General features: G+C 42.8%; 1 protein-coding gene across 1 annotated transcript; it reads left to right on the top strand.

Moving 5' to 3' along the window:
* The first annotated feature begins 29,263 nt into the window (after nt 1-29,263).
* Nucleotides 29,264-50,879, top strand: EVA1B (eva-1 homolog B). The gene is made up of 3 exons (XM_073615625.1): nt 29,264-29,563; nt 38,451-38,534; nt 47,062-50,879. The coding sequence occupies exons 2-3, from the start codon at nt 38,465-38,467 to the stop codon at nt 47,487-47,489; spliced, it is 498 nt and encodes a 165-aa protein (XP_073471726.1). The 5' UTR covers nt 29,264-29,563; nt 38,451-38,464; the 3' UTR covers nt 47,490-50,879.
* Nucleotides 50,880-72,089: the final 21,210 nt, after the last annotated feature.

Genomic DNA, 72,089 nt, shown 5'->3' with positions numbered 1-72,089 from the left:
AGCTTCTCAAAGGCATCTTGGGCTGACTGGTTCCAGGAAAAACGGGCATTCTGTTTAGTCAACTGCGTGATGGGTACAATTATGGCCAAGAATCCCCTGATGAATTTCCTATAAAAGTTTGCAAAACCGATAAACCGCTGAATCCCCTTTTTGTCTAGGGGTACCGGCCAGTCCAGAACAGCAGATACCTTCTGGGGATCCATTTTAATGCCCGTTGGAGAGATTATCAATCCCAGAAATTGGATACTTTGTTGCTCAAACTCACATTTCTCTGCCTTTGCATAAAGTCTGTGTAAGCAAGGGCGACTCAACACAACACCCTGCAGACATGTTCTCGATGCAGATCAAGAGATTCTGAGAAGATCAGGATGTCGTCCAGGTATGCGATCACAAACACGTCTAGAAAGTCCCTGAGAACATCGTTAATCAAGTGTTGGAAGGTCGCAGGGGCGTTGCAGAGTCCGAAGGGCATAACCAAGTATTCGTAGTGCCCGAATCGGGTCCGAAAAGCTGTTTTCCACTCATGCCCGGCCCGAATGCGGACCAGGTTGTAAGCCCCTCTTAGATCGAGTTACTTGTCCAGATCTAATGCGGGAGCCATCAGCTAAGAAAACAGAAAGTCCATGGGTTTTAGTCCGTAAAGGGATGTTATGTTGGCTGGCAAAGGTCAAATCGATAAAGCAGCTGCAAGCTCCGGAGTCAATGATGGCGTTGACTGGAATTATCTCTTCCTGGAGCTGTAACGAGAGAGGAATGGCAAGGTGGGTAGAGTTGGCAGACAAAGCAGAGAGATTGGTAGACACAGAAGATGAGCACTTACTTATCTTGACTGGGCAGTTATGGACATAGTGACCAGTTCCACCGCAATAGAGGCACAGGTTAAGTTGACGACGACGTGCCCATTCTTCAGGGGACAAGGCAGGTCGCATCAGTCCGAGCTGCATGGGTTCCAAAGTGTCGGGCGTGGCGTTAACTGCACTGGGTGAAGGTAAGTAACGTGCTGCAGGAACCGGAGCCCGTGCTGTCATCCAGGCCGGGCGGGTTTGCTGGACAGAGCGTTCAGATCGACGTTCTCGGAGACGACAATCAATCTGGATCGCCAAAGAGATCAAAGCTTCAAGAGTATCTGGTATGCCAACTCGAGCAAGTTCATCTTTCAGCCCTACAGATAGGCCCATGCGGAACTGATGACGCTCCAGCGTCTGAAGTCAGTGACATAGTCCTCAGCCGGTCTGCGGCCTTGCTGGAGCGCAAACAGAGCTGACTCAGCTGTGGCAGTCCGCTGAGGGTCCTCATAGAGCTGAGCCATGGCTTCAAAAAAGGAGGGTAAAGATTGGGTTAAGACTGAATCCCCCTCCAGTAAACGGTGAGCCCAGGTCTGAGGTTCCCCTTGTAGGAAGGAAATCACAAACCCCACTTTAGTAACTTCCAGTGAAAGGGTTCGGGGTTGTAGGGCAAAGAAGAGCTGGCAGGCATTGCGAAAGGCCCGAAACTTGGTCCGGTCTCCGGAAAACCTCTCTGGGATGGGGACCCTTGGTTCAGGTGGGAGCATCACAACGGAGGGAGCAGGAGCAGGCTGTGTTGGAGCTGCGGGTGAGGAGGAAGCCATGGGACTAGGGCCAGCAAGATTCTGGACTTGTCCCTCAAGTCTGTTATAATCGTCCAGAAGGGCTTGACGCACAGTAACAGCTGGAGATTGCTGTATTGCATGAACAGGGGCGGGCCGGCGCATAGGCGTACGCACATGCGCCGGTCTGGTGCTGACAGATCCCTGACACACACGCTCCTGAAGAAACGGCACAGGCAGCATACACCAATGACATCATCGGCACAGTGTACAGTAAATATCTCCTAAACAGCACACGTTTAGGAGATATTTATAGTACCTGTAGGTAACCCTTATTCTAGGCTTACCTGTTGTTACAAATAATATAGGAAAGTATACAACCTCTTTAAGTCTGCTTTTGGTTTGAGGTAGCTGCCCTTGGATTTGCTTTAGTTTTCTTTGTTCCAGTTCATCTAAATCAGCTTAGTTAATAGTCTTTCATAAAAAATCAGCATAGGCTACTATAGAAGCAGAGCAAAAATGTCTTTCTTTAGCTTAGAGAAGTTAGACAATATTTGGTCTAAAGCTGAAAAGTGCTGTTTAAAGCAACATTCTGTATCAGGCGATGGTGCTTCTGACATCATTATGCTTGAAAGTCTTCCCAATGATGTCAGTTGTCTTCAGTATTTTAGTTTTCCCAGCTTTTTCTTATGCACTGAAAGGGAACTTTATTCTCATTTCCCTAGAGAAAATTATTTTCGATCCTGACAACTGTTACATCAGTGGAAACAACTTAAACCTATGAAAAGGCTCATTGCTAAATGAGAGTTTAGGACAGTGCCCTGGTAACTCTCAATAACGCATTTCTGGCTTCTCCATACCAGCTAAGAAACCGAATGGTATAATCACACGTTTACAAATCTAGATTGTTCTCCAAAATTAGGGTTACCTAAACCAGTAGATTGAAGAAAGTGCTTTTGTCACCATATTGAGGTTCATGATTTTAAATGATAGAACTATATGAAAAATAAAAATAAGCCTTCTGGCTTATTTAAACTATATATCTTCATTTGGTAGAATAAGTAATGAGTAATGTGCCAAATGGTATTGCTGCTTGGAAAAATGACTATGCTTTCAGAGTGTGCTGGCTGCTGGACCCAATAAATAAAGTTACATTGTCTGCAGGGGCGTAACTACCACCATAGCGACCCATGCGGGCGCTATGGGGCCCGCAGCCAAGTGGGGCCCAGTGAGGATGAGAGCACCGCCGGCACAGTCTCCCAGCCAGGGGAAGAGAGAGGAGAGGAAGAGGCAAGCTGTGACCTGTGCCCAATGCAGCGTGACCTGTGCCCAATACAGCGTTGCCTGTGCCCAATACAGCCTGGTCTGCCTGTGCCCCATACAGCCTCACCTGTGCAGAGGAAGAGGCAAGCCACCCGGATCAGCAGAGAGCTGAATTGCCCGATGTAAGAGCTTTCATTAGAACTTCCAGTGTTCCCGGGGCTCACGTCACATAGCTCCACCTCTTGGCCCGGCGCCTTTGATAGACAGAACGCCAATCCAATGCGGGACATGTGACGTCATCAAAGGCGTCAGGCCAAGAGGTGGGGCTATGTGACGATGAGCCCCGGGAAGACGGGAAATTCAAATGAAAGCTATTACAGCAGGCAATCCCGCTCTCTGCTGATCCGGGTGGCTTGCCTCTTCCTCTGCACAGGTGAGGCTGTATGGGGCACAGGCAGACCAGGCTGTATTGGGCACAGGCAATGCTGTATTGGGCACAGGTCACGCTGCATTGGGCACAGGTCATGCTGCATTGGGCACAGGTCACGCCACATTGGGCACAGGTCATGTTGTATGGGGCACAGGTCACGCTGTATGGGGCAAAGGTCACGCTGCATTGGGCACAGGTCACGCTGCATTGGGCACAGGTCACGCTGCATTGGGCACAGGTCACGCTGTATGGGACACAGGTCACATTGTATGGGGCACAGGTCACGCTGTATGGGGCACAGGTCATGTTGCATTGGGCACAGGTCATGCTGTATGGGGCACAGGTCACGCTGCATTGTGCACAGGTCACGCTGCATTGGGCACAGGTCACGCTATATGTGGCACAGGTCACGCTGCATTGACACTAGGGCAGCTGTGGGGGGGGGCTGTTTGCAGGGGGCCCCATACAACATTTTTCTATGGGGCCCTGCTATTTCTAGTTACGCCCCTGATTGTCTGGTATAACTACTGTTATCTTTTTGTTGATATGTGGAAGAGATACAACGTATTCACTTTAAGCCCAACTCTCAGTCCCCTAGCCTCAATCTTCTCCCTCCACCCATTGAAAGTCCACTATTTATGTTTTGCTATTTTTGTACTTACCCTTTTCCCAATTTCTTCAGGTTGGTCACATGACAAGGTTGGGTTCTGTTTCCTCTTCATCTGTTTTCTGACCAAGAATGTACCTCTGCTAATGCAGAGAAAGAGAGGCTGATGTCATGACATCAGAACAATTCTCTGTTCCACTACATTATGAAGTGTTCTGTGGTGACGCCCCTATTTTTTCCCTGCCACGTGTCTATTTACACTTAAAAAATGCCTAAAGCCAGATTAATTATGGGGACAGCTTCACGAAGGGAGATTTATTGACAAGAATATATATATATATATATATATATATATATATATATATATATATATATACTGCATATATAATATACCCTATTAGGGTTCAAGGTGAAGTGCACAACCGTAATAAGTTCCAGTTCCGAGTTACATTTGGCATGACACTTTATTGAAAAGGGGCATACTGTTTCCCAGCTCAGATTAATGGTAATTGATGGGATACCTAGAAATAGACGCGAGGGGAAATAGAAAATTAACCCTGAGAAAACGGGAAGTTCAGTGGATCCACTGATTGGACACATTGTCTCCTAATGGACTGAATTCTGATTTTGATCTGTATTTATTTCTTTAGTTTACTCATCTACAGTTTGTTTGGATTTTATGTGATATTTATTGTAAACAATCTCTGTTTACTGTGTAAATAAATTGTACATAACTTCTAATTATAGGTGTTCATCTTTAGCAAATCCCGTGTGTGGTGGGATCAAATGCACTTGAAGGAACTCCGCTCTGAATTTATCTAATTTGTTGTTGAAAGATTGTCCGATTGATAATAATGAATTCCAGGTGTTTATGTGTATGTGTGTATATATATATATATATATATATATATATATATATATATATATATATATATATGTGCTTGTATAGACTGCCATTGTTAAATGTGTTCTGTCCTGATGAAGGGCGTTATCCATATAGCAGGAAACCATTATGTCAAACACTGAAAAGAAAAATCTTCTCTGTATCTAATTTTACCTATATTAAATTTAAATAAAAGCATTCAATCCTTTTTTAATTAGATATATATATATCTATAGATATAGATATATATATATATATATAGAGAGAGAGAGAGAGAGAGAGAGTATATATATATATATATATATATATATATATATATATATATATTGTGTGTGTGTGTATATATGTATGTGTGTTTTTATTTCATAAAAGCCCCACTTCATTTCAGTTTTTTTATTTTTTTTTATTTGGATAGAGCAAGTAAATACTTCTATAAAATATTTATTACTGACTGTGATCCCACTGGGGAGTTTTTACCTTGTCCCTGTAACAGGAGGATAAAAAATGAGGTGAGCAGGTGTCATACAATAATAATCTGACAGTTCTCACCATTCCACATTTTATTGAAAAATGTGTTTTGTTGCAGTACGTGTCTGGAGAGATTTCCAATCCTATCTCCACTTGATCCCAAAATTAAAGTAAATGTTTGGATGGAGTTGGGCTTTTCCTTTCTCAGAAGCAGCTATGCTTGAGCTCTGTTCTCTACTATCTTCCAGATGTGAATGTGCTTGTCTGTGCTTGATAAAAGCCACATATCTGGTCATACGGTATGGCTAAATAATTATCATTTGTAAACAGACGTGTTAGATTATTAGTCTAGCCATAAAATTTTTCTACCCATGTCGCATATAAAGCACAGTGAAAGACCATATTGATAGTGAGTGAACATATTGGATTTTGAGGAAACATTCCATTTTGTCATTAACAATTGTTAATAATCAGTATTGTTGCAGCAACTTGAATAAGGTAGGAAAGGTTTGGGACTTCTTTTCAGATTTAGTTGCTGGGTATTGCTATGTTGGTTAGATTTCTCTTTATTTACTACCTATTGAAATTGTCTGTCACACAGAACAGGAAATGAGAAGACATCTCCCCAGCAGGGAGACAAACAGCAATAACACATTGTAGTAGAGTGGGAAACAATTAGAACTTCTGGCACGTTTTTATTGGTGTCTGTGGATTAATTAGGCACTTTTTGCCCACATGACAGGTGTCAGAAATGCCAGGAAGTGAGGGAAAAATCTTCCTAAATAGTACATCAGTTAAAATCTGCCCACTATTTTAACCCTCCAAAGCAAAAAAAGTTTGGGCTGGAGTTGGGTTTCAAAGCCATGCATTTAATGGTCTGTTTAAGGCAACAGATTGAAAATGCAAGAATAAGTTGTCCTGGGTTCCATTCTTTCTGCACCTCAGGGTAAGGTTTTAATAACTCAAAAGCAAAACCTATAAATTCACAATAGCTTGAAACATGCTGAATTAGTTGTCATGCCATCATATTTTCCATCTTGTCTGAACAGTGGATAATGATTGGGCTACTAAATCAGGGAAGGTCCATATACTGAGTATTATCAAATTAGTTCCAAAACAAAATAATTCTGCCTATGAATGATATGTGTATAAATACTTTAAGACCACTATAAAACTATCTTTGGCTTCTTTGAGTGTAAAAAGGCAGTTGATAAATACACAAGGATTTATTCAGTCATATTGCAAAATATTAACTCAATGTGAAAAGTAGAAAAAATAAAAATCCTCGCCTACATTGTTAATTTTTTTTACCACTTATGAAAATAGGGTTAATATACTTCTTGCAGAATCCCAGCTACTGCCTGGGGGTGTGAAATGAGCTTAATGAAAGTTTTCTAAGTTCAAAGTTCATTATTTAGCTATTCTAGCAAGAATTTTCAGCAGCTCTGAACATTAATGATTGTGTCCAATGCCGACACGTGGCAGCTGTCCACAAAATATTTCTGTTTTATATAGGATAAATTCATAACATTACCTGCATTTCTTTAGGTACATGCATTTTTTTTTTATATAAATTCTGTAGATAATATTCATTATTATAAAAAAAAGTTCAAGAAACTTAATGTACTGGTTGAGAAATGATGGACCATATGATGGTTGTGCTAGGAGATTCATTTTCAAGGTAATGATTTAGAATGTATGTACTTCAAACAGCCATGGCTGTATTTACCAATAGGCATGCCCCTATAGGTGGCAAAGGCTAATGCCATGTACACACGGGCGGACTTTTCGGCATCAAAGGTCCGACGGTCTTTCTGACAGAATTTCGGCGGACTTTTGACAGACTTCCGACGGACTTTCGAACAGACTTGCCTACACATGATCACACCAAAGTCCGACGGATTTGTACGTGATGACGTACGACCGGACTAAAACAAGGAAGTTGATAGCCAGTAGCCAATAGCAGCCCTAGCGTCGGTTTTCGTCCGTCGGACTAGCATACAGACGAGCGGATTTTTCGACTGGACTCGAGTCCGTCGGAAAGATCTGAAAGTCCGTCTGATTTTCACCCAAAAAAGTCAGCTGCAGGTCCAATGAAGCCCACACACGGTCGGATTGTCTGACGGATTCGTCCCGTCGGACTAGTCCGGTCGAAAAGTCCGCCCGTGTGTACACGGCATAAGTGATTGATTTTTCCTGTATACTTATTGGCCACTCATTCATATCCCACCATCTGTAGGAATAGTATTCCTAAGTTAAGTTATTTATATATTTTTATAATATTCTAAGCTTCCTCTATTTACAAGTAGAAGAATACTTTATGGTGAAACTGTGAAGCATTAGTTGAATTTTCCAGCCATTTTTGAAAGCGTAAAGCTGGGTATACATGGAAACTGGATGCAAGAGAACTGTAATTTTTGAAATGGCGGTCCATCCATGTTCTACAGACTTTCCCCAGTTGACAAGATAATAAAATAAATAGTATACTATGGTTGTTTTTAACAATGGAAGCGATATTCAACCCTGTTCGGGTGATAGATTTGATAATAGGCACCACAAAATAATTGAATAAATATCTAATATAAATATATATATAAACATTTATTTCTCTTCACTTGCTTATCCAGAGGTACAAAAAGGAGAGTGGAAATCTATAGTGAAGGGAAATCTTAACGTTGACAGCCCTCATTAGATCAGGTATCCCAACTGAATGATTTCCTTTTGCTTCACTATGTCAAATAATTTGTGTAGTTCTCCCTGACAGGGAACTTGGGATCCACCCCTCACATCACTGTACCCTCTTCACATCAACGTCCACTCCTCACATCACAGTACAATCTTCACATCAACATCCACCCCTCACATCACAGTACCCTCTTCTCATCAGCGTCCACCCCTCACATCACAGTACAATCTTCACATCAACATCCACCCCTCACATTAAAGTACAACCTTCACATCAACATCCACCCCTCACATTACAGTACAATCTTCACATCAACGTCCACCCCTCACATCACAGTACCCTCTTCACATCAACGTCCACTCCTCACATCACAGTACAATCTTCATATCAACGTCCACCCCTCACATCACAGTACAATCTTCACATCAACGTCCACCCCTCACTTCACAGTACCCTCTTCACATCAACGTCCACTCCTCACATCACAGTACAATCTTCACATCAACGTCCACTCCTCACATTACAGTACAATCTTCACATCAACGTCCACCCCTCACATCACAGTACAATCTTCACATCAACATCCACCCCTCACATCACAGTACAATCTTCACATCAACGTCCACCCCTCACATCACAGTACAATCTTCACATCAACGTCCACCCCTCACATCACAGTACAATCTTCACATCAACGTCCACCCCTCACATCACAGTACAATCTTCACATCAACGTCCACTCCTCACATTACAGTACAATCTTCACATCAACGTCCACCCCTCACATCACAGTACAATCTTCACATCAACGTCCACCCCTCACATCACAGTGCAATCTTCATATCAACGTCCACCCCTCACATCACAGTACAATCTTCACATCAACGTCCACCCCTCACATCACAGTACCCTCTTTACATCAACGTCCACTCCTCACATCACAGTACAATCTTCACATCAACGTCCACCCCTCACATCACAGTACCCTCTTCACATCAAGGTCCACTCTTCACATCACAGTACAATCTTCACATCAACGTCCACTCCTCACATCACAGTACAATCTTCACATCAACGTCCACCCCTCACATCACAGTACAATCTTCACATCAACGTCCACCCCTCACATCACAGTGCAATCTTCATATCAACGTCCACCCCTCACATCACAGTACAATCTTCACATCAACGTCCACCCCTCACATCACAGTACCCTCTTCACATCAACGTCCACTCCTCACATCACAGTACAATCTTCACATCAACGTCCACTCCTCACATCACAGTACAATCTTCACATCAAAGTCCACCCCTCACATCACAGTACCCTCTTCACATCAACGTCCACTCCTCACATCACAGTACAATCTTCACATCAACGTCCACTCCTCACATCACAGTACCCTCTTCACATCAACGTCCACTCCTCACATCACAGTACAATCTTCACATCAACATCCACCCCTCACATTACAGTACAATCTTCACATCAAAGTCCACCCCTCACATCACAGTACCCTCTTCACATCAACGTCCACTCCTCACATCACAGTACAATCTTCACATCAACGTCCACTCCTCACATCACAGTACCCTCTTCACATCAACGTCCACTCCTCACATCACAGTACAATCTTCACATCAACATCCACCTCTCACATTACAGTACAATCTTCACATCAAAGTCCACCCCTCACATCACAGTACCCTCTTCACATCAACGTCCACCCCTCACATCACAGTACCCTCTTCACATCAACGTCCACTCCTCACATCACAGTACATTCTTCACATCAACGTCCACTCCTCACATCATAGTACCCTTTTCACATCAAAGTCCACTCCTCACATCACAGTACCCTTTTCACATCAAAGTCCACCCCTCACATCACAGTACAATCTTCACATCAACGTTCACTCCTCACATCACAGTACAATCTTCACATCAACATCCACCCCTCACATTACAGTACAATCTTCACATCAACGTCCACCCCTCACATCACAGTACTCTCTTCACATCAAAGTCCACTCCTCACATCACAGTACAATCTTCACATCAACATCCACCCCTCACATTACAGTACAATCTTCACATCAACGTCCACTCCTCACATCACTGTACAATCTTCATATCAACGTCCACCCCTCACATCACAGTACCCTCTTCACATCAATGTCCACTCCTCACATCACAGTACCCTCTTCACATCAACGTCCACCCCTCACATCACAGTACAATCTTCACATCAACGTCCACCCCTCACATCACAGTACAATCTTCACATCAACGTCCACCCCTCACATCACAGTACCCTCTTCACATCAACGTCCACCCCTCACATCACAGTACAATCTTCACATCAACGTTCACCCCTCACATCACAGTACAATCTTCACATCAACATCCACCCCTCACATTACAGTACAATCTTCACATCAACGTCCACCCCTCACATTACAGTACAATCTTCACATCAACGTCCACCCCTCACATCACAGTAGAATCTTCACATCAACGTCCACCCCTCACATCACAGTACAATCTTTACATCAACGTCCACTCCTCACATCACAGTACAATCTTCACATCAACATCCACCCGTCACATCAAAGTACAATCTTCACATCAACATCCACCCCTCACATTAAAGTACAATCTTCACATCAACATCCACCCTTCACATTACAGTACAATCTTCACATCAACGTCCACCCCTCACATCACAGTACAATCTTTACATCAACGTCCACTCCTCACATCACAGTACAATCTTCACATCAACATCCACCCGTCACATCACAGTACAATCTTCACATCAACATCCACCCCTCACATTAAAGTACAATCTTCACATCAACATCCACCCTTCACAATACAGTACAATCTTCACATCAACGTCCACCCCTCACATCATAGTACCCTCTTCACATCAACGTCCACTCCTCACATCACAGTACAATCTTCACATCAACGTCCACTCCTCACATTACAGTACAATCTTCACATCAACGTCCACTCCTCACATCACAGTACAATCTTCACATCAACGTCCACTCCTCACATCACAGTACAATCTTCACATCAACGTCCACCCCTCACATCACAGTACAATCTTCACATCAACGTCCACTCCTCACATCACAGTACAATCTTCACATCAACGTCCACCCCTCACATCACAGTACAATCTTCACATCAACATCCACCCCTCACATCACAGTACAATCTTCACATCAACGTCCACCCCTCACATCACAGTACAATCTTCACATCAACGTCCACCCCTCACATCACAGTACCCTCTTCACATCAACGTCCACTCCTCACATCACAGTACCCTCTTCACATCAACGTCCACTCCTCACATCACAGTACAATCTTCACATCAACATCCACCCCTCACATCACAGTACAATCTTCAGATCAACGTCCACCCCTCACATCACAGTACAATCTTCACATCAACGTCCACCCCTCACATTACAGTACAATCTTCACATCAACGTCCACCCCTCACATCACAGTACAATCTTCACATCAACGTCCACCCCTCACATCACAGTACCCTCTTCACATCAATGTCCACTCCTCACATCACTGTACAATCTTCATATCAACGTCCACCCCTCACATTACAGTACAATCTTCACATCAACATCCACCCCTCACATCACAGTACCCTCTTCACATCAATGTCCACTCCTCACATCACAGTACCCTCTTCACATCAACGTCCACCCCTCACATCACAGTACAATCTTCACATCAACGTCCACCCCTCACATCACAGTACAATCTTCACATCAACGTCCACCCCTCACATCACAGTACCCTCTTCACATCAACGTCCACCCCTCACATCACAGTACAATCTTCACATCAACGTTCACTCCTCACATCACAGTACAATCTTCACATCAACATCCACCCCTCACATTACAGTACAATCTTCACATCAACGTCCACCCCTCACATTACAGTACAATCTTCACATCAACGTCCACCCCTCACATCACAGTACAATCTTCACATCAACGTCCACCCCTCACATCACAGTACAATCTTTACATCAACGTCCACTCCTCACATCACAGTACAATCTTCACATCAACATCCACCCGTCACATCAAAGTACAATCTTCACATCAACATCCACCCCTCACATTAAAGTACAATCTTCACATCAACATCCACCCTTCACATTACAGTACAATCTTCACATCAACGTCCACCCCTCACATCACAGTACAATCTTTACATCAACGTCCACTCCTCACATCACAGTACAATCTTCACATCAACATCCACCCGTCACATCACAGTACAATCTTCACATCAACATCCACCCCTCACATTAAAGTACAATCTTCACATCAACATCCACCCTTCACATTACAGTACAATCTTCACATCAACGTCCACCCCTCACATCATAGTACCCTCTTCACATCAACGTCCACTCCTCACATCACAGTACAATCTTCACATCAACGTCCACTCCTCACATCACAGTACAATCTTCACATCAACGTCCACCCCTCACATCACAGTACAATCTTCACATCAACGTCCACTCCTCACATCACAGTACAATCTTTACATCAACGTCCACCCTTCACATTACAGTACAATCTTCACATCAACGTCCACCCCTCACATCACAGTACCCTCTTCACATCAACGTCCACTCCTCACATCACAGTACAATCTTCATATCAACGTCCACCCCTCACATTACAGTACAATCTTCACATCAACGTCCACCCCTCACATCACAGTACCCTCTTCACATCAATGTCCACTCCTCACATCACAGTACAATCTTCACATCAGCACCCCCTTTACATCAGTACCCTTAAGCTGACCATTCATTAAACATTTTTTTTTCCATTCAACCAGCAGTTTGAATGAAAAAAAAGACCTGATTCACTCCCCCTATGTTATTGTGTTCTGCCGGCGGGGAAATGTTGCTGGCTATAGCCAACAGCGCTGATCGTTTGGGAAAAACCCCAATTGTACACAAGTCCATTGTAAATTGACCTGCGTTCAACCAGCCTGCCCATACATACCCACACATGAATATGCAGGGTGGTCCTAGGAATCAAAGGAGGACAGTGGCAGAATGGAGACCTGGGATAGAAATCTTGCTGCACTGGAGATAAAGTGGCCAAGTTGTGGGGGGGTGAGGAAGCAAAGAAAAGACACCCAGGCTGCTGAGTGGTGTGGCTGCAGTGCCCCCCTTCAAGTGGCACCCAGGGCATGTGCCATAGCTGTCATACCCTGGATGCGCACCTGTCACTGTATAAAATATCTGAGAGGTGATTTGCTGCTTGTACTTCTGCGTGATTAGACCGGGGATTCCAATAATGTGTTCAGTTTTCTCCAAGGTTTCAGCTTATTTCTAAAGCACTAATTATTACCCCTCCCTATGCGTATGTACAGTGTGGAAACTTCCAACCCCCTATCAATAAAGGGCTCACAGAACACTGTGCACTTCATAATAATATGCTAATAAGGGGTGGACGTTGATGTGAAGATTGTACTGTGATGTGAGGGGTGGACGTTGATGTGAAGATTGTACTGTGATGTGAGGGGTGGACGTTGATGTGAAGATTGTACTGTAATGTGAGGGGTGGATGTTGATGTGAAGATTGTACTGTAATGTGAGGGGTGGATGTTGATGTGAAGATTGTACTGTGATGTGAGGGGTGGACGCTGATGAGAAGAGGGTACTGTGATGTGAGGGGTGGATGTTGATGTGAAGATTGTACTGTGATGTGAGGAGTGGACATTGATGTGAAGATTGTACTGTGATGTGAGGGGTGGATGTTGATGTGAAGATTGTACTGTGATGTGAGGGGTGGACGTTAATGTGAAGATTGTACTGTAATGTGAGGGGTGGACGTTGATGTGAAGAGGGTACTGTGATGTGAGGAGTGGACGTTAATGTGAAGATTGTACTGTGATGTGAGGGGTGGATGTTGTTGTGAAGATTGCACTGTGATGTGAGGAGTGGACGTTGATGTGAAGAGGGTACTGTGATGTGAAGGGTGGACGTTGATGTGAAGATTGTACTGTGATGTGAGGGGTGGATGTTGATGTGAAGATTGTACTGTGATGTGAGGAGTGGACGTTGATGTGAAGAGGGTACTGTGATGTGAAGGGTGGACGTTGATGTGAAGATTGTACTGTAATGTGACGGGTGGATGTTGATGTGAAGATTGTACTGTGATGTGAGGGGTGGACGTTGATGTGAAGAGGGTACTGTGATGTGAGGGGTGGACTTTGATGTGAAGATTGTACTGTAATGTGAGGAGTGGACGTTGATGTGAAGAGGGTACTGTGATGTGAGGTGTGGACGTTGATGTGAAGAGGGTACTGTGATGTGAGGAGTGGACGTTGATGTGAAGAGGGTACTGTGATGTGAGGAGTGGACGTTGATGTGAAGAGGGTACTGTAATGTGATGGGTGGATGTTGATGTGAAGATTGTACTGTGATGTGAGGAGTGGACGTTGATGTGAAGAGGGTACTGTGATGTGAAGGGTGGACGTTGATGTGAAGATTGTACTGTGATGTGAGGGGTGGACGTTGATGTGAAGAGGGTACTGTGATGTGAGGGGTGGACGTTGATGTGAAGAGGGTACTGTGATGTGAGGGGTGGACGTTGACGTGAAGATTGTACTGTGATGTGAGGGGTGGACGTTGATGTGAAGATTGTACTGTAATGTGAGGGGTGGATGTTGATGTGAAGATTGTACTGTAATGTGAGGGGTGGACGTTGATGTGAAGAGGGTACTGTGATGTGAGGAGTGGACGTTAATGTGAAGATTGTACTGTGATGTGAGGGGTGGATGTTGTTGTGAAGATTGCACTGTGATGTGAGGAGTGGACGTTGATGTGAAGAGGGTACTGTGATGTGAAGGGTGGACGTTGATGTGAAGATTGTACTGTGATGTGAGGGGTGGATGTTGATGTGAAGATTGTACTGTGATGTGAGGAGTGGACGTTGATGTGAAGAGGGTACTGTGATGTGAAGGGTGGACGTTGATGTGAAGATTGTACTGTAATGTGACGGGTGGATGTTGATGTGAAGATTGTACTGTGATGTGAGGGGTGGACGTTGATGTGAAGAGGGTACTGTGATGTGAGGGGTGGACTTTGATGTGAAGATTGTACTGTAATGTGAGGAGTGGACGTTGATGTGAAGAGGGTACTGTGATGTGAGGTGTGGACGTTGATGTGAAGAGGGTACTGTGATGTGAGGAGTGGACGTTGATGTGAAGAGGGTACTGTGATGTGAGGAGTGGACGTTGATGTGAAGAGGGTACTGTAATGTGATGGGTGGATGTTGATGTGAAGATTGTACTGTGATGTGAGGAGTGGACGTTGATGTGAAGAGGGTACTGTGATGTGAAGGGTGGACGTTGATGTGAAGATTGTACTGTGATGTGAGGAGTGGACATTGATGTGAAGATTGTACTTTAATGTGAGGGGTGGATGTTGATGTGAAGATTGTACTGTGATGTGAGGGGTGGACGCTGATGTGAAGATTGTACTGTGATGTGAGGAGTGGACATTGATGTGAAGATTGTACTTTAATGTGACGGGTGGATGTTGATGTGAAGATTGTACTGTGATGTGAGGAGTGAACGTTGATGTGAAGATTGTACTGTGATGTGAGGGGTGGACATTGATGTGAAGATTGTACTGTGATGTGAGGGGTGGACTTTGATGTGAAGATTGTACTGTGATGTGAGGAGTGGACGTTGATGTGAAGATTGTACTGTGATGTGAGGAGTGGACGTTGATGTGAAGATTGTACTGTGATGTGAGGGGTGGACGTTGATGTGAAGATTGTACTGTAATGAGAGGAGTGGACGTTGATGTGAATATTGTACTGTGATGTGAGGAGTGGACGTTGATGTGAAGATTGTACTGTGATGTGAGGAGTGGACATTGATGTGAAGATTGTACTGTGATGTGAGGGGTGGACTTTGATGTGAAGATTGTACTGTGATGTGAGGAGTGGACGTTGATGTGAAGATTGTACTGTGATGTGAGGAGTGGACGTTGATGTGAAGAGGGTACTGTGATGTGAGGGGTGGACGTTGATGTGAAGATTGTACTGTGATGTGAGGGGTGGACGTTGATATGAAGATTGCACTGTGATGTGAGGGGTGGACGTTGATGTGAAGATTGTACTGTGATGTGAGGAGTGGACGTTGATGTGAAGATTGTACTGTGATGTGAGGGGTGGACATTGATGTGAAGATTGTACTGTGATGTGAGGAGTGGACATTGATGTGAAGATTGTACTGTGATGTGAGGAGTGGACGTTGATGTGAAGATTGTACTGTGATGTGAGGAGTGGACGTTGATGTGAAGATTGTACTGTGATGTGAGGGGTGGACTTTGATGTGAAGATTGTACTGTGATGTGAGGAGTGGACATTGATGTGAAGATTGTACTGTGATGTGAGGAGTGGACGTTGATGTGAAGATTGTACTGTGATGTGAGGAGTGGACGTTGATGTGAAGATTGTACTGTGATGTGAGGGGTGGACTTTGATGTGAAGATTGTACTGTGATGTGAGGAGTGGACATTGATGTGAAGATTGTACTGTGATGTGAGGGGTGGACGTTGATGTGAAGATTGTACTGTGATGTGAGGGGTGGACATTGATGTGAAGATTGTACTGTGATGTGAGGAGTGGACATTGATGTGAAGATTGTACTGTGATGTGAGGAGTGGACGTTGATGTGAAGATTGTACTGTGATGTGAGGGGTGGACATTGATGTGAAGATTGTACTGTGATGTGATGAGTGGACATTGATGTGAAGATTGTACTGTGATGTGAGGAGTGGACATTGATGTGAAGATTGTACTGTGATGTGAGGAGTGGACGTTGATGTGAAGATTGTACTGTGATGTGAGGGGTGGACTTTGATGTGAAGATTGTACTGTGATGTGAGGAGTGGACATTGATGTGAAGATTGTACTGTGATGTGAGGGGTGGACGTTGATGTGAAGATTGTACTGTGATGTGAGGGGTGGACGTTGATGTAAAGATTGTACTGTGATGTGAGGGGTGGACATTGATGTGAAGATTGTACTGTGATGTGAGGCGTGGACATTGATATGAAGATTGTACTGTGATGTGAGGGGTGGACGTTGATGTGAAGATTGTACTGTGATGTGAGGGGTGGACATTGATGTGAAGATTGTACTGTGATGTGAGGGGTGGACGTTGATGTGAAGATTGTACTGTGATGTGAAGGGTGGACATTGATGTGAAGATTGTACTGTGATGTGAGGGGTGGACTTTGATGTGAAGATTGTACTGTGATGTGAGGAGTGGACTTTGATGTGAAGATTGTACTGTGATGTGAGGAGTGGACATTGATGTAAAGATTGTACTGTGATGTGAGGGGTGGACGTTGATGTGAAGATTGTACTGTGATGTGAGGGGTGGACACTGATGTGAAGATTGTACTGTGATGTGAGGGGTGGACACTGATGTGAAGATTGTACTGTGATGTGAGGATTGAACGTTGATGTGAAGATTGTACTGTGATGTGAGGGGTGGACGTTGATGTGAAGATTGTACTGTGATGTGAGGGGTGGACGTTGATGTGAAGATTGTACTGTGATGTGAGGGGTGGACGTTGATGTGAAGATTGTACTGTGATGTGAGGGGTGGACGTTGATGTGAAGATTGCACTGTGATGTGAGGAGTGGACGTTGATGTGAAGATTGTACTGTGATGTGAGGATTGAACGTTGATGTGAAGATTGTACTGTGATGTGAGGGGTGGACATTGATGTGAAGATTGTACTGTAATGTGAGGGATGGACGTTGATGTGAAGATTGTACTGTAATGTGAGGGGTGGAAGTTGATGTGAAGATTGTACTGTAATGTGAGGGGTGGAAGTTGATGTGAAGATTGTACTGTAATGTGAGGGGTGGACTTTGATGTGAAGATTGTACTGTAATGTGAGGGGTGGTACTGTGATGTAAAGGCGGGACAGTGATGAATAGGGGAGACTAATGCCGCGTACACACGGTCGGACTTTACGGCGGACTTTGCCCGGCGGATTTTTCGACGTACTTTCCGACGGACTTTGTGAATGAACGGACTTGCCTACACACAATCCACCAAAGTCCGTCGAATTCGTACGTGATGACGTACGACCGGACTAAAACAAGGAAGTTCATAGCCAGTAGCCAATAGCTGCCCTAGCGTGCCTTTTTGTCCGTCGAACTAGCATACAGACGAGCGGACTTTTCGACCGGACTCGATTTCAACGGATAAATTTTAAACAAGTTTAAAATCTAAGTCCGTCCAACTTTTGAGAAAACAAAGTCCGCTGGAGCCCACACACATCGAATTGTCCGACGAAATCCAGTCCGCCGGGCAAAGTCCGCCGTAAAGTCCGCTCGTGTGTACGCGGCATAAGGATACTGATGTAAAAGGGCACTGTGATGTTAGTGGGGGAATATGATGTGAAGTGGGAGACTGTGATGTAAAAGGGTGTTGTGATGTGATGTTAGGGGGGGACTGTGATGTGAATGGGGGCTATGAATCGAATGATCTGAATTATAGTAAAAACATGATATTTTGCTGAAAGAAATGTTTATTGACCAGATCTCCATAAATTTTAATTTAATACCCCTGATCTAGAACATTGTAAAACATTGCATTATAATTAGACTCTATACAGATGGCTGTTTAGCATCCAGTATACATTTTTAAATTAACTGCCACTATTCCATTGATTGAATTCCAGCTTTTTGTTGTTTTGGATAGCATATAGAAGGGTAAAAATATCTTTTAGCTTTGCATTTTGGTCTGAATCCTCATTGGGAGCACACAGCCCTGGAGAGACAACCAAAATTTGAGAGGAAACCTCACCTTTAACTGCTGGCAACAGCACACATTTTCCCATTATTCTCTATTTGTGTAGCGGTAACCAATGAATATTGTACTGTATTTCCCATCGCCTTTTTTTTTTGCTGCTGAGTTTCAACAGTAGGGTAAATCTTTGGACAAGAGTTTCAACATTTTAGCTATACACTGTAAAGCAAATTTGTATGCTCAACTTCCACATACTTTATGTGGAATCCAGTGCCTACAGACCGCTGCTACAACACCCCAAAAATGTTTACAGGCAGGTTCTGGGCAGAACTATGTGACAAGACTGTAGTTCTGTCCAGATGCAATGACTTCTACATGCAGCTGTAATAGAATATACATACAGTATCTCAATTGACTGCATTTTTATGTTGCAAAATTGTTTGGCTACATTTGTTATTTTACTGACTGATATTTTTACTGACTACAGTTCATCAGCATCTGTTCTCTGTAGGACTGGCTGGTATCTGTAATAGTCATTACTTACATGTTTGTTTGTGTCAAATGGTTCCCATGAACAATGTTTAGGTTGTTATTCTCTTTAATGACCTTTGCTGTTTTTGATCTTTATAGTTTACAGTTTCTCTCTTTGAGTCAGTGGGTAATGTTGCTTCCTTAAGACGTGTCCTTTCCTCATCCTGTCTTCAAAATGCCAGTAAGATTACTGTGCTCACAAGGATCTCATCTACCAACCTACAACTAACCATAACTGTCATAAAACATACAGTAAATATGAACACATTTTCTTTTTAGCTGGGTTCACATATGTGCAAATTGGATGTGTTTTTAACTGCATCCAATTCATATAATATGTAAATGTGACCAGCTTTCAATGGAGCCGGTTCACACATATCTGGGGCGGGCACGGTTTTGAAAAGGGTCCTGTGGGTTTTTGGGTCCTGTTCAGGTGCGAATTCAGGGGAAAATTTGCACCTGAATCGCACCTGAACCGGTGAACAGAAACGCACAGGACTCCGGACTGTAAACTGCAGCCGGACATGTGTTGACCTGGCCTTATTCACATATTCATGACATGCCTAAGCAGTGCTTTCCAGAGTACATAGAACCATTCAGATCAGCCATTGTCTAACAAAGGGGCTTCCAATTTAATGCTGATTAAAGTGGTTCTAAAGGCTGAAGGTTTTTAACCTTAATATATTCTCTACATTAACTGTTTCAGCCCCGGAAGATTTTACCCCCTTCCTGACCAGAGCACTTTTTACAATTTGGCACTGCATCGCTTTAACTGACAATTGTGCGGTCATTCGACGCTGTACCCGAACAAAATTTGCGTCCTTTTCCCCCACAAATAGAGCTTTCTTTTGGTGGTATTTGATTACCTCTGCATTTTTTATTTTTTGCGCTATAAACAAAAAAGGGACAATTTTGAAGAAAACTATTTTTTTTTACTTTTTGCTATAATAAATATCCCCAAAAGTTTTTTAAAAAACAAATTTCTTCATCAGTTTAGGCCAATATATATTCTTCTACATACTGTATTTTTGGTTAAAAAAAAAATGCAATAAGCATATATTGATTGGTTTGAGCAAAAGTTATAGCGTCTGCAAACTATGGGAAAGATTTATGCCATTTTTATAATTTTTTTTTTTTTTTTTGCTAGTAATGGCCATGATCTGTGGTTTTTAGCGGTACTGCATCATTGCCATGGACGGACAGATCGGAGACTTTTGACACTTTTTTGGGACATTGACATTTATACAGCGATCAGTGCTATAAAAATGCACTGATTACTGTGCAAATGTCACTGGCAGGGACGGGGTTAACACTAGGGGGCGATCAAGGGGTTAAATGTGTGTTCCCTCAGCATATTCTAACTGTGTGGGGATGTGAATGGCTAGGAGAGAAGCCATATCGTTTTACCTACTTCGCAGGAAGAAACGATATGGCTCCTCTCCTCTGACAGCACAGGTATTTGTGTGTTTACACACACAAATCCCCATGCTGGCACTCGTGCACGCGATCCTGCGTGGCCGCCGGCGATCATGCCCGCCGGCCACGCACATCGGGTCTCCCGCCATGCAGCGTGCACACCCTCTGGTGGCCAAAATTGGGTAGGATGTACCCATACGGGATTTCGCCCAGGAGAGCCACTGTGCCGCAGTATATCTGCGTGACACGGTCGGCAAGTGGTTAAGGTAAAAAACATTCTGAGTGCAGCCCTACTAACCCTCCCCCACTTATACTTACCTGAGTCTCATCTCAGTCCACCGATGTGCACAAGAGCAGTGGCTTTCTGGGCTCTCTCCCTCCTCATATGCTCAGAGACAGCAGAGGAAGACATTGGCTTCTGCTGCTGTCAATCACAGGCAGTGAGAAGGGAGCAGGGAGTGGTGCTGCGCCACTCTGCGTGTGTCGATGCATCACAAAGCTGGCTCGGGAGCAAGCCCGCATGAGTGCCCCCATAGCAAGCGACTTGCTATAGTGAGCACTCGGCAGGAGGGAGGAGCCAGGAGTGTCAGAAGGGGGGAACTGAGAAGAGGAGGATCGGGGCTGCTCTGTGCAAAACCATTGCACAGAGCAGGTAAGAATAACATGTATGTAAGGGTTTACAATCCCTTTAACCTGTCAGTATCAAATATTTCACATGGAGCTCCAGGCAAGGCCATGGATGATTGGATCCCTTACAACTTTCTTCCAGCACTTCTGCACCATCTGCAACCTTCTTCCAACACTCCTTACCCCCGCACACCTTGTAATCTTCTTCCAACACTGCTCACCTCTGTACAGAGCACTTCCAATTCATTCACTGTTCAATGCAGCTGAGGCTGCAAAAAAAGAGACCGGGGCATCTCTGTCCTCAGTTCCTTTCCCTGTCTAGTAAGTGAGACATTAAGGGTCTGTTTATACCCCTGATATTTCACCAAAGCCCCCCCCCAATGGGGCTCCTAAACAATAAATGTAAAAAATATTGTAAATATAATAAAAAATAAAATTGTAAAACATAATAAAAAATAGAATAAAAAAACCCCAAAAAACTACTAACATCATCCATTGCCCTACTGACACCAACCTCTGCTCAGCTCACACTGTCCATTGCTCTACTGACACTGTCCACTCCTCTAATGACTGACACCATCCATTGCCCTACTGACACTGTCCACTGCTCTACTGACACATCCAATGCCCTACTGACACTGTCCACTGCTCTACTGACACATCCAATGCCCTACTGACACTGTCCACTGCTCTACTGACACATCCAATGCCCTACTGACACTGTCCACTGCTCTACTGACACATCCAATGCCATACTGACACTGTCCACTGCTCTACTGACACATCCAATGCCATACTGACACTGTCCACTGCTCTACTGACACATCCAATGCCATACTGACACTGTCCACTGCTCTACTGACACATCCAATGCCCTACTGACACGTCCACTGCTCTACTGACACATCCAATGCCCTACTGACACTGTCCACTGCTCTACTGACACATCCAATGCCATACTGACACTGTCCACTGCTCTACTGACACATCCAATGCCATACTGACACTGTCCACTGCTCTACTGACACATCCAATGCCCTACTGACACGTCCACTGCTCTACTGACACATCCAATGCCTTACTGACATGTCCACTGCTCTACTGACACATTCAATGCCCTACTGATACTGTCCACTGCTCTGCTGACACATCCAATGCCATACTGACACTGTCCACTGCTCTACTGACACATCCAATGACCTACTGACACTGTCCACTGCTCTACTGACACATCAAATGCCTTACTGACATGTTCACTGCTCTACTGACACATTCAATGCCCTACTGATACTGTCCACTGTTCTACTGACACATCCAATGCCCTACTGACACTGTCCACTGCTCTATTTATACCATCCTCTGCCCTACTGACGCCATCCACTGCCCTACTGACACTGTTCACACATCATTTACTGTCCTACTGATTCTCACTGCAGCAGATTAGCAGGGGCACCACCGCAACAACAAAAAATACAAATATTTCTAGCATCAGTACACACATATAAGAAACTTGTAACGAAGTAAGTGATACCACAACTCCAGCGCTCCCACAACTTTTTTATGTACAGTATATAAAAAAAATTGCTCAAATATGTAAATAAAAGTCCATTAAATTCATTCACAGTGAACATATTTCCAGGGAAGTGATACTACAACTTTGATGCTCTGCTGTAAACACTCCAAAATGTGCTCCACCTCTGTGCTCACTGTAATCACTCACCTAAAACTATGGACCCATATAGGAATATAGGTCTACTGCACTCGCCCAGGTAGTAAATAAAAGTCCATTAAATTCATTCACAGTGAACATATTTCCAGGGAAGTGATACTACAACTTTGATGCTCTGCTGTAAACACTCCAAAATGTGCTCCACCTCTGTGCTCACTGTAATCACTCACCTAAAACTATGGACCCATATAGGAATATAGGTCTACTGCACTCGCCCAGGTAGGTAGGTGCCCTTTAAAAGCCCTCTGTATAGCGGGTGAAAGGGAGCTCAAAGCCAATACTATGTCACATAGCGTAGTATTCTTAGGTGTAGAACATTTATTAAAAGCTTCTTGCACTTACATTTGATTTGATAACAGTCAGCATAACAAAGTAACTGGCATCGGGAATCTGAGTACCATTATCGCTATCAATACGCGTTGTGTCATTGGTCATATGACTTCATCTGGGGATGCAATGACGCAGCGTGTTGGGCAGAGCCAGGTGGTATCATTTACAATAATGTCATGAGCTCTAAGCCAATGCAAACAATCTTTTATACGAAAGATCTTTCCACATACATCAACAATTTTATATGCCTCAAAGTTGCACACATTCAAACTAGAAAAAAAAAAAGACAATCAAAATTGCCACATCAGCCATGGTACAGGAATATACAGGAAATGCACAAGTGTAATATGTTTAATTATCCTAGGATAAAGAAAATAACATGCCAATGGAAGATGTTGGTCAAAAGGAGAAGGTGAGTGCTTTTGCTTTTTTTTGCAATATGATTGTTGGCAATTTTAAGAAATTATTGGTTCTAGCCTTAAAGCAGCTGAGCAAAATAAAAGTAATGGTCTTATTGGGATCGTTAATATTTTTTCTCTGCTTAATATTTATATTCCCGATTTGATGTGAAATCATTCATATATTAACATCATGGCATGCGTTAACATCATTAAGATTTCTTTTGGTACTGTGATTCTCAGTCCTGTTCTAACAGGTTTACAAGTACAAGTAAGGTAAATTTGGGTGGGGTGGAATAGTTTGACTATCATTTTTAGTATCTTAAAAGAAAAAAAGATAATTAGGTATTAAACTATCTACACTTTATTCCTCGGAAATAATAGCCTAAAGTTCTTAGTACACAAATCATAATAGCTAGGACTGAAGCAATGACAGTTTAGCAAAACCCTCTTTTTTGTTTTTGGATAGAGCAGAGAAGGGTGGGAACCTTTGCTATGTTTTAACTGTTGTCTGTGACAAGGCAGATGTTCCCCCACATTGTGTGTTTGTGAAAGGAAATATCGAGAAGTCTTCCCGATTGGAGCTCAGACAACATACTTAAATTGGTTTAAAAAAAAAAAAAAGTCCATTGAGGTCAAGCAATAGTCAACAGTCTTGACAGACACTGTAATTCCTCCCCATTCTAAAAATGTTTTAATTTGGCTCTTTATTTGGCAGACAGTTGTGGTGCAGTCTCTTCAACTTCAATGGGGGAGATTGGCAGGTGTTGCCGCCTATCAAACTTGACATGTCCACAGTTAAAACAACCACACCTTTGATGCCACCAGGTTCTTTTGGAGGTTGGAGGTCGGGGTAGTAAAAACACAGATCAACTGTCCAACAATGTGTCGACCATGTGAGAGGGCTTACATTGTAGTGTAAGCCATGCTGAAATAATTCCCTTTATTTGTTGCACTTGGCATCTTTCTCCTTTGATTTATTAAAAACTTGCTGTAACAAACAAGAAAAAAAAGCAAAAATGCTAAAAATTTGAGAACCTCAAACAAGGAGAGGCCATTAGTATCACAAGAGCTGCTTTACACCACAATTTCTACATTTTGGATGCACTTCTGCATGCATGTTTTATGCGCATTCCAGAGCGTTTTTTCACCCTCTTTTTTTTTTTCATCCGAATTAAGAACATGTGTCTTCTGGCACATTATTGATGCGATCTGCAACTTTTTGATGTGTTTTACTGTGTTCCCAATGCGTTCCATTTGAAAAAATGCATGCTCTTCTTTTGTTGGCTGCTCTGAAACACACCCCACTGGCGTGAACTAGAGCTATTGAAATCCGTGTTAAACACTGTCCATGGGTTTCTTATGCAGAATAAAAACGCATTGAATTGCATCTGGTATGAACCAGCCCTAAATGCAGTTTTTATGGTCAGTAGAGAAGAATGATTTAAGCTGGCATTCGAGTGGTTTTAACCCTAAATAAAAAAAAAAGAACCTGTTCAGTGTACAGCATAGCACTTGTGCAGAGCCATTTGTCCCTCTCAATGCTGTATAATACCTAGTTGATCCTGCCTTATTTGTGTGTGCTGACCACAGTAATCATGCCTGCTGATCCATCCAATGCAGCCTCACTGTGCCCATCATATGCAGCCTCACTGTGCCCATCATATGCAGCCCCACTGTGCCCATTAATTGCAGCCTCATTGAGCCCATCAATTGCAGCCTCATTGAGCCCATCAATTGTAGCCTCACTGTGCCAATTAATTTCAGGCTCACTGTGCCCATCATATGCAGCCTCACTGTGCCCATCAATTGCAGCCCCTTTGTGCCCATCAAATGCAGCCTCACTGTGCCCATCATATGCAGCCTCACTGTGCCCATCATATGCAGCCTCACTGTGACCATCAAATGCAGCCTCACTGTGCCCATCATATGCAGCCTCACTGTGCCCATCATATGCAGCCTCACTGTGCCCATCAAATGCAGCCTCACTGTGCCCATCAAATGCAGCCTCACTGTGCCCATCATATGCAGCCTCACTGTTCCCAGCAGTTTCAGCCTCATTGTGCCTATCAAAAAGTAGCCTCACTGTGCCCATCAAATGCAGCCTCACTGTGCCCATCATATGCAGCCTCACTGTGCCCATCATATGCAGCCTCACTGTGCCCATCAAATGCAGCCTCACTGTGCCCATCAAATGCAGCCTCACTGTGCCCATCATATGCAGCCTCACTGTTCCCAGCAGTTTCAGCCTCATTGTGCCTATCAAAAAGTAGCCTCACTGTGCCCATCATATGCAGCCTCACTGTGCATATTATGATGGGTTCACTTCCCACCATAATCCCTGTGCTGAGTTGCCCGATCTGTACACCTGGTGTGCCCATTATGAGGTTCCCCAGTGATGCAGTGCATCAGCAATAGCCCACTGCAGTAGCCCTGCTGCTGACACCATGCTCCGAGTCCCAGGCACTCTTTTCTAGCAGTGCTGCAGCAGTAAAATGCCCTGGCCTGCTCACATAGTTACATAGTTACATAGTAACTCACCGGCCGACTCCTCCTGGCCTGCTCAGGTATTGCATTCCATCCACCGGGATGACTCACTCGAGAAACCTCAAGTGAATATGTGGGTCGATAAAAGAACCGCCTACCTCCTACGGACTGTACCAATCAGGAGCTTAGTAGCACACCAAGCACAGGGAACCTAATGCTACAGTTGGAGTATTCGGGGGAGCACCACTCCACGTACTGAAGACACTCTAAAGGATGCCAATAGAGCTTCTTTGCTGCAATCACATGTTTGCAAACACGTCATGCTTCCCATAGCACCTGTGTGTCCGGCGCCCTGCACAGCCTTAAAGGGACAATTTTTTTTCCCCTGCGTCCCCTGTTGATGGGCCACCACTGGTTTGCATGCCTCTGTCAGTCCGCAGACTCTCCCTCTCCCCCTCCCTCCCTGCCTATTAGCTATTGAGTCAATGCCGATCTTCCCTTCTCCCCTCTTGCTGCTATTTTATGTAAAGTGACTGTGCCTAATAACTAGAATCCCCTATGTTATATGAAGCTATGTTGCACAGTGTCTTTGTTTTATAAAAATTATGCAGCTCAATACCTCACTAATTCGCTGTGCATTCACGTGACCAACCGCTGCTCTCCTCCTGGCTGACGTCAAACTATATAGGGTGAATAGCTTCCCTAGGCCCAAGAAAAGCAGTGCCACATCCAATAATTAGATATATATCAGAAAAGAAAATCCCCCTGGATGGACTTTGGCTGGATGGACTTTGGATGGACCTGGCTGACGTCAGAGAGGAATCTCAGCCCCTCCCACTGTAGTCCTCAGATCGGGGAAGGAGAGCTGCGGGATGTCATGTCCGCACAGAGGTAAAATTTAGGCACAGTGACTTTACAACCACTTTAAGCCGGCCATGAATGGATTGAAATTCAGCTGGGTCAGCTGGGATTTTGATCCAGGTATGGGCAGACTGGTTGTACACAAGGCGATCTACTGATCGGGCCTGTTGGAAAATTTTCTCTCGATCAGCGCTGCCGGGAACAGCCAACAGTGCTGATAAATATATTTAACCATAGGGAAAGCTCCCTGCTGTCATAATAAATAACTCAGCGGAGGGACTCCCCCATCCAGATCAAGTGTGTGGATGGGGGAATTGAGTCATTTTTTTCCTTCTGGTTGAACGGAAAAAAATGACTTCTGTTTGGCCAGACTTACCCCTGTACAATTCCATTAGAACATTTTAATTTTCAGAATGTTCCTTCGATTATCTAACAGTTAAATGGAATGATTGGTGATTGGTTTTGACCAAAGTGAGCAAAAAAAAAATTGAAGGACAAAGATGGAACATTTTTGTTGAATCTAATAGGAACAAATGGATTTCAAAATGTACAACAGGACAATGACCCTAAGCACACAGCCAAGATAACAAAGGAGTGACTACGGGATGACTCTGGTGAAAGTCCTTGAATGGCCCAGCCAGAGCCTGGACTTGAACCCAATTAAACATCTCTGGAGAGATCTGAAAATGACTGTGCACCGATTCTCCCCATCCAACCTGATGGAGCAGAATGGGAGAAACTGCCCAAAAATAGCTGTGCCAAGCTTGTAGCATCATACTCAAAAGGACTTAATAACTTAAAAGGCTGTAATTGGCTGTAAACCAGAGGTGCTTCAACAAAGTACCGTATCTGAATACTTATGTACATGTGATTTTTTTTCCTTTTTTATTTTAAATACATTTGCAAGGATTTCAAACAAACTTCTTTCACGTTGTCATTACGGTGTATTGTTTGTAGAATTTTGAGGAAAATAATGAATTGAATCCATTTTGGAATAAGGCTGTGACATAACAAAATGTGGAAAAAGTAAAGCGTTGTAAATACTTTCCGTTGCACTGTAATTAATGCACATGCACTGGTCAAAGTAGAAGTAGAAGTAGAACAAAAGATTTAAAGTGACTCATACTCATGCACTAAACAGTGAAAGTACTAATAGTGAACCAGTGCTAAATAAATTGAATATAAACACATATACAAATATAATATGTGAAAAATTCTAGGTGACAACCCAAAAAAAAAAAAAAATTAATTAAAATAAAAGAAATGAAAAATTAAGAGTATCTAAAAGTGTATTTAAACCTAAATGAAAAAAATTAAATTCCACATAAAAGTCTTTTGCTTGCCTTCTGGTAAGCGTGCATTTCCCACGTTGATCAACACTCAATGGTGATGGAAGATTGCACTTTTTTGTCATGTTAATTTAACAATTTAGTAGATTATTTTGGACTTTTATGTGGAATTTATTTTTTTTCATTTAGGTTTAAATACACTTTTAGATACTCTTAATTTTTCATTTCCTTTATTTTATTACATTTTTTTTTTGGGTTGTCACCTAGAATTTTTCACATATTATTTTTGTATATGTGTTTATATTCAATATATTTAGCACTGGTTCACTATTAGTACTTTCACTGTTTAGCGCAGCTATTTTTTCCTTATCTGATGTTATATGTACGTATTCCATATATTAGTTGCTGCTTTGTGCTTGTTTTTTGGTTTAATTATTTTTAGAGCGCTGTATTTTTCTCTTTAACTCATACGAAAGGTCATTTAAAATTAGTTGAGTCCATGAAGGCACCATCGAATGGTTGGACGAGAGATTTTTATACTTTCTTGTCCGAAAGTTCAAACAAGATTCTACGGGTGTAAGGCCAGCATTATTGTAAACCCTGTGCTTTTGTCAGAGATGAATTTTCGGTACTACATTTTGTATTACTACTACACTACAGGATCCGCAGATACCTAGGTTTCCTACCGTGTGAGCAAATCTCTTGATAAGTAAAGTCTGCAGAACTTTCTGAGTGTGTGCAGTGTGGAAAGGGTTAGTTGTCTGGCCAGTAGGCTGAGCTGTGTTCATTGAGTTCCTGAGAACAGAGCAGTAAGTTTGTGGCCAAACAATTTACATCTGGACAGAGGGAGGGAAGTCAAGGAGAAGGAGGGATTCACTGTAATTCCCAGTCTACCCTCTGCACTCAGCCAACAGCAATCCTTCACTACACACAACCTGAGAAGAGAGCTGCTGTGCAACAAACAGAACAAAAAAAAGAAAAGAGAAACAACTTCTCATCACTCAGTTATGTTGGAGGAATTTAATAAACGGTGTCGCTACTAGCACAACAAAACTGCTACTCAATAAAGAAGTCAGCTAGGAGTGACAACCATACTGGGGGACTGAGACCAGAGAGGACACCACTGGATGGTAAGTGAATATACAAATATGTACACGGCTGGGATTTTTTAACTTGTCATTGTTAAGGTAGTGCAATGTCACCACAATCCCTGTATTGAAAAGGAAGTCATTGTGGAAGCAGATGACATGTCTGAGTGCAGGAACAGAGCTGAGGACCAGATCACAAGTCAGATATCATTGGATGGAAAAATGCAGCATTGCTGGTTCATGGGACAAGGCTTGCGAGTGTTGGCCATTCCAGACATGTTCCCATGACAGGCTATAGAATGGAAGCTTGCTCTGGGCAATATCCTTCTCCTTTATCTTGCAGCAATTACATAGAGCTGCAATCACACTCATCGGGGACTGCTCTTGTCAGGGGGATTCAAGTCTTGTTTTGTAATGGTCAAAGGAATGGAATACTTTGGGGGGCATTTTATTAAAACGGGAGCAGTCAGAATCTGGAGCAGCTGTGTTTAGTAACCAATCAGCTTCCTGCTTCAGCTTGTTCAATTAAGCTTTGAAAATGATAGCTGGAAGCTGATTGGTTGCCCTGCAAAGCTGCTGGAGATTCTGTCTGCTTCAGTCTTAATCAATTCCCCTCTTTTTTTTGTGTGTGCATCCTGTGGAGTTAAACTTGTTACAGTATTCAGAGGAAGTAAAATTTTAGCAAACAAGCAGAGTAATATATTCATACGGAACAGGGAGGGTATGCAGTTTTAATGAAGAAGGATAGGGAAAGAAAAATGAAAACAAAGTGCTATATTAGCATTTTACGGGTAGTATCCGTTTAAGTTATATCAGCTTAAGTAGCTTATGTGTTTGCAATAGTCGCCATTGACATACCTGGGAAATTTTGAAAATCATAATTCCTAAGAATGCGGGAGGGGGGTGAGCAGGCTAATTGCAGCCCAAATAGTTGGTATGGCTAAATTGCACTAAAAAAGGGTAGGGGTTTGAAGGATATGTCCAGAATACTGATATCACAGTACAGATCCCCCATATATCACCCCTCCCAGTCATAATGTACAGATTCCTTATATAGAACAACTTATAATGTTTAGGTCCCCCATTTATCCCCCCTTCTGCTCCTATAACGTACAGGTCTCCCCATATACCACCCATTTCCTTCTTATAATGTACAGATCCCCCTATATACCAGCCCCTCTTATAATGCACAGTTCCTTTCATATATCACCACTTCCCCTCTTACAATGCACAACCCCCACATATCGACCCCTTTCTAATTAATATACAGTAGTGGTCTTCAAACTGCGGCCCGGATGTGGCCCTTTGCTTGCCTTTATCCAGGTCTTGGGGCGCTATTCCTCCCACTGACAGTAACAATGAGGCAAATTACTGCCACTGACACCCAACAGTGGGGCATAATTCCTGCCACTGTTACCAACAGTTGGGCAATATTCTTCCTACTGACACCAATGATGGGACAATATTCATCCCACTGACACTAATAATGGGGTATTCTTCTTCTCATGGACACCAATGAAGGATCATTGTTATCGATGCCAGGACATTTTCTACTCGCACTGGCCGCAGTCCAGCCCCTGTAAGGTCTGAAGGATAGTAAACTGGCCCTTTGTCTAGACAGTTTGGAGACCCCTGTTATACAGGATTTATATAGCACCAACAGTATAATGTACAGATTCCACATATAGCATTCCTCCCTTTCTTATAATGTTCAGGTTATAATGCACAGTTACCCTTAAATCTCCCCTCCCCCTCTTATGATCTAAAAGTCCCCCATATATGACCCCCTTTATAATAATTATTATACAGAATTTATATAGCACTGACAGTATAATGTACAGATTCCTCATAAAGCATTCCTCCCTATCTTATAATGTTCAGGTTATAATGTATAGATCCCCCTTAAATCACCCCCCCCCCCATTATGATGAACAAGTCCCCCATACATCACCCCCTTTATAATTATTATTATACAGGATTTATATAGCACTGGCAGTATAATGTACAGCATTCTGCGCAGCGCCTGTGCAGTAGAGGGGGTCCTTATCCGCCGAGCGGAACTTTCTCGGCAGAACACCGGCACACTGGCAGTGTGCTGGCATGAAAACTGAACTGCGCACGCGCAGCTCAGAGTACATTCTGCAAGGGGATTACAATCAGGCAGGTAAGGGTATTTTTTTTGCACAAGAGACATTGCCTGTCTCTTCTGCAAGAGCTGCCTATTTGCAATTGTTCATTTTTTTTTTTTTTACTTCAGTTCCACTTTAAGCTGGCCATTTACCTTACCCTCTGAGTGTACAATATACCAACAGCTATGAAGTAGAAAGGCCTGCCTGATAGGATACGAGTTGATTGGACAGATTAGGTAGGTCATCCCATTAAATAGTTTTGGTAGATCCAAAAATTGATTGGTCAAAATTTGTACAATCAGACTATATAATGTTTGGTAGGTCTTACAGAATGACACAATGCACCCATGTTTGCCTAGTATGGCTATGGTATTGATACTGTTTCATGCTGTTGTAAAATAAGTGAGTATTTAAATCATCTCAACTTAAAGTATAAAGTATATAAGGCAAAACTTTTTTTTCGTTTTGGACATTCGAGAGGGATTAGAACTCCTAGTCATTTTTTTATTGCTGGGTCAATTAGCACTGTCCAGACAGAGGGTCAGGGGTACTGCAGCCTCATAGGACAGTCAGAGTAGAAAGCAAACTCCTCCTACAAGCTTTAACCAGACACTGATAGAAGTCATAAGACTGCTGATGAGTAAAAGTATTTAGCAGTTTATGTTTACTAAAATAATTGCATTTCCATGTTCTGTGTGCTGTGGGAGACCAGATATAGTGAATGCAGGGTCCTGGGTTAAGTAATACTTTATTTGCAGGGATTTCCCCTTACTTCCTGTTTGGCTATGGGACAGGAAGTGAAGGGAAATCTCAGCAATGGGACACAGATTGCAAAAAAAAAAAAAAAACCCTGACAGGGGTTATAACCCTCCCTTACTCTATCCAAAATGAAAAAAAAAAGTTTTGCCTATAGTTCTACATTAAGTAGTAACATGGAGCGTGGAAAGCAGTAACATCATCTAATCACACATCAGTTTCAGCAGTCTAAACTACACTGGGCATGTGTTTTGAAGAGTTACTGCACACCATTGTTCTTTGCACTGTGTTACATCAGGGAAAGCTTCCAACACCTGGTTTGCTGGCAAATGGCAGCAGGAAGAGCCAGGAAGGGGTAAAAGTTGGCAACTCCCAGCTGTCAGGGAGTCGGTGGTGACATATGTGTCTACAGGGATTCCAGACAGCTGCAGGGAGTGAAAGAACACGACTGTCACATGTAAGGATTACAGTGCTTCAGGCACAAGCGACCAGCCAGTACATGAAAAAGTTACAAATCTCTTGCTTTTTGTGGCTGCAGATTGCCTGCAAATGTCAGTGGCAGGGGAAATATGTTTCCTTCCTAAAACTTAATATAGTAATATATGTGAACATAAATGCTACATAGTGATATAGCGCACCTATTTTCTATACAATGTCACAGCTGATAATGTGACAGAAAGCAATGGAGAAAGTAATGCTCATACAGCAGATCTTCTGCCAAATAATGAAAAACGTTATTCGTGTTATCACCTGGTATTAAACCAAAGACCAAAAACATGTTATTTTCCCTTTATTTCCACCTGGTGATCCAGCCATTAAGTCTTTTTTTTTCTTTAACTTCCATTTATACACCACACTGTCCAGCAAAACTGACAGGGGATTGAAACAACAGGGGTACTTACAATGGTCAGCTTTTGTTCATGTAAAACCTTTATTCCAAAAGGGAAAGCATGTTGCTGTAACTGTTTAAAAAGTGTTAGCTGGAGTTCTGCTTCAATTTGTTAGTCAAGTCCATCTAAATCTGCTAGTCCATCAAACACTACCTTGGTAAGGTAAGGGACTCAAGGAAGTCTGACCACAGGGGGCACATTGAGGATGAGGAGGGGGCACAGTGAGGATGAGGAGGGGGCACAGTGAGGATGAGGAGGGGGCACAGTGAGGATGAGGAGGGGGCACAGTGAGGATGAGGAGGGGGCACAGTGAGGATAAGGAGGGGGTACAGTGATGATGAGGAGGGGGTACGGTGATGATGAGGAGGGGCACAGTGATGATGAGGAGGGGGCACAGTGCGGAAGGGGCACAGTGAGGATAAGGAGGGGGCAAAGTGAGGATAAGGAGGGGGCACAGTGATGATGAGGAGGGGGCACAGTGATGATGAGGAGGGGGCACAGTGAGGAAGGGGCACAGTGAGGATGGGGGGGGGGCAGTGATGATGAGGAGGGGGCACAGTGATGATGAGGAAGGGGCACAGTGATGATGAGGAAGGGGCACAGTGAGGATGAGGAGGGGGCACAGTGAGGAGGGGGAACAGTGAGGATGAGGAGGAGTGGTGATGAGGAGGGGGCAGCACATTGAGTGATGATGAGGAGAGGGCACAGTGAGGATGAGGAGGGGACACAATGAGGAGAGGGCACAGTGAGGAGGGGGCACTGATGATGAGGAGGGAGCATAGTGAGGCTGAGGAGGGGCATAGTGAGGCTGAGGAGGGGGCATAGTGAGGATGAGCAGGGGGAACAGTGAGGAGGGAGCACAGTGAGGATGAGGAGGGAGCACAGTGAGGATGAGGAGGGGGCACAATGAGGAGGAGGGGGCATAGTGAGGATAAGGAGGGGGCACAGTGAGGAGGGACCACAGTGAGTGGTGATGAGGAGGGACCACAGTGAGTGATGATGAGGATGGGGCACAGTGAGTGATGATGAGGAGGGGGCACAGTGAGGAAGGGACATAGTGATAGGAACACAGTGACAGGAAGAGCACAGGATGGGTACACAGTGACTCTTGCTTATGACACAGCAACCAAAGCATATTTTATAGGTACAAGGAAGCCTGGGTTTTGTTTGACCATGCCCTTTAGCCCCTCCCACTGTTTGGCCACACCCTCTTTTTGCAGTTTCATGCTACATGCGCCGCAAGTCACTGTCCCCTTGGGGTGTCCTTCATTCTCAAGTTCTAAAGTTGGGAGGTATGCAGTTTAAAAATTCTATTGTCCAAAAGGTGTTTCTATTGCTCCTCCATTCAAAGTGGAGACACCCTAATGCCCCATACACACGATAGGATTTTCCGATGGAAAATGTTCGTTGGGAGCTTGTTGTCGGAAATTCCGACCGTGTGTAGGCTCCATCACACATTTTCCATAGGAATTTCCGTCACACAAAATTTGAGAGCAGGTTCTCAAATTTTCCGACAACAAAATCCGTTGTCGGAAATTCCGATCGTGTGTACAAAATTCCAACACACAAAGTTCCACGCATGCTCGGAATCAAGCAGAAGAGCTGCACTGGCTATTGAACTTCATTTTTCTCGGCTCGTCGTGCTTATTGTACGTCACCACCTTCTTGACGTTCGGAATTTCCGACCAACTTTGTGTGACAGTGTGTATGCAAGACAAGTTTGAGCCAACATCCGTCGGAAAAAAAACATGGATTTTTTTGTCGGAAAATTCTATCGTGTGTACAGGGCATTAGGCTCCATGCACACTAGCATTTTTTTTTCTGCTACTAGAAGCTAAATAGTGTTATCCTATGTGTCCATGCACACTACATTAAGCTATTAGCGTTTTTTGAGCTTCAGCGTAGAGTTTCTTGGACCGTTTTTCCAGCAGAAACGCTCCTACACACCACTAATAGCGTTTTATGAGCTTTTTTTTTCCTTTTACTGCAAAAATGCCATAATACAAGAAATGTATTACTGGCTGTACCACCAGGTAAAAATAAAGGAAAAAAAGCCTAAAAAAAGAAAACAAATACAGCCATCACATTTAAGGATTGATAAGCTGCAATAAAGCCTAATGCCACGTACACGCGATCGGAATTTCGGCCAGCAAAAGACCGATGAGAGTTTTTTTTGTCTGAAAATGCGACCGTGTGTATGCTCCATTGGACTTTTGCTGGCCGAATTCCAGCCAGCACAAGATTGAGAGCATGTTCTTAATTTTTCGGTCGGAAAAAGTTCTTATCCGAAAATGCAATCGTCTGTGGCAATTCCGACACGCAAAATTCCTACGCATGCTCGGAAACAATTCGACGCATGCTCGGAAGCATTGAACTTCATTTTCTCGGCTTGTTGTAGTTTTTTTACCTCACCACGTTCTTGGCGGTCGTAAGTTCAGCGAATTTTTGTGTGACCGTGTGTATGCAAGGCAAACTTGAGCGGAATCCCGCCGAAAAAATCATCATATCTTTTTCCGACGAGAAGTCCAATCGTGTGTACGCGGCATTAGGCTTCATGCACTTGGACATTTTTACAGCTGCTTCTAGGGGCATCTGGCATTTTTTTTATCCTGCCTCTAAACGCCCCTCTATGTTAGCCTATGTGTCTATGCACACGTAGGCTTTCAGTGGCAGGAACTTTTAGACGCAGGGAATAAAAAAAATACTGCCAGTGCGTCCAGGAGCAGCAGAGTTTGGGCAGAAAAACCGCTTGACGCTACTAGAAGCTGCTAGAAGCTGCTAAATGCAACTGAACGCTAGTACTTGAACATTCATTTGTTTCAATGGCCAGAAAAAATGATTTATTGCAAAGTCTCATGGCCCCACTCTGCTGTCACATGATTTTACCGTACCTCCCCCAACATTAAAGTGTAAATGATGCCTTTAAAGCAGAAGTAAACCTATCCATTTAAACGTTTGAAAAAAATTACATTTCTGGCACGTGCCGGGAATGTAACCCTCCCATTGGTTGTGCTCTCAACCAGACTGTCAAACCATCCCATGGCTGGTGTCATAATTGATCACATGTGCAGCATCATGGCAGTTGTAGATTAAACCGAGGCCAAAATGGCAGCTTCCTTGGCTGAAAAGGATAGTAGGGTTTACTTCCACTTTAAGCGTAAAAGACCTGAACCCCCCCCAGAAAAAAAAAAAGATCTACGCCCTGATGCAGTCCATCTGCTTTCTTATCTGTACATCAATGCCACACAGATGTACCAGGGATGCACTTGGAGATCTGTGCAGGTCCATGCAGCTGCCTCTCATTGATTTACCAGGCTGCCTACATGGGTGAAGACAGCCCTTGATACAGGTGTACAGACAAATACGCCCCATGTGAATGAGGCCTAAATGTTCACAGGATTTTTGAAAAAAATATATGAAACAATTGAGAATAGAAAGCATGCCTATCGTTTTTGTTTTTTTACTTTATTTCCCACTTTAAAGAAAGAATTTTGAAAACTTACAACAGAAAAAACAATAACTCACAATGCAAGGCAATAATTAAATGTGTTATGCACCGTACACACGGTCTGCCTTTTTCGGACATTCCGACAACAAAATCCTAGGATTTTTTGGCTCAAACTTTTCTTGCATACATACGGTCACACAAAGTTGTCGGAAAATTGGATCGTTCGAAACGCGGTGACGTAAAACATGTACGTCGGGACTATAAACGGGGCAGTGGCCAATAGCTTTCATCTCTTTATTTATTCTGAGCATGCGTGGCACTTTTTCCGTCGGATTTGTGTACACACGATCTGAATTTCCGACAACGGATTTGTTGTCGCAAAATTTTATATCCTGCTCTCAAACTTTGTGTGTCGGAAAATCCGATGGAAAATGTGTGATGGAGCCTACACACGGTCGGAATTTCCGACAACAAGGTCCTATCACACATTTTCCGTCGGAAAATCCGACTGTGTGTACGGGGCATTAAACTACACATTAAACTGCACCTCATTTTATACATTTTATACATGCGTGGCACTTTGTCCGTCGGATTTGTGTACACACGATCTGAATTTCCGACAACGGATTTTGTTGTCGCAAAATTTTATATCCTGCTCTCAAACTTTGTGTGTCGGAAAATCCAATGGAAAATGTGTGATGGAGCCTACACACGGTCGGAATTTCCGACAACAAGGTCCTATCACACATTTTCCTTCGGAAAATCTGACTGTGTGTACGGGGCATTAAACTACACATATGGAGTTAGGAATTCTATTTAGGCATCGTAAAGCACTCACCAACATACATTTCTCCACAACTGCTATCTTTCTATTCTCTCTACTTCCTGTAGCCAACACATAGATGAAAATAATGATAGTGAAGGCTATGAATGAATTGATGCACATATTGTATACTAGCAGTTTTGTGCACTGTGAATAGTGTCATGAATGCAGATAGAAGGGTATTTTAGATACAAGGAAGCTGTACTGTTTATGGGAGTGTCAGGGAATGTCTCCAATCTGGAAGGAAGTTACAAGCATGTATTTTAGGACATGCAGGAAATCAGGTCATTGCGGGTGGGGGATGTGATTCTTTAATACCTACACTATAGTACTAAAAGTATTGGGACGCCTGCCTTTACACGCACACAAACTTTAATGGCATCCCAGTCTTAGTCCGTAGGGTTCAATATTGAGTTGGCCCACCCTTTGTAGCTATAACAGCTTCAAATCTTCCGGGAAGGCTTTCCACAAGGTTTACGAGTGTGTCTATGGGAATGTTTGACCAGAAGCGCATTTGGGAGGTTAGGAACTGATGTGGAGGAGAAGGCCTCCGCCCTAATTCTTCTCAAAGGTGTTCTATCGGGGCGAGGTCAGGACTGTGTGCAGGCCAGACAAGTTCCTCCACCCCAAACTCACTCATCCGGACGGCTTAGACATTAGTGGACATTGCTGGAGAGTGAAGGGGCTCAGGTAAGTAATTAGGTGGGTGGTGGGGAGGCTGCTATAAACAGAAGGTTTTTTTTATCGTAATGAATAGAATGCATTAAGATAAAAGAAAACTTCTGCCTTTAAAACTTCTTTAAATAAAGAGCACATACAACTGTCTGTGTATTGAAAATCTCAGATATTGTGAAATTTTGACACTTGTCCTTTCTCTTCTAAGATCTTGGATCTCAGATGATGGATACTCACAAGAGGGAAATGGAGTTTCTAAGTAACAGCATAGCCGCGTATGCTCATATTAGAGGTACAGTACTGTATTTGAATCTAAAAATGTCTTTGGAGCATATAAATGTAAACATGTAGCCCAAAACTGCAATGCAAGAAGTGTGTTGTAGCCAATTACTGTAGACAGATGACGTCAATGTGGTCAACTCTTGGTGATCTTCTACTGTTTACTGTTGTGGTTATAAATTGCCAGTGCACCAGAGGCCTCTACACAAACACTAATAATGTCCTGAGGCTTAATGTGATCTGCTGGCCAAACATGGATAAAAATATGTCTAGTTCAGCAGGGACCAGCTGAATTTTGATCCATGTTTGGCCACTGTGGTTGAACAGAAGTTGGTGTACTGCACGTTGTTCAACCGCACTGTCGATATAGTGTCACACGATCAGATACACAGGCAATAGGCTGCAGTGCTGATTTGTGTATTCTGACGCAAACACAACAAGACAAAAATTTCCTGCGCTCAAGAGAGGTGCACTGGCCAAAGACAATCCATACTCTTCAGGAGATTCAATTTTTGCATCGGTTTTGCTGCCCCTGAAGGCTGGGGAAACCCAAAGGAAATACTGAAAAAACAAGAAACAGAAGGTGCAACAACAAACATCATAGGCACATCAAAGTCCACAATATACTTGAAGCAGCCTGGTCACCTGGGCAAGTCCCAAACCTGAGTCTCCCCGCTGTCAGAATACAATAACACAGTGGTGAGGATTCCCCCATTCATATTAAAGCAGGAATCCGGCCGTAAAAAAAAAAAAAGAATAAAAGTCAGCAGCTACAAACACTGTAGCTGCTGACTTTAAATAAGTACTTACCTGTCCTGGGTACCCGTGATGTCGGCCGCCCGAGGCCGACCCGTCCGTCGGCTCTCGGGTCCCGGCACCTCCATCCTAGGTAAGGGAAACAGGCAGTGGAGCCTTGCGGCTTCACTGCCAGTTTCCTACTGCGCACGCGCAAGCGGCGCGGCGCTCTGTGAATGGCCCCGTGGTGTTCTGGGAACACACACAGTTCCCAGAAGACAACAGGGCCGCTCACCGAGGAGCAGAACACGTCGCGGAATAGGAAGAGACAGATTAGGAAGACTGCCTAGCAACAAGGGTTTAGGTAAGTTTAAAATTGATTTATTTTTTTCAAATGTTTTTTTTTTTATTTTTTTAGGATTTTTTTTTTTTTCGGGGTGGCCCTCCAGTTTAAATGTGTGAATGGGGGAATCGAGTCAGTTTTTTTACTTCAACCTACTGGTTGAACAAAAAACTGACCCATGTATGGCCAGCTTTAGTATTAAAGCCCAACTCTGGGCACAATTTTTTTTCCCCCCATGCAGTGAAGCCGTGCCCACACTGCATGGGTCAACTGCTCGTTTTTCTAGGGGTGAGTACAAAGCTTATACTCGCCTGATCCACCAGAAAACCGCGCTCCCCCACGGTCCAGCTCTGGACTGTTCCTGTCTATGGAGCATGTGCTGACGTCAGGAATAGTTCATTTTTAAGACCGCTGGAGGGAGCGGGGCTGCCGGACTCGTCTTGTGTGGGGAGGATCGGCAGGTCAGGTAAGTATACAGTATCTCACAAAAGTGAGTACACCCCTCAGATTTTTGTAAATATTTTATTATATTTTTCATGTAACAACACTGAAGAAATGACACTTTGCTACAATGTAAAGTAGTGAGGGGACAGTGTAAATTTGCTGTCCCCTCAAAATAACTCAACACACAGCCATTAATGTCTAAACCGCTGGCAACAAAAGTGAGTACACCTCTAAATGAAAATGTCGAAATTGGGCCCAAAGTGTCAATATTTTGTGTAGCCATCATTATTTCCAGCCCTGCCTTAACCCTCTTGGGCATGGAGTTCACCAGAGCTTCACGGGTTGCCACTGGAGTCCTCTTCCACTCCTCCATGATGACATCACAGAACTGGTGGATGTTAGAGACCTTGAGCTCCTCCTCCACCTTCCTTTTGCGGATGCCCCATAGATGCTCAATAGGGTTTAGGTCTGAAAACATGCTTGGCCAGTCCAATCACCTTTACACTCAGCTTCTTTAACAAGGCAGTGGTCGTCTTGGAGGTGTGTTTGGGGTCCTTATCATGTAGGAATACTGCCCTGCGGCCCATTCTCCGAAGGGAAAGGATGATGCTCTGCTTTATTATGTCACAGTACATGTTGGCATTCGTGGTTCCCTCAATGAACTGTGGCTCCCCAGTGACGGCAGCACTCATGCAGCCCCAGACCATGACACTCCCACAACCAAGCTTGAATGTAGTCAAGACACACTTGTCTTTGAACTCCTCACCTGGTTGCTGCCGCACACGCTTGACACCATCTGAACCAAAGAATTTATCTTGGTCTCATCAGACCACAGGACATGGTTCCAGTAATCCATGTTCTTAGTCTGCTTGTCTTCAGGCTTTCTTGTGCATCATCTTTAGAAGAGGCTTCCTTCTGGGACGACACCCATGCAAACCAATTTTGATGCACTGTGCTGCGTATGGTCTGAGCACTGACAGGCTGACCCCCCACCCCTTCAACCTGTCATATACCTGGTTGAGGCCAAGCTGACGGGAGGGCTTTCCCTTACACCTCCTGTTCTGTTTCTCCTGAAGGTGGTGACAGGATATATCAGGGCATGGAGTGGCACAGGTGCCTGGTTGGAAATCCTGGACAGAAGGTACTTGCAGCAGGTGCCAAGCAGCAGCCAGGTTTGTGAACCGGCTGATGCCAACAGGTGCAGGACAGCAGGCAGACTGGCAGGTGCAGATACACAGCAGCAGGTGCAGGGCAGCAGACAGCAACCAAACTTGAAGGAAGGCGGATGCAGGGTTGTGGGTGGTCAGGCAGGTAGAAGTCTTTAATGGCCAAGCAGCAGAGGTACTGAATCGGATCCAGAGAAGAGTCAGGGCCAAGCCAGGGTCGGTATCAAGCAAACAGAAGGCAAAAGGCAGAGTCGGGTCACAAGCCGGGTCAGCAATCAGGTATGAGGAACGAGCAAAGTCAAACAGGCTGGGTATACACAGGAACAGGGACAGGATCAGGTCACAGACGATAGAAGCTGACGACCACTCAGCAATCTTCTGGTTTATGGAGCCAGTTTAAATAGGCAAGAGAGCGCCAAATACTCACACACACACACACACGCACACGCTAATGCGCATGCGCAGATACGATAGCGAGTCAGGAACGCCTGTTTGTCACTTTCAAATTCTTTTGTGCATGCGTGCAAGTTACGGAACCTCTAGTTGTCACTCGAAATTTCTTTTTAGCAAGTGCACATCTTCGTGCATCTTTGTGCACGATTATAAATACGATTTCCCTGACATAACCTCTGCAGCAATACTGGCAGCACTCATACATCTATTTCTCAAAGACAACCTCTGGATATGATGATGAGCACGTGCACTCAACTTCTTTGGTTCTGAGTGGAACCTGCCCTGTTAAACCACTGTAAGGTCTTGGCCACTGTGCTGTAGCTCAGTTTCAGGGTCTTTGCAATCTTCTTATAGCCTAGGCCATCTTTATGTAGAGCAGCACTTCTTTTTATCAGATCCTCAGAGAGTTCTTTGCCATGAGGTGCCATGTTGAACTTCCAGTGACCAGTATGAGAGAGTGAGAGTGATAACACCAAATTTAACACACCTGCTCCCTATTCACACCTGAGACCTTGTAACACTAACGAGTCACATGACACCAGGGAGGGAAAATGGCTAATTGGGCCAATTTTGTACATTTTCACTTAGGGGTGTACTCACTTTTGTTGCCAGTGGTTTAGACATTAATGGCTGTGTGTTGAGTTATTTTGAGGGTACAGGAAATTTACACTGTTATACAAGCTGTACACTCATTACTTTACATTGTAGCAAAGTGTCATTTCTTCAGTGTTGTCACATGAAAAGATATAATAAAATATTTACAAAAATGTGAGGGGTGTACTCACTTTTGTGAGATACTGTATCTCTGCTGTCCTCTCCCCTAGAACAATATGAGCAGTTAACCCGTGCAGTGCGGGCACAGCCCCACTGCATGAGGAAAAAAAAACATTTACCTGGAGGTTTTCTTTAAGCAGCCGAAAAGCTTTCTTTTGTGCTACAATGTCAGAAATATCTTAATTGTGAACAATAGTGTTTCTTTTCCAGCTATTGGGGCTTTCAGTAAAGTTGTGAGTACTGTAAACCTTACAGCTATGAGGTTTATGCAAACAGGATAAAACATGTCCTTGAAATTTTTTTACAAACACACAGACTTTTTCTTGTGTTTGTTACAGTAAATACTACAATGGATGATTATGCACAGGTATGTGCATAAACATGGTTACGCTATTTACACAATAGAACCTCACCTTTAACAGGAACCCTAAAGTATGGTGCAGCCCTTCTTTGGGGGGGGGGGGGGCTTCCCCAAACAAGATATCGTGCTAAACCTGCAGGTAAACAAGAGAGCCAGAACTTTCACTAAGAGGAAAAGTGGGTTTGATAATAAACTTGGCAGTACCTCCACCCAGGACAGGGCCTCTGTGAACAGAGGGAATTCCCTTCCTTGGATAATAACCAGTAATCTAATCAAAGTAATTGGAAACAAAGGAACTAATGCAACCAGCATATAACATTACCCATAAGTATATAGATGCAAACCAGTATGGAAATCATACAAGCTTTATATAAGAAAAGATTAAAAATAGTACATGCGACCAATGTACAATCAGGTATTATCAGCGGAATTATGCACATATATGGTAATATATAGTTATCAATAGAGATACCTCCAGATGAATGTTGCAACTTGTCCAGTTGCACAAGCCCCTGAGGATGTTCACGATGCAGCGTTCATCTGTGTGTTAGACACTTGAATCAAAGATCTGAGGTGATGGGGAGACCCTCTAGCTGTTGTCCAACCAGCCTGGAATGCAGCTTTTAACCAGCAGAAACCATGGTGTGTTAGTGGAACTGAGAGACAGCCTATCTACTCTGTGTTTATTCCACAGTTGCATTTGTTATGCAACCGGACCTCTAACTATCAAGTGGCTGTCCAATCAGATGCCCAATCTGGCTCTAACCTATGCTGGTTATTGATCCCTAAGCTATAACTAGCTACAGAATCCCAGACCAGAAGGGGCAGGGTTAACTAGACTAACAGGAGCTACATATAAACTCAATTACAATAAGCAGGTTCACCCACTAACATACAACAAGGTGACCACTACACACACAGGGTCACAGATTGAACTAAATGGTATAGGGCATGTGAGATAACAACAAGGAAACAGATATACCTCTGTCTCCAGTCATTAAATATATACACCCAGACGCTATGGGCAACAATAGCAAACTATTAACATAGGAGCACTTGCCTAATAACTCCTGCTGGTCTGAAATAGCAACAACAGTTTCTATGTAGTTTCTCTATGTAGACATGTGATCTATGCTCCTCTCTCTCCACTTCCTCCTCCTTCTGGGGCCTTTTAACCCAGCTATGCAGAGACAGGAAGTGATATACATGAACAACTTTGTCATAATAAAAGCAGAAATTCAAAAATACAGACAGTAGAGGGAACCAGATCCCTGCAATTGAGTTGTAATTTTAGGGTAGGTTAAACAGGCATCTGTGTTTCACTTGAGCTCCTCCAAAATCCCCCTTATTTTAGCTCAACTAAACCAGAGTAGTGCTGGTGGTGGTTATGGAACAAATGAAAATATTACTACTTTAATAGTAAAATATACTGTATAAGATAAATAATAATAATAATATAAAATAAAAAATCTAGCACTGGAGCTGATGCATGAAAACTGGAACAAAGCAGGGCTGTTTCCCATTTCCACCAGTTTGAATGCATTTTACACATGAAGGATCAATGCACACTGGCTTAAAAAAATTGATGCTTCCACGGGAGTTTTGTGTTTTGCCTGTAGAAGCAGCTGAGTATTATCCTGTGTGTCCATGCACATTAGATGTTTAGAGGCCTATTTTAAGCTCGGCTTTTAGAGGCAGAAAAAAAAAAAACCTTCTGATTTGCATTTTTGAGAAGAGTTTTTTTTTCCAGGAAAAAAACAATAAACACTTTTAAATGCATGTACAAAAATGCTCTATATGAGCCCTTTTTTTTCTGCCAAAAGAACTGGCATTTTTAAGCCCAGTGTGCATGGACCTGAAAAAAGTATAATCCGTTGCAATGGGCAATAGCTCCAATTTTTCCTCCAGTTTTTCATGACCATTTCCCAAACACACCATGTGACACAAGGTACTTTATACAGTATATGGCCTGATGTTTGTAAGTAGTAAGCCGTATTCAAACATGGGCTGCAACATTCAGATGGGAATTGTGTTATGTAGGGACAGATGGCAGGCAGTTCCAACAATCAGTCGTATTTTTAATTACAGGCAAACGTTTTTAAAAAATGTTCAGGATTTCAGTTATTTCCTTTTCTAAAGAGAAAAAGATCTGTTCGCTAAAATGTGTACTTCATTCACTTCTCAAACTAGGGTGGAGGTCATTGGCCAATACTCACAGCAAGACATCTGCCTGCCTCACATCTACCATTAAACAAACTTACTTTCGAAAAGTTAAATGAGTTTGTAGGAACAAATATCTCTGCATGTTAAAAAAAGTACTTATTGACACTGTGCCAACAGTTATCAGCACAAATACTTAGAGCTCTATGATTAATGCCATATTGATTGATTTAAAATTTACTTTTTAATGTAGCTAAGGCTGGGTTTGCACTATTGCGAATTTCCCCGCATCCAACTCACGTCAGGAGATTGTGACCGGCTCTCTATGGAGCCAGTTTACTCATTTCTGCAGTGGCTCCAGTGCAAATTGCACAGGTGTCCTGTGTGTCTTTTGGTCCTTTTCAGGTCCGAATTCGGGCTAAAATCGGACCTGAAACGGTGAATGGAGACGCACCGGACTCCTGCTGTGATGGTAGCCAATCAGCTTCTAAGCTTAGCTTGTTCAATTAACTTTTTGCTATAAAACATGGTTTCTATGCAGAGCTGCACCAGATATTGCACACAGTTTTATCAACAGCTTGCTGACCGCTCTATAGCAGTTTACTACTACAGGGCAGCAGCCGTAAGCAGGATACATGATCCCGCACTTCCCGGTAGGGGACGTGAATGCACGCCGCCACTCCTACTTTACACACAGCAGGAGCCAATCAGCCCTCTAGCCCAGGACACGATGTCCGCCAGCACCCGCCAATAGTTAGGCTGCATTCAAACTTCAGCATTTTGTATCGCGGGCAGATTTGCCATGAATCTGCCCGTGATTTGAAAGCGCTGATGTGTGAATGGCAAATCGCGGGACTTGCATTTGACATGCCATTCATTTGAATGACACCTCAAATCGCGGCGCGGGTCTTCCGCATGATAAATCACGCTGCAATCACAGCAACACGCATCACGGGAACCATATCACCCAAAAAAAAGTTCAGGAGTCGCTTTTGGGGGCAACATGCTTCCCGCAATGCCTGTTGCAGCGATTGCAGCACGATTTATCGTGAGACAATCGCGGCAGACTCGCGCCGCGATTTGAGGTGTCATTCAAATGAATAGTATGTCAAATGCAAGTCCCGCAATTTGCCATTCACACATCAGCACTTTTGAAATCGCAGTGCAGATTTGCGGTAAATCTGCCTGCGATTTAAAATGCTGAAGTGTGAATGCAGCCTTAGGCAGAGACGCAGAACCGATTCGCTTATGTAAACAAGGCAGATTGCCATTTTGGCAGGGGGGAAGGAATGGAGTTTGTGTCCCTGCAAAGCAGAGAATAAATTCCATCTTTTCCCCTAGTAAAAGCACCTAAACACTGGCTAGGCACACAGTTAACCATTTGATCAACCTGATGTTAACCTCTTTCCAGCCAGTGTCATTAGTACAGTGACAGTGCATATTTTTGCACTGATCACTGCATTAGTGTTACTGTTTCCCAAAAAGTGTCAGAGTGTTCGCCGCAATATTGCAGTCCTGCTATAATTCACTGATCGCCGCCATTTCTTGCAAAAAGTAAATAAATTAATAAAATGTTTATGCAAATAAATAAATCAATAGAAATAAATCATAATATCCCATAGTTTGTAGACGCTATAACTTTTGCGTAAGCCAATCAATATACGCTTATTGGGATTTTTTTTACCAAAAATATATAGCAGAATACATATTGGCCTAAATTGATGAAGACATTTGATTTTTTTTTCAATTTTTTTATTAGATATGTTTTATAGCAGAAAGTAAAAAATATAGATTTTTTTTTTGTCTGTCTTTTTATATTTATAGCGCAAAAAATAGAAAGAGGTAATCAAATACTACCAAAAGAAAGCTCAATGTGTGGACGAACATGCAATTGTCAGTTAAAGTAACGCAGTGCCTTATCACAAAAATGGCCTGTTCATGAAGTGGGGGGTAAATCTTCTGGAAGTCAAGTGGTTATATAGCCCCTGGATGACAAACCAATGACAGTAAGCTCAATGTGCACTCTAATGTTATGTAATTCTGTATTGCAATGAATTATCATATTTTGACATACGATTTACCATTGTGAACCTTTTGTTTTTAGATAACCCAGAATCCTTTGGTCTTTACTTTGTGCTTGGAGTTTGCTTTGGACTGATATTAACACTGTGTATGCTGGTGATCCGCATCTCTTGCAAGCCTCGGACTCCCAGCATTCCCTCCAAACCAAAAAAGACTCCTCCCAAAGACTGTGTAAAAGAGCCCCTGTCTGTTGTGGTGGATGGAGAGGATCAAGACAGCGATGACAATGAAGAAACATTTATCTTGACCCCGGTGACAGACACACCCCTAGGAGCCCAGACCCCACTGGATGGTACTCTGTCAGTTAATGTGTTCACATCAGCAGAAGAGCTAGAGAGAGCGCAGAGGTTAGAAGAGCGGGAGAGGATAATCCGAGAAATATGGCGGAATGGACAGCCTGATATTCTGGGCACAGGAACTGGCACCATTGGTCGTGTACATTACTACTAATAGTAACGCAGGAAGTTAAACTGAAGTTGGTGCTATTTCTCAGCAATTAAAAGGCAACTGCCTTTCCTTGTCTTCTAACATATAAAATATGAGATATCCAGGCACATTCCTTCAAGTACCTTTGTCTTATTAGACCAGTAACTTTCCAGTAATATTGATGCCAATGGATATCTTTCTAAAGTTATGAAAGAATACAGAATTGAATGATGCCGTTGCTGCCCAGTGGTGGATCACAACTTGGAAATGTTCAATATTATGATGGTACGCGGCAATTTTAGTAGGGCACAGCTGACCAAACACATCTATAATGCCACTGATGGTACCATATATCTTGGGCAACCTTTTACGTGTTGGCCAGTTTCCCGTGCCACGATTCACTATGGCCTCTGAAATGTCAGATTTGGAAATGAAAGCTTTGGTAAACATTACATAAAGGTGTATACAAATGAATGTAGTGATATAAAGATGTACTAGACATGCTACCCAGGAAAAAAGGTTATTGCAACCAGCATTTTTTTACATTGATCCTTTATGATAACATCAGTTCACTTTTGGGCTGTCTGTCTTTTCAATCAGTGTGTGATATGCAGGTAACCTGCTGGTATCCATCCTGAGATAGTATATAAATGTGTATGTGGAGGTTTCTGACACATAGGAAGATAAATATATGTGGAAACCTGGAAAAAAAAAGATTTAAGTTCAACTGGCAAATGTATACAGAGAGTTGGCATTTGTTATGTGTGTGATTTATATCTATTCACAAAAGCACATTGACAAATAGACAAAATATACAGTCTACAAACAAAAAAAAATACACTGCAGCCATAAAGTATGTTTCAAGATCTATTTGTGCCTCTACATTAGAATGTGTTCAGCCTTGTGATGTAATTTATTTCTCTGGGCGAGGCATTACCTTATGAATAACTCTAAATGTGCTGGATCTTGCAGTACCAAATAACAACCATATGTGCCTTGTACAGTATGTGTAAGCCTGCATGGTTTAGTAATTTGTAGCAGGCCTGCCTCTCTGCAATGGGTTAACCAGTCTGCAATTTATTACAGGACTTTGGCCTCTCGGTTTAAAAAACATCTGTTTTTCTTCTTGTTCCCCCACACTGTGGGAACACTGGTGCTTTAAGTTTCATTCCTGAATTTCCCCTGAGGATAGAACATTCCACATTACCATTAAATGCTCCCACACGGGCAATGTCAGGAAGTGATTTTTTTTTAATGAAAACTTTATTTAAAGCACTGATGTATTTTTTTTTGTTTTATGTAAACGTTGCTCTTCTGTTAGTTTTGCATACTAAGCTGTTATGTTCTTTGCCCTTCATGGAGTTTTTCTTTTACCTTAAAGACAGAGGTCACACTAATGATTGGACCACTGCACAATCCTGCTTTTACTCGTTATGCACGTATCCTACAAATATGCATGTATATGCACTGCAGATGCTTTTACCACTGCTATCAGATGTATTAGTTGGTCCTAAGTACAAAATCTACTCTACAAATTTGTCTTCTGACAATCTATGTTTAACAACAGACATCCTGATCATTGACCAGACCTGGGAATTGAGACAGTCTTCTCATTTCTATATGTACACCTTCTAGTCTTATAAATATGATGATCTCTTGCATTTAACATAACTGTTTTCCAAGGTCTCTCAAAATTTCTCCAAGCCAAGAGGGCCAGGTTGGGGCAAACAGTGAAATAGAATATGTCTGAAGCATCAGTCACAGCCAGCCAAAACGCTGTAGGCAACATCTCTGGGAATGCAAATTAAAGCTGATACTTCACTAAGTGCCTGTGTGTGTTTAAACAATGTGGCTCAAGCTATCCTTTCAGACCTGGCATTAGGGGGTGCTCCTTACGATACCCATTCATATAACCTAGCACTGAGGGGAACATTTAGTGTGTTTTTGTAATAAGTGAGAAGATCTACCCATACTAAACTAAAAGTTGCTGTGTCAATTTTTCATTGGGTGGGTTTATGGATATATAATATACCCTGTTATATGTGTAGGATATAGAAAAAAATATTTTTCGGAAAAATGTCCATTCTGGGTAAAGGCAAAATGTTTCCCCTAGACCTCAATACTAAATCAGTATAATGATTTTAATTTCAAAAATTGGTTTAGCACACAACCTTTTAATGACCATGTATGACATTACTATGAAAGCAAAACTGAGCTTTGGCAATGGGAAAAGTAACGGTGCAAAGGTTTGTCTGATGGGCAACAAGAAAAAATTGCTATTGAGGTTTGGATATCTTGTGATTTTGTAATATTTCATTGCCATCTGATTGTTCTTCTTCCTCATCAGACACCCCTTCAATGTCAAAAAGAGCAAGGGTTGGGGCTAGGGTACATTCAGTCCTGCAGTGCATTCGACCCTCTTTACAGTGATTGTAGAATCATCATTTCCAAATTATTCTAATTATTGGAAGTAGGGACAATGTTGTGTAAACACTATTGATACCTCCAGCACTGAGTTTAGGTACTGTATGTGTACTTAAAATGAGATTCCAACATTATCAACCTGCAGTCACCGTGCAGCAAATTCATCTTACTATAGCTACACTGTAGCACTGTACCCATTTGCCTAAACAATGCATCTAAATGTCTCCCTCTTTGGAAAGTTGGACAGTGTGTATTAGTGAAGCCTATGACAAAGAAGAGAGCTGTTGCTCTCATGCATGTCGCTGGTTAGAGATTAGGCTCAGGTAACTAGAGAGGGGGGCTGCAGAGAGAAGATTTTTTACCTTCATGCATGGAATGCATGAAGGTAGAAAACATTTAGCCTTTACAACCACTTTAATTAATAATAAATTCCATATTTAGGGTGTACAAGTAAATAGCGGCCAACCACAAGTCACTTTTTATGAATTTTCAGACAGGCTGTTAACAATTACTCCTGGTTGCTGTAGGCTAAAGATTATTGCTTATCTTTGCACTAACTTATTAAATATTCTACAAAACTCCTTTGATGTAGGAAAATAGTGCTAAGGACAGAGAAGGTGTTTTAGCACGCCATTTTTAGCCCGTGGGTTGCTGACTTAAAAGGTAGAAGATAGATCCTTATACCTGACATAGCACGTGATGAAAGATTTTTTTTTTTTTAATGAATGAGAAGTATTTGCTTGGTTTCTTGATTGGAATAGGTGAATGGTATAGCAGTATACTATAGTCCAGTGTGCTACAAAAGACTGCCAGTGACAAATAAAGGCCCATATGATGTGCAATCTTCAATGTATATAAATTTTAAAGAAACAGTTTTGTACATTGCAAAATATTAAAGTGCTGTATTTTATAAAAATGTAATTCTGAATTTTATGCTATAGTTTTATTTTCTATGTTTTTGGAATTCTATTAAATTGTTTTCAAATATGATTCTGCTTTTTCCTCTTTTTAAAAAAATAATGCCAAATAAATGACCAAGTAAATCTTAGTTCTACTCTCCTAGGCATGGCAAAAACCACTGTAGTGACATTTTTTGCAATCTACAGAAGTATATTGCCACGCTTTTCTTCCGCAAAGGAAGCCTATTAGTATGTTTTTGAACTTCCCGTGTATGTGGGGGTAAGGGGGAGGGGATGGGGACTGGAGCAGCCTAAAGAAATTCCTGAAAACAGAAGGAGAACATGCAAAAAACTTGGAAATACTGTCCCAGTGGGAATGAACAGCATTGCCAGACCACTATGATGCTCATTTACAATACATGGTATATGCATGTAAAGTCCTTTTTTTTTATGCTGAACTAGTTCTCTTTCAATAAGTAGTATAGGACAAAAGCCTTTCAGAGAAACATCGGAAACAATTGAGTACTGTCCATGAAACTTTTTTTATTTGAACTAACATACAATTTTTCAGGACAAGCTTTTGGGATATGTCCCCCTCTTCAAGGTCTAAGCAGTACTAATTTACAAAGTTTTAACAGAATGTTCTTATCTTTGAACTAACAGTACATTCTGCTAAAACTCTCCTGGGGGAACCTGCCAATACCGTCTAGTGAGATCAAGGGTGGTTATGTACCTGGCGATGCCCAACTTCTCCACCAGTTCATCAACCCAGGGCATGGGATAGGTATCAAACTTTGACGCTTTGTTCAGTTTCTGGAAGTCTTTGCAAAATCTTAAGGACCCATCTGGCTTGGGAACCAAGATTATAGGACTACACCATTCACTTTTGGACTTCTCTATCACCCCGAGGTCTATCATCCTCTGTACATCTTTAGCTAATGCGAAAAAAAGAAAAAGAGGGCGCACCAGCCATGTGCATTATCTTTTGTAAAATATTTGTTAAATTAATTAATAAATCAATTTAATTATTAAACTCTCCACTACTATCCACTCTACTACTGCTTGTGAGTAATTTCCTTTTATTATTAATTTAATAAATATTTTACAAAAGATAATGCACATGGCTCGTGCGCCCTCTTTTTCTTTTTTTCTCGTTGTATAATAGGATTCCCCATCCTTGAGGGCAGCAAGGCCTGTGTTGTTGTATTCCCTGTCTGGTCATCCACTTGTGCGCAGGAGCTATTTCTTCCATCTTTAGCTAATGCCTGTCTGCGGGCCTCTGGAATACTATTAGGCTTAGGCTGCACCCGAACCTTGGGGTCAGTGATAATGTCATGTTTACATTAGTGCAGCCTGGCAACTCTAATGACGCGTACACCCGGTCGGACTTTTCGACCAGACTGACATAGAAATAAATGCCCCCTAATTGGGACTTTAAATGGACCACCAACTCAAAAATTATAAAAATAAATCTTTAATACAATGGATTAAAATACAGATACAAAAGACCACATATATGAAAGAATGCACAACATGTGCTACATAAGACAAACCAATGTGTTATAAAAAACGCATGCAATATAAATGCCCAAATGTCCGACGCGTTTCGGTATCAGATGTTCCTATACCTTCTTCAGGGGCCAAGGGTTCAGAAAATTTCGTGTTCAAAATGCATTCTAAAATTACAAAAAGACACTGTCAGATATCACATAACAGTCAGAGTATATGTAGAAAAATATATCACAAATAACCCGTATGATCAAGAAGATCAATGGTCAAAATACAGGAGGTGATGATGTTCAAATAAAAGACATATATATATATATATATATAAGCATAGGACCAAATCCGGCGGACAATCCGATCGTGTGTGGGCTTCACCGTACCTTCAGCAGTCTTTTCCAGTCGCAAATCTGCCAGACTTTAGATTTGGAACATGCTTCAAATCTTTACGTCGTAACTCCGCCGGACCCAGAAATCCGCTCGTCTGTATGCTATTCCAACGGACAAAAACCGATGCTAGGGCAGCTATTGGCTACTGGCTATCAACTTCCTTATTTTAGTCCAGTGTACGTCATCACATACAAATCCATCGGACTTTGGTGTGATCGTGTGTAGGCAAGTCCGTTCGTTAAAAAGTCAGTTGAAAGTCCGCTGGAAAGTCTGTCGGACCAGTCCTGTCAAAGTCCGACCGTGTGTACGTGGCATAAGAAGAAATCTTTATTACACTGTAGAAACTGTCTCACCTCCTACTGTTGTGATACAGACAGACTGAATCTCGCTTATGCCTTCCTCTTTATGATCACCCAGGGCTAAGAGAGCTTTCCTATCTTTCCATGCTTTAAATAAATTTACATGAGAGATCTGTGCTTTCTTATGCATGTCTGGCTGGTACACTTTATAGTTTACTTCCCCAACCTTTTCCAGTATTTCATAGGGTCCTAGCCACTTAACAAGGAACGTACGTTCTACTATGGGGACTAAAATGAGTACACAATCTCTGAGGTGGAAAGTTCAAACCTTTGCCAATCTATTGTACACTCACCCTTGCACTTCCTGTGCATGTTGCATGTGTTCTCTGACAAGGAGCATTACTGAGGTGATTCTATCTTGCAAGGCTGAGATGTGTTCTATGATACACCAGTAGGGGGTAGTTTAGTCCCCCAGGATTCCTTTGAAATGTCTAGCAACTTATGGGGATGCCTCCCGTACAAAAGTTCAAAGGATGAGAACAAGGTGGAGAACCGTGGCACCTCTTTAATTGCAAACAACAAATATGGCAGAAGACAATCCCAATCTCTCTTGTCTTTATCCACCACCTTCCTTAGCATACTCTTGAGGGTTCTGTTAAACAGTTCTACTAAACCATCTGTCTGAGGGTGGTAAACCGAAGTATGCAAGTGCCTAATATTGAACAGTTTGCACAACTCTTTCATTACTTTTGAAATAAACGGAGTCCCTTGGTTGGTTAGAATCTCCTTTTGGTATTCCAGTGTGGGTAAAAATGTGGAGCAAGTCTCTGGCGATCGTCTTAGAGGAAGTGTTTTGTAAGAGAACAGCCTTGGGATACCGGGTGGCATAGTCCATGACCACTAGGATATACTGATGGCCTCTGGCAGAGTTAACTACTGGACCTATCCGATCCATGGAGATTTGATCAAAAGGGACCTCGATCAATGGCAATGGCACCAGTGGGCTATGGTAATGGGTTATAGGGGCTGACTTTTGACACTCAGGGCAAAGCTCAGGGCAAATGTTTTTCATATAGGCATGTATCCTGGGCCAGAAGAAATGCTGTAAAATATGTTCCTTGGTCTTTTCATATGCCAGGCTGACCCCCCCAGGGGATGTATATGTGCCAAGTTCAGCACTGTCCTCCTATAAGGGCCAAACACTATCAGTTGTTCCACAATCTCATGTGAAATTTGTCAACCCGGTACAACGTGTCGTGGTTAACTGCCATATAAGGAAACACATTCTCAAGCCCAAGAACTTCTGGGTTCCCATTGTTTACCTTCACATTTTTCCAGGCTTGTTCAAAAATAGGGTCCCATAACTGGGTGGTCCTGAAGTTTTCCCACAAGACCTCCAGCTCTGGCACACCAGGAACTTCGGGGGTCTCAGGAGGCACCTCTGGTTCACTCGCACAGACTGCTAGGGGGAAAGATACACGTTCATTAGGGGTCATCCCTACAGCATTTTTTATCAGCCGACGGGATTGGGGGTTCTTCCTGCAGTCCCCCTAGAAAGTTCAGGCTTAAGACTTTTCTCCTTTCTACTGCAAAGTTCCTGGAACAGTGGAAAGTCTCTTCCCAGTATTACACTGCAATAGGATAGGGGACACAGCCACTTCATTGCAAACAGATCCTGACCTGGTTTCAAAGGTCACCAGCACTCTGGATTACTTTTTCAGTCAATGTGCACACATACCACTCCTACCTGACGCTAAGTCAACTGTTAATATTCCACAAGCTGGGTATGAACCAGAGTAACCAGGCTTCCAGAGTCCAGGGGGCACGCACACATTCCCCCCTATTTTTACAATAGAGTTTGGCATGTCAAGATCTGCAACTAGGCCTTGGGGAGCAAATAAGGACATGTACCGGACTACGTTGCATTCCATGGGCTCAGAGTTCAAGGAAATCTTGGCAGCAATGTGACCTCACTCACTGTACTGCCAATACTGGGGATGCTCACAGGTTCCACCGGGACTTCCCAGATGGGGTCTTTCAACAGGGGCTGACCTTCTGGCCACTCAGGGCAGCCTCTCAGGACTTCCCCTTTTGGGCTTTACCAGCTGTGCTGCTGGGTTTGACCTAGTGATTACTGAAGGGGGTTCTTTGGCAGTTAGGGACCTTGAACCTGTAGACCCCACAACAAGGTCCTCTGCAGCAAAGTAGCATTCCTCCAGCTCAACCAGATCACCCTTTGAATTTCGATCAGCTTGCCTCACCCACCTCTGCAACTCATGAGATAGAGCTCTCAGAAACCGGTCCATCACAGCTCTTTCCACTATTTGGGGCCTTGTGAGTACTTCAGGCTGCAGTCACCATTTGAGCGGGTTGATTAATTCATACATTTGGGAGCGGGGAGATCCCTCTGACTTAAAACTCCAGCTATGTACTTGCTGTGCTCTCACTGCAGTTGTGACCCCAGACAGCGCAAGATCTCAGCTTTCAGTTTGTCATAATTTCGGGCATCCTCAGCGGTAAAGTCGAAGTATGCTTTTTGGGAGTCCCCTACTAACAGTGGTGCCAGAAGAGCAGCCCATCGGTCCTTAGGCCAGGCCTGCCCCTCAGCAGTTCTCTCAAAAGTATATAAGAAGGCCTCCACATTATCCTGGGCTGTCATCTTTTGTAGAAGATGTTTCTTGGTGCCTGGCAGGGTGTTACCAGGGGACCCAGTGGAAACACTTGCAGCCTGGGGTGGCAGCTGCTGTAGCACTTCCGCTAAAGCCTGTCGGCCTTTCTCAGCTGTCTGAGCCAAAGCAGCCACTTGTGGCTCTGTTGCCTGAGCCAGGGCAGTCACTTAAGCCCCAGCTGCCTGAGCTAAGGCAGCCACTTGAGCCTCCATGCTCGCCAGCTGGGTGACCAACAGCCTGTTACTTTCATGTTGTGCAGCAGCAGCTTGCTGGCTGGTTTCTTGGGCTTGCTGCTGTTGGACAGCCAGCCTTTTATTAATTTCTTGATGATTCGCTGCAACTTCCCCAAAAATCCCAAGAAATTCTTTAAGTATGTAAACAGTAAAAAAGCGAGGACAGACCATATTGAACTCCTTAAAGAATGAGGAAGGACATCTGGTTACAAAGGATGGGGAGATGGTGAAGGTATTGAATGTATTCTTCTCAGTCTTCAGGAGGGAATTGGGGGCTTCAGTAAACAAAACTGCAGTGTTTATTCTCATGACACATCACAGGAAGCACCTCCATGGTTAACAGAGGAAAGAATTAGAATTAGACTTGAGAAACTTAACATTAATAAATCACCGGGACTAGATGGCTTGCATCTGAAGGTACTTGGGGAACTGAAGTCAAGTAATTGCCAGACCATTGTTCCTAATTTTTACTGACAGTCTACTGACTGGAATGGTACTAGCTGATTGGAGAAAAGACAGTGTAGCACCAATATTTAAAAAGGGCCCAAAATACATCCCTGGGAATTACAGATCAGTTAGCCTAACATCAGTAGTATGCAAGCTCTTGGAGGGGATGATAAAGGGACTATATACAAGATTTTAGTATTGAGAACGGTATCATTAGCAGTAATCAGCAATGATTCATGAAGAATCTTTCTTGCCAAACCAATCTATTAACCTTCTATGAGGAGGTGAGTTGCCATCTAGATAAAGGAAGGCCCGTAGATGTGGTGTATCTGGATTTTGCAAAAGCATTTGACACAGTTCCCCATAAATGTTTACTGTACAAAATAAGGTCCATTGGCATGGACCATAGGGTGAATGCATGGATTGAAAACTGGCTACAAGGGCAAGTTCAGAGGGTGGTGATAAATGGGGAGTACTCGGAATGGTCAGGGGTGGGTAGTGGGGTCCCCCAGGGTTCTGTGCTGGGACAAATCCTATTTAGTTTGTTCATAAACAACCTGGAGGATGGGGTAAACAGTTAAATCTCTGTATTTGAAGGCGATACTAAGCTAAGCAGGGCAATAACTTCTCCTCAAAATGTGGAAACAAAAAGATCTGAACAAATTAATGGGGTGGGCAACTACATGGCAAATGAGGTTTAATGTAGAAAAATGTAAAATAATGCATTTGGGTGGCAAAAATATGAATGCAATCTATACACTGGGGGGGAGAACCTCTGGGGGAATCTAGGATGGAAAAGGACCTGGGGTCCTAGTAGATGATAGGCTCAGCAATGGCATGCAATGCCAAGCTGTTGCTAACAAAGCAAACCGAATATTGGCATGCATTAAAAAGGGGATCGACTCCAGAGATAAAACAATAATTCTCCGGCTCTACAAGATTATGGTCCGGCCACACCTAGAGTATGCTGTCCAGTTCTGGGCACCACTCCTCAAGAAGGATGTACTGGAAATGGAGCGAGTACAAAGAAGGGCAACAAAGCTAATAAAGGGTCTGGAGGATATCAGTTATGAGGAAAGGTAGCACTGAACTTATTCTCTCTGGAAAAAAGACGCTTGAGAGGGGATATGATTTCAATTTACAAATACCATACTAGTGACCCCACAATAGGGATAAAACTATTTTGTGGAAGGGAGTTTAACAAGACACGTGACCATTCATTAAAATTAGAAGAAAAGAGGTTTAACCTTAAACTATGTAGAGGGTTCTTTACTTTAAGAGCGGCAAGGATGTGGAATTCCCTTCCACAGACGGTGGTCTCAGCAGGGAGCATCGATAGTTTAAAAATAGGATTTTTATAACAGCTTACCTGTAAAATCCTTTTCTTTGAGTAAATCATGGGATACAAAGCCATAGTAGTTACTATGTGGGTTATATAGGCCACCTTTAGGTGATGGACACTGGCACACCCTAAGACAGGAAGTTCACTCCCTATATAACCCCTCCCATTACTGGGAGTACCTCAGTTTTTGTAGCAAAGCAATATACGTGTATCAAAAGAGGGGAGGGACCTCTGTGTCCCGTGATGTACTCCAAGAAAAGGATTTTACAGGTAAGCTGTTATAAAAATCCTATTTTCTTTATCGTACATCACGGGACACAGAGCCATAGTAATTACTATGTGTGATGTCCCAGAGCAATGCTATCTGAGGGGATATCCTCATGCCTTTTTACATCCACCTGATAGAATCTGGTAAATGTATGAACTGAAGACCAAATTGCGGCCTCGCAGATTTAAGCCATGGAGGCTTGGTGATGCACTGCCCATGAAGCACTAACAGCCATGGTGGAGTGCGCTTTGATTTGAAAAGGTGGAATCTTCCTCTTCAAACCATAAGTCTGAACAATTACTTGCCGAATCCACTTAGAAATAGTAGATTTCGATGCTGCCTGTCCTCTTTTAGGACCTTCAGGCAACACAAACAAAACATCCGTTTTTCGAATCTGAGCAGTTGCCTTCAAGTAGACTTTGACTGCTCTCACCACATCAAGAGAATATAGAAACTTTTCTTCCGTAGAACAGGGTTCTGGAAAAAAACAAAGGTAGAACAATATCCTGGTTTAGATGAAAACCTGAAACTACCTTCGGTAGAAAGTTAGGATGAGGACGCAACACTACCCTATCCTTGTGAATAATTAAATATGGCTCTTTACAAGAAAGAGCAGCCAACTCTGATACCCTTCTTGCAGAAGATATGGCTACCAGAAAAACTAGCTTCCTTGTCATAAGGACCAAGGGAATATGTTGTATCGGCTCAAAAGGCTGTTTCTGTAATGCCAACAGAACTAAATTCAAGTCCCAAGGGTTACACCCTGTATAAAGCTACAGACCAAAAAATGCGAAGCAAGTGGTCATTGAAACAATACTGATAAGGCCGAGACCTGACCTTTGATAGTACTCAAGGCCAGCTTCATCTCTAACCCCATTTGCAGAAAGTCAAGGATTCTACCTATGACATACTTTCTGGGATGCCAACCCCTGGATTCACACCAGGAAACATATGCCTTCCAGACTCTATAATATATGACTCTGGAGGCTGGCTTCCCTGCACTAATCAAGGTAGATACAACTGATTCTGACAGCCTACACCTCTTCAGAATGTGGGTCTCAATAGCCAATCCATTAAATTTTGCATTTGTAAGGTAAGATGGAATACTGGACCTTGCGAGAGTAGGTCCGGACGTGGTGGTAGGGTCCATCGATCCCCTACCGCCATCTTTATGATCTCTGCATACGTCTCTCTGGTCTACGTCCGGGATCCCCCATCCCCGGCATATTGCCAGGAAGATATCGGGGTGAAGGGACTATTCTCCCGGGAACAACTGCTGGCGACTCAAGTAGTCTGCCTGCCAATTTTCTATACCTGGAATGAAGACTGCCGAGAAGCAAGGTACATGGTTTTCTGCCCAAGTTAGGATATGATTCACCTCTCTCTGGGCCACACGACTTCTCGTGCCCCCTTGTTGATTGATATAGGCTACAGCGGTGGCATTGTAAGATTGGATCCTGACAGAACAATTCCGCAACCTGAATGTCCAGACCCTCAGGGCCAAGCGTGCTGCCCAAATCTCTAGAATGTTGATGGGGAAGGTCCTTTCTGTTCTGGACCATTTCCCTTGGACAGTCGCCTCTTCCAGGACTGCTCCACAACCCAAAAGGCTGACATCTGTTACCACCTTCCACGTAACTGGTAGGAAGGATTTTCCCTTCTGCAAATTTTTGGTTATCAACCACCAACTGAGGCTCTGGCCCCTTTGGAGATAGACGCATCGGGAAATCTAGAGCTTGGACCTTTTTGTTCCAGGCCAATAGGATACTGTTTTGCAGCTGTCTAGAATGAAACTGAGAGTAAGGAACGGCCTCAAATGAAGCCACCATCTTTCTCAACAACCTCATGCAAAGCCGAATAGAAGGATTCTTCTTTGCTTTGACCACCTGAATCAGCTTCTTTATGGCGCTGATCTTTGCCTGGGGCAAGAATACCCTTTTCTGGGCTGTATCTACGATCAGACCCAAGTATTCTAATCTTCTTTATGGTTTTAAGGAAGATTTCTCTAGGTTGAGAATCCAACCTAGGTATTCCAGGTAGTTGACTGTGGTGACCATGCTTTGGTCCAAGCGGGCTACCGACTGATCTATCAAGAGCAGATTGTCTAGGTAAGCTATAATCGTTATACCTTGGGCCCTTAACCTGGCCAGAGGAGGGGCCAGGACCTTTGTAAACACCCAAGGTGCAGTAGCTAGACCGAAAGGCAGAGCTACAAACTGAAAATGGAGATTTTCTACCTCGAAACAGAGATATTTCTGGTGAGCAGGGAAAATAGGCACATGGAGGTATGCATCCTTGATGTCAATTGACGCCAGAAGTAGGATGGAGACAACTGATCAGATTGACTCCATGCGAAAAGAGTGGATATTCAGGAACCGGTTTAGATCCTTGAGATCTAGAATGGGTCTGACATCTCCATTTGGTTTTGGCACCGTGAAAAGGTTTGAATAAAACCCCAACCTCTGCTCTTCCATGGGGTCCACCATGTACACTTTTTGAGACAAAAGACGGTCCAATGCTTGAAAGAGAGACTTCTTTTTTTCTGGATCCTTGGGAACGTTCGATCTGAGAAAACGAGGAGACGGGAACTCTCGGAACTCTAGTTTGTAACCTAGAGCTATTCAGGAGATCACCCATCTGTCTCGAAACTCTTCCTGCCAGACCCTTGAGAACTGCAGAAGTCTTCCCCCCACTCGAACAAGCAGGGGCGCCCCTTCATAAGGAGGCTTTAGTATTTTGTTTTGTAGGTTTCCTTCCCCAGAACTTCTTTTGTCCTTTGGTTGACCCTGAGGTTTACCTCTTGAACCTGACGGCGGAGTCCGTCATAACTGCCTGGAGGCAGATGCCCCTGGCACTGGAGAATGAGCTCATTTAAATGAATTAGGTTTACTCCTTTTCTTAAAGGGTACTCTTTTCACTAGAATTTTTTTTAGGCATATGCACTAGCCCAAGCGTAAGGCTCGGTTCACACTGGGGCGACTTGTCAGGCGACCTAGTCGCCTGACAAGTCGCCTCCCGTTCTGTGCTATGGAACCGTTCTAATCGGAGCGACGCAAGTCGCTCCGACTTAGAAAAAGGTTCCTGTATTACTTTGGGGGCGACTTGCATAGACTTCTATGCAGAAGTCGTCTCGCAAGTCGCCCCGGCAGTCGTTTGCAGGTCGCCTCGCTGAGGCGACCTGCAAGTCGTGCCGCCCATGTGTGAACCGAGCCTTAGGCGCAAGGCCTGAAGAATAGATCCTCTCATAACATCAATTGAAAAACATAAAGCCCCTTGTAGCTTGGCTAAATCCTGGGCCTGCTGATCAGGGATAACCTTGAGCACCTGTTTTAACTGGTCTTTCAAGGATTGACATACACCAATCGCTGCCACTGCAGGTTGAGTCAATGAACCTGCCAAAGAAAATGCATTTTTTAACAGGAAGTTTTTTAACTCTGGCTTTCACACTGGAGGGAATGGACCGCTTTTTTCAGGCGCTATGCAGGCACTATTTTTAGCGATGTAGCGCCTGAAAAATGCCGGCAGTGTGAAGGGGGTCTTAGCAATCCTGGCATTCCAGAAATGTAAGTGGTTTCTGAAACAGTCAAATCGATGGTTTTAGTTCTGCTTTATGATTGTAAGACCCCTTTGCACTGGGATGGCCATGCTAGAGTTAAAGCACCTCTCGTTTTAGCGGCACTTTAGCGCTGTTTAAGCGGCGCTTTTTGGCCGTTAGCGGGGAGCTTTTAACGCCAAAGAAGGGGTTAAAAACTCCCGTATTGGGCCGCTTCCGAATCGATTTTCAGGCGCTGCGGAAGCACTGCCCATTCATTGCAATGGGCAGGGCGTTTTGGCAGCACTAAATACAGCACTCCCAAACTATCACAAAGATGCTGCTCGCAGGACTTTTCGGAACGTCCCACAAGCGCACCGCCCCAGTGTGAAAAGTCAGACTTGAATAAATGTGAGGCAGTTTTCAGTCGCTTAGCAGAGGCAAGTTCCAGAGCTAAAGCACTTGAAAACCACCCCAGTGTGAAAGGGGTCTTAAACATACTCTGCTGGGGTCTTGATTCTAATGAGGGACGACTAGGTCTTAAAATAAGGTTTTGGGTTTATCTGCAAATAGGAAAGTAAATATGTTACAGTTACACCAACGCCACATATTGTGCTACTTCAAATATATCAAATAGAAAACATTTAAAATGTGACTTAATTAAGATAACCAATTCAAATAAAATTGATCTTCCAAAGATGCAAATAATACTTATAAAATATATAAAAAAATAAAGTCCAAATGTGAAAAAAAAAAAGTGTCCATAGTGGAGAGGTGCAGAACTTGTGACACATCCACCAACGTAAGAATGTCAAAATACAAGAAAGCTGGAAAAAGCCTTCACCAGAAAACACACTGCAGGCTTGCCAGAAAGCCATGACCATCTAACTAAAGAAAGGCCATGTGCACATCAATATACAGGTTCCATGATAGTCACCTCTTTAGCTATTTTTTTGCGATACGGCACTGCGTCGCTTTAACTGACAATTACACGGTCACTCGATGCTGTACCCAACAAAATTGATGTCCTTTTTTTCCCCACAAATAGAGCTTTCTTTTGGTGGTATTTGATCACCTCTGCGGTTTTTATTTTTTGCGCTATAAACAAAAAAAAAGACCGACAATTTTGAAAAAAAAACGATATTTTTTACTTTTTGCTATAATAAATATCCCAAAAAAATAATAATTTCTTCATCAGTTTAGGCCAATATGTATTCTTCTACATGTTTTTGGTAAAAAAAAATCCCAATAAGCGTATGTACTGATTGGTTTGAGCAAAAGTTATAGCGTCTACAAAATAGTGGATAATTTTAGGGACTTTTAAATTTTTACATTTTTTTTACTGGTAATGGCGGTGATCTGCGATTTTTAGCAGGACTGCGACATTGTGGCAGACAAATCTGACCCTAAGTGACACTTTTTGGGGACCAGTGCTATAACAATGCACTGATCAATGTATAAATGACACTGACAGGGAAGGGGTTAACACTAGGGGCGATCAAAGGGTTAACTGTGTTCCCTCAGTGTATGTTCTAACTATGTGGGGAATGGGCTCACTCGGACAACACAGAGATCGCTGTTCCTGATAACTAGGAACAGCCGATCTCAGTGTTTTCCCATCAGAACAGCGATTAGCATTGTTTACATCCCCATTCTGCCTCTCTGTGGAGCGATCGCCGGACCCGCTCCCTCGTTGTGCAGTGGGTGCAGGGGGCGCACCCACAGTATCTTATGCATGAAACGATGTACAAGTACATCGTTTTGTGCAATCGGGCTGCCTTGCCGCAGCATATGTGTGCGGTGGGCAGTCCACAAGTGGTTAAGGTGGAAGTAAACTTCCATCTCTGAATTTTAGCTTACCCCTTTGCCGTAAACGGTGGCTCCCACGTGTATGCGCGGGAGTGATGTCATTGCAGCTTTGGCCAGTCACAGAGCCGGAGTCCGTGAACCCCGAAGCAAGATGGGTGAAAATGGGAGCGTCTGCAGCTTTGACATCTCAGCGCTGGGCGAAATGCTTTGTTTTAAGGTACGTTTAACATAATGTGCTAGTATACGATGCATATTGGCACATTATGACGTTACCTTGCAGGGTACAAGAGAAAAAAAAGTCCAGCGGTTTAAAACCTCTTTAACCCTTCATCAATATGACTCATATAAGGACCCAGCATAATAAAAAATTCCAGCAGGCCCCACCCTATGTGTTTCATCACACCTGATGTCTTCCAGGGCACGGACGCCATGCTGGGTCATCACGATTTCCAGAATATGTATTCCTTTAACAAGTAAAAAGGTGTATGGCTATCCAAAGGATATAAAACATCCAAAAACAATATAAAAAAAATCTATACAGATGTCCCATTTCTGGATGGATAAGGCCATATTCCGTTATGGACAACTAATTGACCCTAAAACCAGAATGCTACGATCCTTCCAAGAACTGCAAGAGACTTTTGACATCCCCAAACAGGCCTTTTTCAGTTACCTACAAATATGCCACTATGCACAATCACTGAGGTCGAATTTAAGATTTTCTCCCCTGACAGACATTGAAAAGCTATGTTTAGAGGGTTCTTCCCCTAAGGGCATGATCTCCCGCACCTATCAGATACTGGTCACTGACATCTCACCAGATGGGCCGCGACACCCATATATGGCTAAGTGGGAGCAGGCATTGGGCACAGACTTATCCTTAAAGACCTGGCAATCCATATGGACCCAGGCTACTAAAAGCTCCATATGCACGCTTTATAAAGAGAATCAATATAAGATTCTATTTCATTGGTATCAGAGCCCCGACCTGCTCCACTCCATATATCCCACGGCTGACCCCCGCTGTTGGAGATGTTATAAGGATAGGGGAACATTATTTCATGTCTATTGGACCTGCCCTCTAATCATCCCCTACTGGGGTATCCAAAAAAACTCTTAGCCCATGTGCTTACTGCAGCACACTGTTTGGTGGCTCTAAAGTGGAAAAAAAGAGAAACCCCCTCACTGACTGAGCTGCATTCCAGGATCAGAGATGTCAAGAAAATGGAATATCTTACGGCCTCATTAAATGATACTCTTGAAAAGCATAACCGAATTTGGGAACCCTGGGTTCTGTTGGAAACTCCTGCGACCTAATGATATGTGACATTTATGTATTCATGACCCATCCCCCACCGACTTGTTCCGGGTTCTGGAGATGGGTGGCCGTCCCCTTCCCCTTCTTCCTCCTTTCTCTACTCTTTTCTTTCTTTTTTCTTTTTGTGAATTTATACATTTATGCAAAGGGTACTAACGGATATACTGTTTGAGATGTATTATAATCCAGTAAACCCACTTTATTTTCTCACTAACTGTTTATATTGAAAGACTTTGCCGCCCAATGTTTGGGTGATTATGTGCCAAGTTGAAATGTGACATTGCAATCTCTTTCTCTCCCTGTACCCAATGCTATAATGCTGTATTGTTTTTCTGTGGAAAAAATAATAAAAATTGTCAGTTATAAAAAAAAAAAATCTGTATTAAAATATATTGTTTTCCTTAAGACTACTGCAGTCCTATATTAAAGGCAGTCCTCCTGGGGATCCAGTTAATGAGGATCTTAGTGAGCGATGTTCAATGCAATATCTACAGTACATTGGTTACTTGGTTATGAGAATGAGATGCAGCACGGTTTTGTTACTTTTTAACCACACGCCAACATACATCCTAACTGTGAAGAGGAATATTGTTGTTATGGCAGCAGCTAGCTGCCATAACCCTGGTATCGTCTTCTTCGGCCGGCGGTCCGCTTTCAGATAAAAGTGGTCTCTGTGGTGGATTCGCCGCGAGATCACTTTTATCGGCGGCGGGAGAGGGCCTCCTGCCGTGCTCCGGTGCCCTCCGCTGCTTACCGGAGCCATCGGTAAGCCATGCTGGGTATTGAGACGAATGGGGGAAGATGGCCCCCACCCATCTTCATACCATTGCAGGGAGGAAGCAACGTCAAAACGTCACTTCTGCCCATAGCTCTTAAAGGGTCATTTAAAAAAAAAAAGTTAAATGACAATATATATATATATATATATATATATATATATATATATATATATATATATATATATATATATATATATATATATTCTTTTTTTTTTTTTATTGCATTTTAGTGTAAATATGAGATCTGAGGTCTTTTTTCAAGGGATGTTTACATTCCTTGTAATAAGAATAAAAGTGACACTTTTTTTTTTAAAGAACAGTGTAAAAATAAAAAATAAAAGGTATAATGAATAAGAAAAAAAACATTTTTTTAAATGCGCTCTGTCCCGCCGAGCTCACATGCAAAAGCGAACGCATACATGAGTAGCTCCCGCATATGAAAACGGTGTTCAAACCACACATGTGAGGTATCGCTGCGACCGTTAGAGCGTGAGCAATAATTCTAGCCCTAGACCGCCTCTGTAACACAAAACATGCAAACTGTAGAGTTTTCTAAATATCGCCTATGATTTTTAAGGGTAAAAGTTTGTCGCCATTCGACGAGCGGGCACAATTTTGAAGCGTGACATGTTGGGTATCAATTTACTCGGCGTAACATTATCTTTCACAATATAAAAAAATTGGGCTAACTTTACTGTTGTCTTATTTTTTAATTCAAAAAAGTATATTTTTTTCCAAAAAAAGTGCACTTGTAAGACCGCTGCGCAAATATGGTGTGACAGAAAATATTGAAACGACCGCCATTTTATTCTCTAGGGTGTTAGGAAAAAAGATGTATAATGTTTGGTGGTTCTAAGTAATTTTCTAGCAAAAAAAATCTCTTAACAAATCTCAAAAAGAGGCTCCGTCCTTAAGTGGCTAATGTTTTATTTTTATATGCTTTTTATATGCTATTTTGATATCTCTATTAGAGGTGGGTGGGATCTGTTTAACCATTTTTCCTTTTCTGTACAGACAATCTGCTGTTATCGTTTTGAAATGTCACTGTTCTTTGTCTCCCATATAGATGGGAGATTAATAAGCTTACCGAATGGTGGTTATCCATGTTGATCACCCTCTTGTTTTCCTTTTCTTCTTTTTTATTTGTGCGTGTTTTGTACAAATTTGAAAAAATGTCAATAAAAAGTACTGTATTTGTTAACAAAAAATTAGGGGCATATATAAAAAAGAAATATAAATATAAGTGCTCTGCAAAAATCCCAGGGCTCAATTTTGCCCATAAACCACAAGTTGAATATTAAAGGCGACATCTAGTGACTAAAATAAATAATGCGGTTCACAAAAAATTAAAGTATGGACAATAAAAAGCAGAAACCAAGGGGGTCCAAATATCCATATATTACAAAAAAAATCTGAAAAGTAACACAAATGAAAAAATAAAAATAATACTAAATTTACACCCAGTAATACAAGTATATTCAAAATTATGCCTAAATATATAAAATAAAAATAAAAATACAACTAAAGATGAAAAGAATGTGAAAAAAATATAGAAAGAAAAATGACAAAAGAATATATATGTGTGTGTGTGTGTGTGTGTGTATATATATATATATATATATATATATATATATATATATATATATATATATATATATTGCATCCGGAAAGTATTCACAGCACTTCACTTTTTCCACATTTTGTTATGTTACAGCCTTATTCCAAAATGGATTAAATTGATTATTTTCTTCAAAATTCTACAAACAATACCCCTTAATGACAAAATGAAAGAAGTTTGTTTGAAATCTTTGCAGATTTCTTAAAAAAAGAAAAAAAAATCTCATGTATATTCACAGTCTTTGCTTAATACTTTGGCTCCAATTACAGCCTCAAGTCTTTTTGAGTATGATGCTACAAGCTTGGCATACCTCTTTTTGGGCAGTTTCTCACATTCTTCTTTGCAGGACCTCTCAAGCTGCCATCAGGTTGGATGGGGAGCATCGGTGCACAGCCATTTTCAGATCTCTCCAGAGATGTCCAATCAGGTTTAAGTCTGGGCTCTGGCTGGGCCACTCAAGGACATTCACAGAGTTGTCCCGTAGCCACTCCTTTGTTATCTTGGATGTGTGCTTAGGGTCATTGTCCTGTTGGAAGATGAACATTCGCCCTAGTCTGAGGTCCAGAGCGCTCTGGAGCAGGTTTTCATCAGGGATGTCTCTGTACAGTGCTGCATTCATCTTTCCCTCTATCTTGACTAGTCTCCCAGTTCCTGCCACTAAAAGAGATCACCACAGCATGATGCTGCCACCACCATGATTCACCGTAGGGATGGTATTGGCCAGGCGGTGCCTGGTTTCCTCCAGACATGATGCTCGCCATTTAGGCCAAAGAATTTAATCTTTGTTTCATCAGACCAGAGAATTTTGTTTCTCGTGGTCTGAGAGTCCTTCAGGTGCCTTTTGGCAAACTCCAGGCAGGCTGTCATGTGCCTTTTACTGAGGAGTGGATTCCATCTGGTCACTCTACCATACAGGCCTGATTGGTGGAGTGCTGCAGAGATGGTTTTTCTTCTGGAAGGTTTTCCTCTCTCCACAGAGAAACGCTGGAGCTCTGTCAGAGTGACCATCAGGTACTTGGTCACCCTTCTGACTAAGGACCTTCTCCCCCGATCGCTCAGTTTTGCCAGGTGGCCCGTCCTAGGAAGAGTCCTGGTAGTTCAAAACTTCCTCCATTCATGGATGATGGAGGCCACTGTGCTTGTTGGGACCTTCAATGCTGCAGAAATGTTTCTGTACCCTTCCTCAGATCTGTACCTCAATACAATCGTGTCTCGGAGGTCTACAGACAATTCCTTGGACTTCATGGCTTGGTTTGTGCTCTGACGTGCACTGTTCACTGTGGGACCTTATATAGACAGGTGTGTGCCTTTCCAAATCATGTCCAATCAACTGAATTTACCACAGGTTGACTCCAATCAAGTTGTAGAAACATCTCAAGGATGATCAGGGGGAAACAGGATGCCCCTGAGCTCAATTTTGAGTGTCATGGCAAAGGCTGTGAATACTTATGTACATAAGTTTCTTTCTTTTTAATTTTTAATTCATTTACAAAGATTTCAAACAATCTTTTTTCATGTTGCCATTATGGGGTATTGTTTGTAGAATTTTGAGTAAAATAATGAATTTAATCTATTTTGGAATAAGCCTGTAACATAACAAAGCGTGGAAAAAGTGAAGTGCTGTGAATACTTCCCGGATGCACTGTATAGATATATATATATGGGAAAAGGGAGGAAGGAAAAGGAGGCGACCAGCATATTAAGGATTATTAAAAAACACATTAATGTACCACCCGTTAAGGCCATCTGGTATGTATCATTTGCGGTAAAAGATCTATTTAGTCTCCAACCTGGAGATTTTCCTTTTGATCGCACCTCCCCTCCAATGTGCAGTGAATTCGTCTATGGCCAAAAAAATTAGTACCTGAATGGTCTTTGTTGTGTACTGTAGCAAAGTGTCTTGAGACACTGTGGTTACTAAAACCCCTTCTAATGTTACCCAAATTGCTCTCCCAACAGGGTATTTAGTGTAAACATCAGAGCATTTGGGTAACATTAGAAGGGGTTTTTTCCATTTTTCCGCCAGCTGGGTATTGGTAAACACAGTCATTGAAGATATCTTGAACCAAAGGTCATAAAAGTTAATTCCTCTCCCAGGCTCAACTTTGTGCATCCTTTGAGCAGATGAACACACAGGATGTCCATCCAATCCATCACTCTTCAGGCCCCATGCTGGTCAGGTGTGGGGACAGTTAAATTATTATATCAAAATAATTTTTTTTTTTGATTTTACGAGATGCATTATCTACTTTGCACAATGGCATACCTACCTCTACAACATGACAATAATACAAAATTTGTGACAAAATGTAAACATTCCTGCATAAACAAACAAGGAAAGGGTATACAGAACTCAAAAACATCAGTATTGGCAAAGCCCAACTGCATCATTATACTGTATAATAAGGTGAAATGTCCTCTCCAACAAAGAGAAACAGGTCAATTCCTGCATTTACCAAACCAGGGGTTTGCTACTATAGTCATTATAGTTGAACAGTTTGTTGTTGTTTGCCAATGAGTTTGGCTCCCCCTAGTGTCTTCTGGACTCTGTTAGGATTTTGTCTTTACTCTTTGAGAATAATGCAGCAAAGCATTGTGGGAGATGTAGTCTGGAGGAGGAAGTGACTCTGTTAACTAGATCAGCCCTGGACTACAGGACAGACAATGCAAAGCGCGCAGAACTGCCTGCTGGGAGGAGTGATAAAAGGAGAGGCGCGGCCTGTTTTCACCCTCTCTGGACGCCATTCAACACCTGCCAGCAGGAGGTCTCTGTGTGACCAGGAGTGAGAGACTGCGGCCTATACAGTGGAGAGTCGGATCGCCCGCTTCTAAGGGAGTCTAAAGAACTTTCACCATCTTCTTCTTTTACTAAGCATTGCTGCTCTACTTACAAGTTGATCTCTGAATTATAGCCTAGGGGGAGCCATTTGCATATATGCTTAATTTTATACTGTTACTGAATGTAAAGATCATATACTGCATTTTGGTCTGTGTGTTGAGGCCTCAGTGGGAAGGTATTTAATATATGTCTTGAAGATATTGAGTACCTATCCTTCTGTGCATGTGTTCACATATACCCTTTCAGGTGATTATATGTTCTGTATATGTGCATTAAGTAATAACTGTTGTCAACCATAATTTGTGTTCATTCGTACTTTTCTTTGTGTTCCATTACTTATCTCAGTAAACCTTTCTGAGTGGTCCAGTGATATCATGTGAGTTTCTTATTTCTAACGTTACATTGCAGAATGGAACCCATGGTGTCAGAGGTAAGAGAGGATCTGCAGAGTCAGAGTAGCCAGTGGGGTATAGAGTCAATCAGCAGCCCCCATGGGAGTACCGCTACATATATATTTGGGGAAGTGGTACATTAAAGTTCATCATACTGGCATGTCTCCGGCATCAATGAGCGGACATCTCTAATTCATAACTTATCTCTAAGTTATTGATGCTATCATTTCAACAGCGAAAGGCTATATATATTTTCCAACAAGTGACAGTGAATTAAATACAGTTAATGGACATTTTTTACTATAGCTAGTTTCCCAAATGTAATCGGTCTCATAGATTGCACTCATGTAGCATTATTTTACCTGCAGCTATATAGAAATGGGAAAATGTTTAGATCTATTTAATGTACAAGTCATCTGCAGCTACAATCAAATGATCAGTGATGTTTTCAAACATTCTGGTTCTACACATGACTTCATATTGAAGAACAGCAGAATTGGCAAATTTGGTCAAATCTGACTTTTGGGTAGGTTATGCTTAAAAATGTGTCTTGTTGTAAGTCATAAAAGGTACATTTTTATTATTTAAATTTTGATGAAGACTTAATAGGTATTGCAATATGGGGTGATTAGGCGCAATGTGATAAATGCGTTTTAATGAGACATGTCAGTCCGAACTTGTAGTTTAAGAGCGTGGTAGCCCACTTTTATTAGAAAAAGAAAGAAAAATCTTTATACCACAGTTGCCCATGCAGGAGAAATCAGCTTCTCACAGCAAAACAATCAAACAAAAATGCTAGCCAACCTGGTTATGCTTCAACGGCAACACTGCTATTAGTACTGGTCCCTCAGTACTGGTCCCTCAGTGGGCTCTTCAAGCTCACTCAGCCTTGGTTGCAGCACCTCACTGCACAGCCCTACTCCAGGCTCTAAATAGTGTTCTCCAGCCCCCTCAAGCTTGCTCACTCCTCCAGAGACTTCTGGACTCCCTCCAGTCCAGTGGACTCACTAGGTGCCTCAACTTCCTCAGTCTCCCAGACTCTTGTAGCTATCCTGACTTTCCCAGCCCTTGGGCAAGGAATCCCCCTCACAAGGAATGCAGTCTCTGGCAGGAACACCCAACACTCCCTTTGCAAATGGTATCAACTGCAACAGCTCTGATCAGGCTTATAACAAGGCTGCACACCTGTGTATTCACTCAGCCTGCTGGCTCTTAGTAAGAACTGGACACAGGATTGAAGGTTCCATCCAGCCCAAGACACTTTGTACCTTCAAACTCCAGGTCCTGATCTGAGACTACAAAACCCAGAGAAAGTGGCTCCAAGCACAATTGATAAAAAACACTGGTACTAGCTTTTTGTAGTAGCATTTTAGCATCGGTTTAGGAGGAGTGTGGAAGGCATTTCAGGAGGCTTTATCTATCGAGGGCCCACGAGGGTTCACCCCTCTGTGGAATAATCCCAAATACCCGGAATTGAATAAGCTGCAGGGATTCTCTACATGGAGACAAAAGGGGGTTTGGTTCTTTCCACAGATACCTACAGGGACCATATTGAAGTCATATGCTTAATTGTGGGCAGAATTCTTGTTATCCTTGAAAGGCTTCTATCAATATTTTCAGCTCCGACATGCTTTGCAGATACAAAAACAAACACTCATTTTAGCTGTGTCTACCTCTTCTCTGCTGCTGAAGATCCTTCAGGCTGATGCCCAGAAGGGCTTGATATCTAGAGTGTGCTCAATACTATCGTCCTCTATCCAGGACCATGCCTCCCTGAAATGTAGAGCTAGGTGGGTGACCAATATTGGGGATATAGACGGGGATCAGTGGGATATGGCCGTAGAATTGATTCCTGCTTTCTCT

Source organism: Aquarana catesbeiana, linkage group LG02 (genome assembly GCF_042186555.1).
Source record: "Aquarana catesbeiana isolate 2022-GZ linkage group LG02, ASM4218655v1, whole genome shotgun sequence".
NCBI lineage: Eukaryota > Metazoa > Chordata > Amphibia > Anura > Ranidae > Aquarana > Aquarana catesbeiana.
The sequence above is the reverse complement of the archived record's forward strand: the minus strand, read 5'-3'. Positions and strand labels throughout refer to the sequence as shown.

What these genes read in the sequence shown, in the direction of transcription:
- EVA1B (XM_073615625.1), top strand. Translation starts at nt 38,465, where the DNA reads ATGATGGATACTCACAAGAGGGAAATGGAGTTTCTAAGTAACAGCATA. An exon ending in CGCGTATGCTCATATTAGAG is followed by an intron (nt 38,535 to 47,061) that starts GTACAGTACTGT and finishes TTTTGTTTTTAG; the next exon opens with ATAACCCAGAATCCTTTGGT.